Source organism: Melanostigma gelatinosum (assembly GCF_949748355.1).
Source record: "Melanostigma gelatinosum genome assembly, chromosome: 18".
NCBI classification, from domain to species: domain Eukaryota; kingdom Metazoa; phylum Chordata; class Actinopteri; order Perciformes; family Zoarcidae; genus Melanostigma; species Melanostigma gelatinosum.
Window position 1 is genome coordinate 16,582,610 of NC_136651.1, and position 62,574 is coordinate 16,645,183.

Genomic DNA, 62,574 nt, shown 5'->3' on the forward strand with positions numbered 1-62,574 from the left:
ATACAAAGTGAACTGAAGAACCACATCACTTGAGGATTAACTGAATAAACAGACTAATCAACCTGCAGGCCTTTAGCATCATGTTACTAAAGGCCTGGCTTGTGTGTTCATGGGCAGTTTTTGCCCAGCAAACAGACCTATAGGCAGCTCGAGATGGACCAGTCCTCAGGCAGTCACATAAGGACTATACTGGCACCAGTGGTCACTATAGCTGGATTTCCATCCAAATACTTCTTAGTGACCTCATTCTCAACTATGTGTTCATTTACGATGAGTCGAAAGAAACTAAAAAGGAAAAAGCTAATACTCTTCAAGGTTTTTTAAACTAATTGTTTAAACTAACGAAGATAAATGGGATAGTAATGGAAATTTAGGTTTCAAATTGATAATTACAATATACCACCAGGAAAGGTCATGCCCATTGTCACTCCCATGACTATAGTGCTCATTGTGTTGCTCTTAAGGTTATTTGTTTTATGTCAAAGTGTGTGTTTGCTTTCGTTATCCACCGACAACATATGTAAGCAGTCTTCATTTTTCTTCTTCCCCATTTGTAGCCACTATAGATGTTTTTATTCACTTATCCCCTTATATGCTTGATCTGGTGACATTTGTATTTATTTCTCAAGCTTGCTCTGCAGCTCTATAGAAACAGGCATGGCTTATGGTTGCAGGCACCCTGTGCCCATAGACATGTCTGGTTTGCATTGCAATAGGTTTGCACTTATGGACAGCATTTCACATGATTCATCTTCGTATACCTGGAGTGATATAACAACCATCTTCAGTGTTGAATCCTACCACTGACAGTTAGCTTGGAAAAGGTTATTATTGGGAGCTGCTTTCAGCTGTTAGGTCATTCTGCACAGTGGCCTATAAATAGCCATCTCATATTAGCCAGTTTAAAGTGCTGGTGCATTTAGATCCCAGCTGCCACAGAGAATACGCCCCGCTGGTATGTGGGTGGACCTCTGAGGCCCAGACCTCATCCCAGAACATTGTGCTAGTGCCTGATATTTGGACGTCATCCAGTTCCAGCTCAAACTAAACTGTAAACTTAACTGTTGCTTTTTGATTGGTGAATCATGATGTTTTGGAAATGTAGCCTCCACAGAAGAAGACTGCATTTGATGTCAGACTCAGTACGACTTCACTGCTTCTGCAGCAAAGACGGACCATTCAAATGAATTGTGTGTATGAATTTGGTCTACTCTGTTGAAGGCTGAACCGCTTGCAGAACGTGCCTCCCTTTCTGCGTCACTGCACCTACAAGTCACCCATAAGGGGAAAAAAACCCAAACAAGAGGGCACTACCCCCCCTCAGCATCAGCTCACTGGGACACGGCCACTCCGTGTAAACACAGGGCTGCAACCGCTCGCCTGCACCGTTACATATTATATCTGTCGTATGTTATGGATACCGACAACGAAGAAGTCGCAATGAAAGACTCCAGAAGACGAGAGCGTCAATCGGGTAACGCTCGCTTATTAACGTTACTTCTTAAATAAATGTGCTATTTCGGGCAGCTTGGCCACAGAGGCCATCACAGCTAGCGTTGAATGCAGACACCTAACGTTAACGGCTGTGCAGCCATTGTCTTTGTTCTTGAGGAATGATGTAACTTACATCATTCCTTAAGAACAAAGACAATGGCTATAGTTATTCCGTGACAACTACAGACAATGGCTGTAGTTATTCCGTGACAACTACAGACTGGCTATAGTTATTCCGTGAAGATAGCTGGGTTAAACCCTTGACACTCACTGTAGCATGTGCAGCTAGCCTAGTTAGCTTAATCAACCTCAATGACTCTTCGTCACAGGGTGGGTTCAGCTGGTGAAGCCTCGCGCTAATCACTATTGATTATGTCAGTGACGTAACGTCAGGGATGATCCGCAGCATCAGCACCCGGGCCGCTCACTGACATGTATTGTTTTCACACCATGTATCCGTTACTCAGCCGTGCCTCACTACTGCAACGTTACTGTGAGTCGTTCAATGGCGTTCTGACTTATCACTTTGTCTGTAGGTCACATCACTTTACATGACGTTCAAGGTAGGGATCTCATACATCGCATGTCCGTATCTCACTTTGACTAGTGGAATGCTGCAGACAGGGTGATGTGTGTGTGTGTGTGTGTGTGTGTGTGTGTGTGTGTGTGTGTGTGTGTGTGTCTCTGTGTGCGCGCGCGCAGAGGTGACATGAGACTAACCATAACACATTTACAATAAGCGGGTGTTTAGAGATGGATGAAAGCTGCTCTGAGGCATGATTGTATTAGAAGTGTGTGCTTTTAGTAACAGCTGGCATCTGAATGCACTTGCTTCTCGTTAGCAGCTGTTTGCACATGCATCAGATTGGGTGTATATTAAGATATTCCCACGTGTGTGTTTGTCTTCTTTCCCCCTCAGCTTTGGAGAATTCAGACTATGACATCGGCTTGTGTGGCTGGCTGTTGGTGGCGCTCTCCATTGTCCTCATGCTGGTCACTCTGCCCATCTCCGTATGGATGTGCCTTAAGGTCAGCTGCTGGTCAACTCCAGTTCATTTTCCACTTTACAAGCAAAGCTAGCTGGTATAATATACCTATATTATATTATATCTGTTTTTATTACATTTAAATTGTAGGGTTTGTACAGCTAACTCATATTATGTGTATTTATTTGGGTCATCAGAGCTGGTGAATCATTGTTTAGCATTTACTTTACTAAAAGTATCCCCAGTGAGCAGTGTGATTTGTGCTTTTTATTAAAATGAGTACCATTAGCATATCTCAATTACTAACTACATTTAGAATGTCAAATAAGAGAAGGAACAGACTCGTATACAAGCCTGTGGTTTGTCTCTGTCCACAGATTGTGAAGGAGTACGAGCGAGCCATTATCTTTCGCCTGGGGCGCATTTTGCGAGGAGGAGCCAAAGGTCCAGGTCAGTCCTTTTTAAAATTTTTAATACATACCAGCAAATCAAATATTGTGATATTTTTGACCAAATACCTCTGTCAATACTGTGATGATAGTGAAGGGTTGGCATATATTTACACAATGAGATTTTGAAGAATATAAGGCCTTAAAAACCAAGGAAAGACAACACGAAGGCAATATCTACCCTGATATCACGATATCGATATAATATTGACGTATTGCCCTGTTCTGTGTGTCCCCTCTGGATTATGTTACACTAAGATGCTTTCTTTTAGCGCTGATGGCAGGTGCAGGGCCGAGATCCTTCTTGTGGCACTGGCACCTCTGCGTCACTCAGCGTCAGTCTGTGTCACTCGGCGTCAGTTTGTGTCACTCAGCGTCACTCAGTGGCAGTCTGTGTCAGTTCAGCGGAAAGATTCAGCTGTGGCAGGCGAGCATAGTTCGGCAACCGTCAAGAGGCTGCGGAGCTGAGGGGGCGGAGCCACATTTCCTGAGACATTTCCTGAGAACACCCGTTGTTGTTACGACAGATCAGCTTCCATAAATCAGTTTTATGATTTTAGTTGAGTCACCGGAGCCCCTGTTCTCTGTATGCATCCTTAGAGTAAGTACGTTGTACTTTTTTGTTTCTCATTCATTTTATTTAAGTATGATTTTGCTGGTTTTGCAACAAAATGGAACATAATACACTTTCCAAATTATTACTTTTATAGTAATTTACAACAATCGGCTAAAATAATGAAAATAAATCATCCGTTTTATAATCATTTAAAAGTATATATACAAATTAAAATTAAAATTAAAATTAAAAGACATAAAATGTCCAATCCAAAAATACATGTTTGAAAATATCTTCACTCTTCCTCTGCTTATATGTATATGTATGTCAGTAGGTGACACAAGCTGCCAGAGAGTGACGCAGAGTGACACAAGCTGCCAGAGAGTGACGCAGGGTGACGCAGAGTGATTACTTATATGTATATGTATGTCAGTAGTAGGGTTGGGTATCATTTGGGTTTTTTTCCAATACCGGTGCTAAAACGATACTTTTAAAACGATACCGGTGCCTGAACGGTGCCTGAACCGATACTTTTTTCTTCAAATTGAACAATATATTAACTGGTAAAGTATACTATAAATATAAATAAATACAAAACACTTGGCTTCAAACTACAGCTTCAAACCTTTTAACTATGAACAATATGTTAACTGTTAACAGTTTACAGTGTACTTAAATAAATATAAATAAATACAAAACACACACACACTTTGTACACACACTGCAGCAATTCTTTTGCAGGGATATGAGCATATTTTCCCCCTCTGGCAAAATACGACACGTCTCATGCCTTATTTTATTTTACCAGTTGGTGGCGGTAATGCGCCAATTCGTTTGCCAACCGCCAGTACACCAAAAAGGAGGAGAAGAAGAAGCTTTCGCGTGCTTGTGTTGTTGTGCTCATGAGCGACAGCGCTACGTACCCCGTTGTAATAATACTATGAGTGAGGAGCGGAGGACCGAGTCCTGCTGCCAGGACGGAGTCATCAGGGTAGTGTAAAAAAAGTATTTCAATCGGCGCAGGCACCGAAATGAAGCACCGAAATCTGCGTTACGTTTCGGTCCAGTAGGTACCGAACGTATAGGAACCGGTTCCATACGGGCACAGAGTTTCGGTGCCCAACCCTAGTCAGTAGGTGACACAAGCTGCCAGAGAGTGACGCAGGGTGACACAAGCTGCCAGAGAGTGACGCAGGGTGACACAAGCTGCCAGAGAGTGACGCAGGGTGACACAAGCTGCCAGAGAGTGACGCAGGGTGACACAAGCTGCCAGAGAGTGACGCAGGGTGACAGAGGGTGACGCAGAGTGACACAAGCTGCCAGAGAGTGACGCAGAGTGACACAAGCTGCCAGAGAGTGACGCAGAGTGACACAAGCTGCCAGAGAGTGACGCAGAGTGACACAAGCTGCCAGAGAGTGATGCAGGGTGACAGAGTGACGCAGAGTGACACACGCTGCCAGAGAGTGACGCAGAGTGACACAAGCTGCCAGAGAGTGACAGAGAGCGACGCAGTGTGCCAGAGTGACGCAGGGTGCCAGATATTTGATGTTGATGGTTAATTTGCAACCAAGTTGTATACATCATGTATTTACTTGTTATTTGTATGTAATAGAAAAGTGAGCATGTGTAGTTCATGAAGCAATAAATAATGACAATTGAAAAATATAGAGATGTTTGGTTCATTCTTTTCAAACACTAAGTCTAATTTACCTAAGTCATTGATTTAATTGTCACACTTAAATCCTGAATTGACTGGTGAAACAGAAGAAGTTAAAAGGCCAAGCTTAATAGGCCAAGCTTAACAAAAGTGCTGTGTCGGTGGAACGGAGGTCCTTGGGGACCACCGGAAGACAATAACTCTACATCTATCTAAATACGTGTGTCCAAATACGTAAACTTCTGTTCTTTGACAGTTTCGGGGCTTTTTCCTCAGGAAGAACATGTTCAATTCAGCCTGATGGATACTGTGTTTTTAAGGCTGATACCAACAACCAATATTTAGTATTATCCGATATTTGTCGTCGTCTGTGAGTCTTCATTGTCAACAGCCCTACGATCACACAGTGTAACCCTTTAAAGCCCAAATTACAGTGGTTGGTGCCTGCAAGTAATCCCTAAATGTTACATCATGTAAACAAAAGTTTCATACATAATGTTTCACATATCAATGCTCATCAGATGTTGTTAGTATACAATCCAAATTCTGTTACTTTGGTGTTTTCAATATGCAGTTCTATTTCATGAAAGACATGTTTGCTCTATGAAAGAGTAAAACAAGACTTAAGAGTCTCGCACCATGCGAGCAGCTCTGTGATGCTGCACTATAATGCACTGCAAGGCCTAACATCAGCACGTGTGACACTTAACTCTAAGAACAGCTGAGACTAATGAAAATGTTGTTAGTTCTGCAGGTGTTTGAGCTTTAATCGAGCTATTGGGCAAATAAAAACCTAATGACGGAGCAAGAGAAACAGTCGGGGGATCACCAGAATCTTTACAATTCAACCAGAGGGAGACATGAATGTCTGCGCTACACTTCGTCCATTCAGTAGCAGTTGAGACATTTCACTCAGAACCACAAATGTCAAGCTGCTGGTGGACATTTTCATCCCGAGAGTCAGGCAAACACTCTGAGCATGGGAAGAATCACACTCGAGGGGGGGGGGGGGGGTTACAAATGACAAGTCAAATACAGATTACAGTTACAAATTCAAAATGGAGAACTATGAAGGCCTAATCATAACAACAAGCAGAAGCTCCACCTCAAAGTTCTCCACAAGTTTAGAAGGGCTCCCGGTCCACAGAGCCTCATTTCTGCTGTTGCATACGTTTCTGTTCAAGGTCTGAGTGATTTAATCTATTCTCAGCGACGTGACTTCTGTTGTGAGAGGCGCTGGATTTGTTTAAGTAAAACAAAAAAATAAATAAAAAATGCAGACTCCCACGAGGAATAATTTGCATGCACCTCATAACTGGCTGTCTTTTCATCTTTGATTTCTTGTTTTACGGGATCTAAAGAAACCCAGGCAGTGTCCTCTCAAAATGCTGAAATGTGACTCCTCGGAGTGCCAGGGGACCCCTGTTTATGACAGTGTGGAGTAATTATAGCTCTCCGCCAGCAAACTTCACGTTCCTGAGGAGCTGGAGGAACCGATGCCGGTTCGCTGAAATCAGCATTCATTTCCCTGTAATGCCCCTCGCCCTCCCGCTCATAATCTGGCTCCCTCTCTCCCGTCTACAACGCCTCTCATACAATTGTGACTTGGAGCGCTTCCCTGAATATTTACTGCAGTTTAAAGCAGGCTTGCTGGGATAGTTTATCATGAAATGAAAAGGCTGTGTTTGTGGAACATTTTGCATCTGTATCCACTTCTGCCATAAACAGAGGTGTTTATTGGAAACAGGTTTTTTTCCCACGATGCTTATTTGTGGAATTTTCCGCTGCACCACAAGATGGTTTACAGGAGTCTCTGAGGGCAACCGAGGCCTCTCCTCTCGTCTGACGGGAGCCGTGATCGTCGAGAATGCTGGAAACGCCACGAGGAGACTGCCGTTGCCTTCCTCTCCCGCTCCTGAGCAGATGGCTGTGATCTCACCATTTAAAAACACAATATCCTGACGGGAAGCGCCGCCCCCTCCCCGCCCCCCCGCTAGTCTTTTTTACCGGTGTGGCGTTAATGTTTGCTAAATGATCGCACACCTAGCACATGTCTGTTCCACTCAGGCACATGCCACGTGTCGTCTAATGCACTAATTCAATCATTCGCGACTTGAAACCCCGGCTCATGAAAGCTGCGAGTATCTGCAGCTTTGCCTCGCCGTCGGCACAGCTGCAGTCTTACAAAGAGAAGCTCGACGTGGCCTCCTGCCAGAGTTCCATTCATCCCGGTGTTTTCAAACATTTGTGAAGACGCGTCCTCATTATTGTGTTTACCGGGGCTTCAGTCTTTGTTAAAAACTGTTTGCGTTCTCGTGATTCCGCAGGGCTGTTCTTCATCTTGCCGTGCACTGACAGCTTCATCAATGTGGACATGCGCACCATCTCCTTCGACATCCCCCCCCAGGAGGTATGACTCGCACACTTCCAATTACATGAAACAAACACTTTGTCACACTCGCAGACACTCAAAGGACATCAAATCCATTGTGATCACGAAACAATTTCTCCCTTTCTATTGCCTAACGTGCGTGTTGAATCCCCGCCCCGCTCTCAGATTCTGACCAAAGACTCTGTGACGGTGAGTGTGGACGGCGTGGTGTACTACCGGGTCCAGAATGCCACTCTGGCTGTGGCCAACATCACCAATGCGGATGCCGCTACCCGGCTGTTGGCCCAGACCACCCTGAGGAACGTCCTGGGCACTAAGAACCTGGCGGAGATCCTGTCCGACCGGGAAGAAATCGCACACAGCATGCAGGTAGAGTCCAGTAGCTGTTAGCGTTGTGATCCAACGCAACACGCTAGCGCTCACATGCTGCCAGAGCTGTGGGGAGCCAGACATGTGTGCCTCCTCTCTTATGTAGAAAAAGAAAATAAATCATGATGATGGGAAAGCTGCACTGATGAATATTCTTTGCAATAATGCACCCTGAAGCATCATGCAGAAAGCGTGTTCATATGAACATGTTGCACAGATAAACTAGATGTAGGCGACACTATGAGCCTCCTGACTGGCTGGTGGAGAAAGCAGAATGCAGGATTACGGTGGCACCTTGCCTTGGAGCCGGTTTGCCTGAACTCGGTGTCAGTTAAACTAACAAACTGCAGTGAAAGTGTGTATCCGCTGTAAACCAGGAAAACCTGAGGTAATCCTGTGCTCCGTGTAGAGCGCAGCTGTTAGTTTGCCTTCTGACTTCAATTATTTATTGATTCATGAAACTTTTACTTCCAGTTTGTCGAGCTTCTGTCACTGATTTAATATTTATTCCTGATGCACGCACAGTCGGACGGTTTGTCAGCGATCAGTCGGTAGTTCATTTACATTACAATACAAATCATTTAAAACACTGAAGGTTTTAGTTTTTCTGCGTTTTCAGCCCAGGCACATAAATTACAAAGCGCTCTAATGTGACTCTAAACGCATAACTGTGTGAGACACTGATAAGGTCACAGTTATAAATGGCACAGGCAGCGATGTACAGTATGCAGCTTACAGCAGGACAATATAAACACTCTGCAGTCTGAGGTTTACTCTCGTCACTCGCTTATTCCCTTCCTTCCTTCCTTCCTTCCTTCCTTCCTTCCTCTGTCAACATCCTCTTCGGCCTCTTCTCCTCTGCCATGATGTCCGTACTGAGAATATGGAGCTAGCTTCTTCTTCTAATCTTTTAAACTTCTCCCGGGAGATTGTACCAGCTCACCATTCTCCCTGTATTAAGTTTATTTATTAAGTTGATTATGTGTCAAATGGGGGGGGGGGGGTTCTCCAAACCAGCACTCCCAGTTCACCGTCCCCGCTGAAGACCGGTTCTCCTCTTCCTCCTCCTCCTATAGTATACTGTGCTGGGGCTTTGCCGCCATCGTCTGGCACAGGATTGAATTAATAAACCATTTAGACGTCAACATCTGTTTGAAGATGTAATCACACAGACGAAGTCTCTGGTTCAGTGTTCAGACGACTATGAGCGTGTAATGTAGTGATGATTGCTTAAATCGAAGCAGAAGCTGTGAACTGAGAGTGAATCTGCTGCTTTAAGAGCCTTGCATCACTGTTTACTAGATAACACTTAAACACAGTGGTCTTTATAGAGCATTAGCTTTAGACCTTATAATAATGTTTTCACAGCACGAGTCTTTGTCTGATTTTGAATGAAATACAACAAGAACGAAGCTCCTTTCTCCAGCAGCTCCACTGTACAGACACATTTCTGTCTGCAGGAGAGCAACATGCGCTCAGGTGGAGCTCCATCTGCTGGACAAATTGAAAAGAGCCCGATGGTTGGCTTTGAAAGAGGAGAGAGTTTTGGGCGGATCTTGGTCTTCGATCTTTCACTTTTTTTTCTTCCTCTAATCGCACAAGAAAGTGTCGACATGTAGCCAGTGTTTGTCAAATGCTGACAAAATGAGATATTTCGACAGATGCTCCGGAAACTTAAGCCAACGGCTTGAACGCTCTCTTGTCTCCTCAGTCCACTCTGGATAACGCCACAGACGACTGGGGGATCAAGGTGGAGCGGGTGGAGATCAAAGACGTCAAGCTGCCCCTCCAGCTGCAGAGAGCCATGGCGGCTGAGGCTGAGGCCACCCGTGAGGCCAGAGCCAAGGTAAGGTGGTTCTGTTCAAACCGGTATCCACACCGGTGTTCATTCATCATTTGTGCATATTGGTATTGATTTCATGCATGCAGGCGTCATCCCTCACCCTCTGTGTTGTTTTTCCCTCTCAAAGGTGATCGCAGCGGAGGGAGAGATGAACGCGTCGCGGGCTCTGAAAGAGGCCTCCCTGGTGATTGCGGAGTCTCCGTCTGGCCTGCAGCTGCGCTACCTTCAGACCCTCAGCACCATCGCCGCCGAGAAGAACTCCACCATCATCTTCCCGCTGCCCCTGGAGATGATGCAGGGCTTCATGAAACGCTGAGGAGGGAGTCTCGAAGCACCACTGTTCACATTAGCGATGTCAGTTTCGGTTCATTTTGGTTCGATAGGCCGAGTAACTAACCGGTAAAGGTGCTGTCCTTTTACTCCGACGCTCTGTTGACTCAAAGAGCTTTGTTGCCGCATTTCAAAGCGCTACATCCAATTTGAATGTTTTGTATTGTAAATGCCTTTTATTCCATCTGCTGTTGGCTTTGCAGACGTTTATTATTATTCCGGACACAGATCACATCGATCGTTATCAGCTGATATTCATTCTATACAGTTTGATCGTGGCCTCTATAAAAGCTCACCGTGGACATCCCTCGTTCACACACACACACACACACACCCACACACAACATGCATCACTTACACACACATATTTAGGCTTCTGTGTCTATTAAGCATGTCTCTTTGAACCAGCAGTGCTAAGATGAAGCTTAGGAAGTTTGTGTGTGACTCCTGATGCACCAAGACCATTTGGCAAATAACAACCAAATGTTAGTTGCCACAACAGCTCACCCTTCAAAGACCACAGCTGACTTTATATGAATCACATAAAATGATTTGAAATTATATGATTATAGTCCCCTGGTGACATAGTTATGTAGATTTGTGGAAGAGGAAGTAACTCTACACCAGGAGGGAGCAGCAGTCTGCCCATTGAAAGGTTTTTGTTGTTTTTTTTCTGAATTTTAGGATAAAACTCATTCTCACCTCGGCACCAAACACTGGCATGCTGGCATGAAGGTCTGCTGTTGCTCTTCTAGAGGCGGATCCACGCAAAAGCTGCAGTGGCGTAATCCTTTTGTTTGCTGTATCACAATACTAACCTACACGAGAGGTTGGCACTTATCTTAAAGTAGCCCCTTCAGAGAGTAGGGTTTGGACAAAGTGACATGCAAATAATAACACACACACACACACACACACGAACTTCACTTTCTCTCCAGTTGCCAATACTTTTGTAGCAGATTACATAAAACTTGGCAGTCAGGCTGGATATTACATGTATATGTTTACAGTCTGCGTTCTGTTCATACGTAGTATACAATATATTTAGAAGGGTGGACGACATGTTAGGAGCGCCTCAGATAACCGTAGAGTTGTCTGTGGCTGAAGTGAACACTTATCAGCTGTACAGGTGGTACTGTGTGTTTTGTAGGTTCCTATTATTTCGTCCACCAGACAGTTTCACTGCTTAGCAGAAGCCGTTCTGCCAAAAGCCTTAACTTACTGCCATCGATTCATTTTACAGCCTAATATCACGTTTCTATGCACTACGTAATTAACGGTAAGGGACAGTATTTTATCACACGAGCTCTTTCTAGGTGCAAACAAGCCAAATAGTTCAACCTCTTTGTATTTATCTCATTTAAAACTGACATGTAGTTGTTCCATTTCTCCTCCTTTTGACATAGAAAGGACAAAGTGTAGCTGTACGTTTCGAGTATTCATTTAGTGTCTGTCTGACTCAGTAGTGGTGATGTGTATCTATACAGAATAAGTAGAACTGCAGTCGTGAGAAGTTTACTATAGTTTTGCTGTGACTAGACCGGGTTTCAGGTGTAAAGTAAGCGCTGTAGATTTATTATTTTTTGTAAAATACAAAGGCTGTTCCATCATTTTAACTCCTGTTTATTTGAGAAGCCACAACGGAGCGAGAGTATTATTTTTGCGACAGCTTGATGGCAGAGAATCTGGAGTAAAGATGGTGACATGCATACGACCACATCGTGCTGCTGATCGCCGAGCAGCCACTCGGTAGTGTTGCATCATTCTCGTGTCTTTTAGCTCTTATGATTTGGCTTTCACTTTCAGAAGAGACCCTGCTCATTGTAGCATGTTATGTTCATGTTCAACACATCACTTATTTTTAAAAGTTTTATTCAGAATTTATGGTTGTGTAACACTATTTTGTACAGTTTGCTAATGTTTGATATAGTTTTATCCTGACATAATACGAATATACAAAGACTTTAAATAAAGACACGATCAAAAAACGTTTTTTGTTTCTGGATTTTATTCTTTTCAGATCAGTGTACGTGTTTGTACAAGCAGAGCCATCAAGCACTTGACACGTTTTATTGAAACTAACGAGGGAAACTTTTAGAAAGGGTCACAGAAGACGTATCTGATTGTAAAGCAGCAAAGCGTTGGTTTCCCATTTAAAGTTGGCTACTGTAGCGTCACACAAGCTTTCCTGGACATGAATCCAGTTAAATCTAAAAAATAATAATAAATATCGTAAGAGCCATCTTAACTTAACATCTTAAAAGCAGGTTTTCTGTAAACTAGAGGAAGAAATATTTAAGGCATTGGTTGCATTTTCTTGGCAGGTGTCTTTTGTGATGTTGCAGCACACCAAGACTTTGTTTTCATTACATTTCACTCGTGGATAGGTTTTGTTATCAATATATAAAACAAATGTGAAAAAGTTGGCTTTAATAAAAGAAGCATACTGTGTTTAGTGCAAAACCTACAGGAAGCCTGAGTATCTGTTAAAGCTCGATTGCTATTGGTTGAGACAAAGTGAATTAAAACATCATCGACCAGCATCCCGCTCAAAAACAACTAAAAGTTAAGAGTTTTCTGGGTGCAGGCGGCTAAAACAAAGTCATGATTGGAGCTCAGTGCTTGCAGGGGGTGGGGGGGGGGAGCAGGGTCAAAGGTCAGGGCTGATGGAGTTGGTGAGATCTCACAGGGCCAGTTCGGCCATGGCGCGCTCCAGGGGGTCGCTGGTCCAGTACTCGTGGTCCCAGCCCAGGAACCAGCCGGTGAAGGTGGGCGGCTCGAAGCCCTGCTTGATCTTGATGATGGGCGTCCTGCGGTCCCTGTTGGACGGATCCGTCTCGATGTAACGGGCCGCTGAGCAAGATGAGGAATAACCCAAATTAGCGCTTGAATCACAACCGCACGCCAGAATAATGTGTGTTTGCTCAACGAGCAGAATCAAAACAGGATTGTATCAAAAATGTTCTTACCGGATGCCATCGCCTCAGTCTTCTCCTCCTCTTGGGCCTCGTTTCCGATCCAGACGAACACCTAAAAATGGGAGAGTTTTATAGATATTTGCTCCTTTCATTGCGGTGACTCTGCTCTGCATCTGTATGGCGCATCTAAACGCTATTTACCTGGTCCCAGGAGTCCAAGAGCATGACATCATCAGTGGCGAGGTCCTCCTGGGTCATCTCCCCGGGTACCTCCTCAATCTGAGAGGAGGAGAAGGATTCAGTGGAGCTGTATATTATTTCTCCTTTAAAAGGCGTGCAGCAGCACTCACAGCTCACACCAAAGACTTACGATGAAGTTTCCAGTCTTATTGGAGCAGGCGAAGAGTCTGGGTGGGTGGGCGTCCATCTTGTCCTTGAGTCTGGTAGAAGTGCGATATTCCGCCTTTCCTCCCAGAGCCTCCCAGAACTGATCTGTAAAGAGGACAGACACACTTCAAGTTATCATAGTTTTTATATTAACGAGGGATGGGCAGATCGATACTCGCAAGCCCTGTGTCACATGACTGTAGAAACCATGTGACATCAGAAACTTGCAGGAAGTCGCACACATTCACAACAGATGTGAGAGAAAGGCAAAAAGGAAACGTCTGTGTGGCTGCTCTTCACCAGATATGAAATTCAGCAAGACGCACTATTTGTGACAAGAAAGTGACACAGCAGCAACAAAAGTAACTTCTTCAAACTTTACAAACAGAATAATATATATTTTTAAAATAATGTATTGTTTGTTTATTCATAACTTTATATAATTTCTGTAAAATATTTTTTACATATATTAGCAAAGTAATGTGCCCTATGCGTCATGTGATTTGTTTTTAATGGCTTAATTGAGCTATTTTTTTTTCCTCTTTTCTAAAAATGACTTATTTTGAAAACTTAAATACCCATTTAAGAAATGACCAGTATATCAGTATTGTTAAAATTGTGTCAAAAAGTATCATATCAATTCAAAAAAAGTGTGGTATCGCCCATCCCTAATTTAAACAGGAAGGACTCATTTAAATACCTGAAGAGCAACAGTTTGAGGTTTGGAGAAGTAAACTTGTTAGTTAAATGTAAAGCCACATTCAGGAGACTGCTCGCTTAGCTTAGCTTAGTAAAAATACAGAAAACCATGGCTGTACAGGCCCTTTTCACAGCAGCCATTTTGACATGAGAATGGGACCGTAGTTCAGTTTTTCAATTACACCTGTTTACCCGGCCATGACATGTCAAAACTGTTACTGTGAAAAGGACCTATTCAGGAGAAACCAGGTGAAACAGCTGCACTGTCAGAAGGTAAACAGCACATTGTTGTTTGACTATTTTTAAGCTAGCAGGCTAATGACTAGCTTCACATTTAGCAGACATGTGACACTGATACAAGCCTTCTCATTTAGCTCTGCAAGAAATCTAATAAGCAGATTTCTCAAAATGTCAAACTCTATCCTTAAAGCTGCATTAATGGATATGTCGGTCACTAAAGGGACAGAAGAACTAGCTGAAACTGACAAAGTGCCACCTTGTTAAGTTGTTACAGCTAACTCACTAGCATACGGTTGCCTATTTACACGGCAGCAACGCAGCAGCATTTATTTGTAGTCACGTCTGATGAATACACTATAATACTAATAGAATACTATATTCACTCTTCTGGTTTAAACCCATGAGAAAACTGTCTCTTTAGCCGCTAAATGCTGGACGCTATGTTCACTAGCTAGTAGCTAACTGTGTCTGTGGGCTGGTAGTGTACTAAAGACCCCTGTGACCTACGAGCAACTCCTTTCACACTACGTCATGTGATCCATTGTTGATGTATTACATATTGATAAGTGCAGCTTTAAAGATGTACAAAGAAAGTACAAAATCTATTGTTTCTTTAATTATTATGAATTTTGATTCCTGATGATTAAAAGTGCCAAAAGTAGCTACCATTACCAACACGCATCTCTTTCCAACATGTTTTTTTTTAATACTGCGTGGATTTTGAATAGGGAGGTCGATACACTACCAGCAAAAGCTCGCAGAAATAAAATGTTGAAGTTCTGTTCTGTTCGGTCCCAGTTAAAAAAATGTACTCTGTTGTGTTTTAGCCTCAGGTCTTCTGTTTCAAATTGTGAGCAGAGAATCCAGTTTCTTCTTGAGCTGATAACATCTAAAGGAGTGATGCAACCAAGTCTCCTTTGTTTCAAGATAGATGAACACAAGCACCTACTTTAGCTGAGATACAAAAAGAAAACTATCGAGCTGCACACGAAAGCGCTATTTTAACAGCTTGAGCGCAGTTTGCAACTGACACGGGAGTATATTAACTGGTAGTGGGTTTCAAAGGGAGAGAACTTGTTATTCCGCGTTCATCGCTCTTCCTCACCAGTCTCTCCTCCCTCAGACAGCTCAGAGGCCGACACTCCCAGGATGTCACACAGCTGCTGGGCTCCCTGCTTCTCTGTGTCACTGGCACCCACGCCCACCCACAGGAAGGAGCCTCCGGCGGTCACCAGAATAAAAGCGTCGTTGGAGTTCAGGTGGGATGACACTGCGTCAAGCTGCAGGGAATGTGTAGATATCGTTGGGTTAACATGCAGAACACATGCAGCTTTTAATTTCCAAATTCTTGCACTTGTATGTTAGTTAGACAGCAACCAGATTTGATTGTGGACCTTTATATGGTTGTAATGGTAAAAATAAAATCTACTTATGGAGTGAGATGAAGTTTTTCTATATTTTCCTTATTGTTAGAATTATCCCATTTCTAAAAAAAATTCAATAAAGGCTCTTTGAAAGGTTAATGAAACAGGAATAAATAATGCCTTTGTTGGGGACTATTTTTCTAAACTAGTGAGTATTTCAAGCAGCAGGAAGGTGCTTGTTGGAATGAGTTAAAACTACAGTGTGTGTGTGTGTGTGTGTGTTCATCATAATGAAGGAACATGTGGCTCACTGATGTGATTTTAATAGTCGCTGGACAACAAAGGAGCTCGATGGCACGGAGGAAGAAGATCTAATCATGACGTGTGTCCTCTTACCTCCACAGCTCTGGTGTGTCCTGCGGAGTTGGAGCGCACCTGGAACAGTCGCGTCTCCGCAGGAGCGGACTGACCTCCCTCTCTGGACGTTCCTCCCTTGTACACCACCATGGGCTGTCCTCCAAACAGACTCATCAGATGAGCCGGCTCCTTGCCCTGCACCACCCTCACCTGGTGCACAAACGGCAAAGTCAAAACACCAGAATGGTAAGATGCTTTTCAAACAGTACGTCATGCGTTTTTGACGAACCACATCACATCAGACAGATCGTCCCTTGTTGTGTCTCGTGAAGTACGCGTCAACAATATGTCAGACGTGTCTGCTGCAGTCCCCACTACGGACACAAGATGGCAGCATGGGGCTAAGCCACAGTCTGTGCCACCAGATGGTGAGAGTTTGTGGAATCAGGACACAGCGATGACGCAGGTTGTGTCTAACACAGTATAGTCTCTCTGGTCTGCAGCTTCTCTCAGAAATATCTATGGCTGCCAGCTCTCCTCCCTAACAAATCAGCCAAATATACTTATTCTGAGAGAATGGAGAAATTATCAAATAATCATCGATGATTCTTCCAAACTACACACTCTTTGTGCATCCTCTGGTATGATATGAAGCTGCCTCTCAGTCAGCGGCATTTATTGTCAGGCAGTTTTTCTCATCTCTAAGTGGCACAAAAGTTGTATTTTAGTTTTGTTGTCTTACTTTAAATTTCCGATAACTTGTTTTGGTTGCTAAAAGTCGGCGACCATTCGCATTCCCCCACAAAGCCACAAAACACATCGTGCCTTTACCACACAAAAAACTGTCAAATTCCAAAAGTTAAAGTTCAAGCATGATTTTAAAGAGCACAAACGTGTTGAGATCTGTGCAAAACAGCTGTTCTCTACTTTGACAGTGAGCGAAGGGAAACATCTGCAACACGCAAAAGGTGACAGCTGCAGATGTTTCCACACTGGATGTACTCACTCTGTATAAGAACATGCTTCAAAGTTTGACTGAACACACACACACAGTCATGCCACAGTACACACACACACACACACACACACACACAACATGAACATGAAGGTTGTGCGTGCAGAGTTAAGACACACATGAGAAGTGAAGTGCGAATGCAGACCACAGAAATGAATGAAGACTCACATGAGTACAGAGCCAGGGCTAAATAGCTCAAAGCTAATGATCCCCACAGTTCTTCCCACACTCTTAACATGAGCTCTCATCGACAGGTTAAGTCACGATGCTGCACTGAGATCATGTCAGGGCAGAGTTTGGAAACAGGGCTGTTATTTATGTGGATTCGACAGGGGGGGGGGGGGGGGGGGGGTAAACTCCTGCTAACATCCACATCGGAATGTCCTGTTTGTATTTAACTGAGGACAACAGGCCCTTTTTAAAAATCACGTTATTCACATTTACTTGTGAGGAAAATAAGAAAATCTGAACTGGCTCTGGACAAAATCATGCGAGTCCTTTTGTGAAGATGAGGAGCAGGGAAGGAAGGGAGAATACCTGAGTGGTTATAGGAGCACCAACAACCTGGAGACAGAAAAGGTCGGAAACCAAGGAGGAAGCAGCACAGTGGGGGGGGGGGGGGGGGGGGGGGTTAGAGGATATAAAGATCAGAAAAGAGGTGACTGAGCGCTGAGTAAGCCAGAGGACGACAGAGACTGCAATAACATGACGGATGAGATGAAGATGAAAAGCCTCTAAAGGAGCCGCGTGTTTCACCTGCACAGGACCACCGCCGAGCTCGTCATCCAGCTGGGCCCCGAGGATCGCAGAGGCCCCGATTTCATCGTGACTGGAGTCCGCCCCCTGCCTGGGAGACCGTTTAAACGCATCGTCATCACACGGAAGAGAATAAGAGGCTCAAACTGGCCTCTTTTCACAGCTCTTGTTTGGTTCAGGCAAACTTGTATTTTGCTCTTATAATTCGAAGACACCCTGCTTTGTAATTCGGACAGTTGCGACAGGCTTTACTTTTCTACAGATAAAGCTTGCCTATAATGCAGCTTTATCCGAACGGTTTCTCTCTCGTATTCTCACCACATGTAGATAATGTGTCCCTGCCGGCCCCCGTGACTGTAGTTATAAAGGATGATGTAGCTGTCTCCCCCGTAGAACTGTCCGTGTGTGGACGGATCCACCGCCACCTTGTCGGACGCCTCAATACGCCAGATCTGTCGAGAGACAACTGGAATTACTGCCTCGGCCAACCAGTCCAGTTGCAGTTTACATACATCTCTGTCCAAAAAATGTCATCGCTTCATTTTGATCTTATTCCACAATTTTTTGCAATTCTTGAAAGTTGAAAACTTGAGATGGGGAAAGTAAAAGCAGTCCTCTCACCTGCTTCTCTCCGCTGCCGTCGTCCACCATGCCGTGCTGGGCGGCCATGGCGGGGGAGTCGTGCAGGCCCGCGGCGTCGAAGGGCACCTTCTCGATCCTGGCGATGCTGTTGGCGATGTAGGCCACGCCCAGGCCCTCCGTCTGCTCCTTGTCCCGCCAGTTCTTGAAGAACTGCTTGAAGAGCGGCGTCTCGCCCATCTCCGGCAGGATCTGGACTTGTGTGTGTTTGGGGTAGCCCATCTTCTTGATGAACTGGTCCGCTGCTTTCATCGCTTCCTTTCGCTCGTCCATGTTGGCGTCTTTGCCTGGAAGAAAAGATAGAGGAGGCACGGATTGTTGAATCAAGTGAGAGTATATGTTAAAAACAAAACAAATTGGATTGATCATTGATCATGTCATTTGAATTGTCAGCAAGAATAGTCTCTAACTTGTGACTTCTATGACTGTAAATAAGCAACAATATCTCATTTTTCTCATGAATGAAGTGGAGTTAAAATGAATGGGGATATTTCGATACCCCTCTGATATCTGTATGGTAAATATGAAGCTACAGCCAGCAGCTGGTTAGCTTAGCTTAGCATAAACACTGGAGGCAGTGGGAAACAGCTGGCCTGTCTCTCTTCAAAGGTGAATCAAATCTGCCTAACAGCACCTCAAAAGCTCACTTATTAGCACAGCTGTATCCTGTTTGATGAATCCGTACAAAAACCTTTTACAAAGTGTAAAATTAGTCCACATTTTACAGAAAATATGGCTGGACTGAAACTCTTTATATGTCCGATGTGCTACACTACAGCTCAAATCCTAAATTACAGTTTTTCAGAGACCTGGCTATGATATCTAATTCAACCTGGACTCGCCATGACTGCTCAGAATTGACTACCCAACAAGGTTTTTAATAATGGAGGCATGATCTGCACTGCACCCACCTTTCCAGACGAAGATCTTGCCATCGGAGCCGTGGTCCAGAATGAAGCAGTCGCCGGACTCCAGGGCGCTCTGGGCGAACGGGTTCTCCGCTGCCACCAGCGCGATGGACATGCCTCCACTGGCATTGGACACCTGCATCGGGGCAAAAGAAGAGCGAGGTTGATTCGAGGCACCGGGTGTCCGAGCAGGTTGTCCTGGGCTTTTCCACCTGGTAAATATCAGCTGCCATGAAATCACTGACAATGATCAATAAGTGGAGATGTGAAGTTCTGCCATGTTTTGTGTTTCGAGACTATGTTTCATAGTTTGTCAGTAAAATGATAAAGTTGAATTGAACAGATTTTTTTGGCCTGATCTGATATTCAAAACAAAACCACACACATTTTTACAGATTTTTATTTTCTTTTCATTCTCACTTAAAATAGAGAATGAGAGAAATGAAAGAGAAAAAGACAGCGCGTGTGTGTCTGGGTGTGTGTGTCTGGGTTGTTGCCACACTCGTCTCACCTTGTAGAGTTTGGCCATCTTCCTGTTTGAGGCGTCGGCTTTGATGTCATCGGAGGCTCCGGGAGGCAGATCCGGTTTTGCTCCTAACACCTGAGGACAGAAGCGGCTCGCGTTTGAACTCAGACCTCGGTTTGAGACTTCATTTGTTCCGGCGACTCACTGATCTCACCTCTATCATCGCCTCTCTCTCCATCCCCTCGTCGCAGACGTAAACCTGGGCCCGCCCGCTGCGCTCGTTGTCACGGATACCCTTGGCAACCTGCGTAGCCTTCAGCTTCTCGAAGCGGTTGCTCTGGGAGCCGCACCACTGGTAGAGCTCCTGTAGAGCGACAAGGAGAGCAGATTGCAAAGACAGTGAAGAGAGCTGAACTGCAGAAACATGTTTTACAAACACGCCATGTGTACTTTCGGCCATGTAGTGAATGTCTACTAGTGGCAATCACGCCGTCGGATTATGTATCCCTAAGGTTGATCTGCTGTGTGTGACTCACAGCTCCCAGGTCCAGGATGAAGCAGTCTCCCTGGTTGAAGCTGTCCCAGCTGACCGCCACCTCCGTTGCCCGGACAGAACGGCGACCTTTGACCTGGAGCAGCCGCTGCATGACCACCTCGTTGGTGACCACGTGCTTGAAGCCAGACGCCACGCCCCCTTTCTGTAAGATAAGAGTTGCGTTTCAAAGCAAAATACACGCCTTTTAAGAAAAGTGGCTCCAAGTTCAATTTTAAAAATGCTTTTTATACATTTTTAGATAATGGCAGAATGTATGAAATAATAGTGTCATAACAGACTCTAACAGCTCTTTTATCCTAATGGATACTAACTGATAAAATGCAGTTTAGGTGTAAAATATGACAAAAGATAACCTTACAAATGTCAGTAAACAGATCATACTTCCCATTTAACTTTACGTTTCGGTTTAAAATGCACCAAAACAAAAGAACAGAAATCCCACAAACCATCTCATTCCATGAATGCAGATGTTTTGCAGCTATTAACATGCCATCTTACCATGTATTTGATTCCAGACTTGAAGTAGCCAAGAAAGGTTTTGGACTCGTGTCCCTGGACCTCGCGGTACTGGATGGGTTTCCCCCCCAGGAAGTCGTCCATTTGGACTGTAAAGATGGCCGCCGAGCCGCGCTCATCCTGGGAGCAGAAATCCCCTGAACCAGAAGAACCACACACGTGCCCCACGTTAATCCCCCCATCCTCATTCTGTCTCAGCAGTCATATGTACCCAGAGAGCTACGTCATGTGTTTGACGGATTCCCTCGCTGAGGACTCGGTGAGTCAGGAGATCGATGTGCGGGAGCAGCACTGGGTCAGATCCCAGCAGACACATTAATACATGCAACATTATTCTATTCCTGGTCGCACGCAGTAGCTCAGCCGCATGTGGGAATGTTGCATCAAATCCGGTTTATTGGTAAATGCTGTTTCCATGATCAATGAAGCTAAATAACAGGACATGAAATCAATAAAAAAGACACGACTCAGCTTCTCGCTTTCCTGTTTGCTTTAAGTGAAACCCTTAAAAAAACGACCCAATCAGACAAACTGTCTTCTTCCAAAGCTCCGCTACAGGACCAGTCTTTAGGTTCCAGCTGCTCTAAATACCAGTCTGACCCTGAGGTCAATTTGGATTTTATTTTGAAAGTGACAATGACATTTATGTCTCCGTCTGTCCAGTGAAAACCATGTATGATAACATGGCTGAAAGATTAAATTCACCTCAATGATCCTACTTCTTAGGGAATAAAAACAAAACACATCTCACTGAAGTTTACCTGATATCTTATTGCACTATAAAGGGGTCATTCTTTATGACTTTTTTTATACCATTTTGCAGATAACATATCAGTTTAAGTTAAACATTGATTCCAGAACTTTAACGTGTTGCTTTTACTTAAAGATCTAAATACTTAATCCACGAATGACATTTTGTTTGTATATGCCGAATGGTGCCAAATGTTCCACCTTGTACCGACACAAACGCATCATTTAGATCATTTAAAAAATGTCTGCTATGAAATTCCGCTGCATCCTTGTCGGCCTTTCAAGTTCGATCACAAAGCACATCTGTGCCAGGAAATAAGGCTTGTCACAATTACAGCCGTTGATCTAAAGCGGGAACATGGAAACACAACGGCAGCAGTGAACACAGCTTTGTCTGTTCATGACAGTGTCGTCTGTTTTTCTAAATTAAAGGACGGAAGGCGACGGAAGGCTTTTGCCAACATGTTTTTCAGTTCTCATCCCACCAGATTCAACACGTCACATGCAAAACATTCTTGCTTCAAACATAGATTTGTTTTGTGCTGCCTTGAAGTAGACATTGTTTTCATTCTCCCAAGTATCTTGTCTGTGTTTTTCATTGTTTGGTGGAGATGACATAAGTGAATTCCCGATTTACTTTTTAGAGTACAGTTTTACAAAAAGACAATAATCACAGAAGGAAAAATGCTGCAAATTAGCGTTCAATCTAACGTCCTCTTTTCGAAAAACAAATGCATATTTAATGTTTCCTTCCCCTCTGCTTGTTTCTCTGTAGTAACGCATCACAAGGTCCGTCTCACTGCACTCACCCAACCAGAAGTGGAGGTCGTACTGCAGGTTCCCGGAGCGTTGCTTGATGGTGTTGAGGATGAGGTAGGCGTCTCCCGTGTAAAATCCCCCGTACAGGTTCTCGGGGACGGGCACCAGGTCGAAGTTCTCCACCCTCCACACCTGGAGGCCCGGCTTCTGTCCGGCCAGCTCGAACTGTGGGTGGTGCGCTGCCATCCTAAATAAACACACACCTGATGTTTATTGCTTTTCTACTGACCGGGCCTCAACATACAAGTGTTCCCGTAGCAGCACGCTGTGATTCTACCCTCCGGATCAGCACTAAAATGTGAGACGGATGAGAGTCGTGGAGCTTTGGAATAAACTTTAAAAAAAGGGAGACTGGGACTTCCCTTTTGTGAGATGTTTGCTCTGGAAAGCCGCTCCCCTTAAGGCTGAGTTGTTTCCATGGATACAAAGATAAAGTTTAGGGTTATAGTTAGATATTAGTGGTACAGCAGGGTCAGTCACTGCTTTCCTCCAGAACAGGAAGAGGAAGTCCTGGCAGTTATGACTCAGGCGTAGTCATAACTGGCGAAAGAACCCCCGTGTATGATTATAGGAGAGTGGTGTGTAACCAGACATTTTGCTCTTCAACCCGTCATAACGTTGTCCCCCACGTCACATAGCACAGCCCTAATGAACACATCAGCGGTCCAATCGCAACCAAATCCATAAACATTCATGCACACACACATACCACACACTTCAGCTGTGTCTGAGAGCATTTCTAGGACGTGTGGCGCTCCAAGAGTTCCGTGTGGGCGTCTGACTGTGCTGCATTGGATTACAACCCGCTGGCCTCTCAGCAGCATGTGTGGACGTTTAGGATTGTTAAGATTGGAGTTGAGCATCCTGTTAATTCCTCTAGTTATGGGAGCGTCTGGGAGCTGTTTGCAGAACAACAGTTTATGAATCGACAACGAGGCCGTCAGCTGATCCTGTTGGTTTGCACGTCGATCTTAGATCGTTTACAAAGAAGTGATTGTTTGACATGAGTTTCATAAATGTGTGTTACGCTTCATATTTGCACAATTTCTATAAAAGAAAGTTTCAGTGGTGAAAAGGCGCTCCCTGTTCTTACTTACTCTAAGTACGAGTATTGATGTCAAATGTTTGAAAATACTTGTAATTACACTTCACAGCTAAGTTGCAAATATTGCACTCTTGACTCCCCTACATGTGTTTGACATCTTTAGTTGCTAAAATCTTAAATGCATACATTTAACATTTAAGATAAAATATGATTAATATCAATTAACCTACCCAAATCACCTCCACCATTAAAAAGCTTCTTTTATGTTTGTACATCAGGACTAATACGGGAACACTCTGGCGTGCTTTTACTTTTGATGCTCACTTTTAATCCTGGGTTGGTGGAGACCAAAGACGGAGCCAAAAGAGAGTGAACAGTGGACTTGGATCCACTAACAAGCTAACAAGTTCACTGCAACAAGTTTCTTCTGGAAGTTGGCTTTGCAAATGAGTCATGCGGAAGGAAATGCATTCAATACATTAAAATGAATCCAGGATACACACTGCGTGTTTCAGTAATAATGAGAAAATGTAAACATAACTTTGTCATAACGGGCAGGAGGAGCCGGGGATCAAACAGCAAACCTCGTGATTAAAGGACGACCTGCAGCAGACTCTGAACCACGCTGACTCCACACCGCGTATTCATCGCTCGCACAGCAAACAGAGAGAGAGAGCAAACAGTTTCTCTGAAGGGAAGCAGTGTTCCCGAATCAGAATCTGACCTGAAAAGGGCTTCTGTGCGCCTTCATGGTGCATTTCTATCCTTTATTTCACTCCTGTATTTTGAATGACGACATTGCTTATAAGACATTCAACCCCTCAATGTTCTTAAGGAGGTCGTGCGGTTCAGAATGAACACAGCACTTTTCCACAGGAATGCAGTTTGGACCGGCTGCCTTTCAATCTGCATGACTAACATCCACACTGGAGCAAGAACTGCCCATTCTTCTATAGGCGGCCGTCTGCCCACAAACACGGCAGGAATCTGCTCCTGACCCTGGACGAGTGAAGTGGCTCAGCACTCATGGAACTGGCCCGACAAATGTGGGGTTCCTTTCCCCCCGCTATTTCGGCTCTCCTCTTACATAACAGACTCACTGTGCAGTGCTTTTTCAGCCATGGAATGTTTCAGCCTGGAAAAGTTAAGCGGATCCTTTCGGAAAGAACCATTTTCACAGTTGGCTTTCCTGATTTTTAGAACGGCACGCGGGGACACCTGGCTGGAGGATTTGAAGATGAATTCTTTGGATAGAAAGGAAACTAATGCATTCAGGTGTCGGACTATAGAGTTTATGAGGGACAGGTACCCCACATCCTGTTAGAACAACAACAACTTTACTTATTCCAGGCACAGGAGCTCCTCGTCATCAACATCCAGGGCCATCAAAAGTAAGAAAAGGATGATGAAGCCACAATGGGCCACAGTGCTATGTATGCCTGGCGTGCATGAGAGGTGCCCACAGAACGCACAGCCACAGGAGTTTAAATCAGTTGGCAGTGCACTCAGTCAAAACAGCAAATAAAAGTAGCCGAAACAAATGGGTACCCTTGAGTCATGCGAGGTCATGCACCGGTTGAGCTTGCATCACACGTCCAGGTTTGGCCAGACAGAGAGAAACTGAGGCAGTGGGGTGATTCCACTGGGATCAACGTAACCTGACGGATGATGTGGAAAGCTGAGTTTTCCTACAGTGGCTCTAAAGACGTCTGGTGGAGTTTCCAGACATGGAGAAGCAAATCTGCAGCCTCTGTGGCCACACAGGAAGGTTTAACTAAGCCTTAAGCGAGCTTTAAAAATGTGCGATCCCGAACTTGTCAAGCCTGGAAACAAAGATGCCAACAGATAAATAGCAGCTTTAAGGGAAGTAGGTTTACACTTAATAAATTCAAAGGGTTTTCACAAGGAAAACACTGAGCGCTGGTATGTTGGGACATGGAAATGATGAGATGTGGAAACTTTGAACGCTGACACATACCGTTTTCAACTGTGGATCGTCTGGCTTCAATCAGATCAATCTAAAGAATCAGCAAACGTTCCTGTTGGTTATTGGACATAGTGGACTGGATGATGAAGATGCGATGGTTCAGCCCTTTAGGTAACCAGAATCTGTGTGTTTAACGGTGAAGTATGCAATGCTACACCGGAGCACTTTGTCGTAGGTTGCTCAACGTATATAGGTATGGAGTCTGTTGTCGTCATTTTTAAATTGAGGTAAAGAGTTTAAGATTTGGGAGAGTTGGATGAGAAGATTGAGACCACTCTGAGCTGTCAGTGGTGAAGCCAGGAAGCGATTAGCCTAGCTTAGCATCAAGCCTGAAAGCCGGGGAAATGGTTTGAACATCTCAAATGCTGAAACGCTTCTAAAGTGGGACAGCTAACCGCGTCCTCCAAACTACTTCCTCAATATCTGAGGAACCATCTGAAACGGCAGCGGTGAGATGAGGCAATAACTTCCTGTTCCCTGACAACCGGAAATAAATCAGTAACTTGTGCTTGAGTTGATATACAACCTTCCATTGACTTAAACTGACACACCCAGCTATATGAGAACAGCTTGCGTGCAGAGATCTGAGCTGAGCATGGGGATCCTCATTCACGCTTCAGTTTGAAACCCTGAAGTTGACATCGGGCGTATTAACGCCTGAAACTGTACTCATGACGCAAACATACAGTACGGGAGAACCTGTCGCAAAACAGATCCTGAAAGCAGATCCTAAAAAGTTGACGAATTTAAGAAGTCTATTTCATGCATCAGCAGCCGAACACCTTTTACTGAGAAGCATTTCACACATTGAAAGATATCGCTTCATATATTCTGGAGGCCTTTGTTTCTGTGGCACGAAATAACTATGAGCGCCTTTGACTGAGATCTTCTCGTCTGATGGAGAGGAATGTTCCGTCAGTCTTTGCGCATCAAAGCCGCCTTATTCTCCCACAGTTAGATGCCCCCACTTCATAAAGCAAACATCAGAGGGGATACGCAGCATCCCGTTCACCTCACACTGACAAATCAAAGCCCATATTTAAAAATGTGACAACAACTGTGACAAAAGGTCGACAACAAGAAACAAACAATCTGTCAGGAGTGAGGGAGAAGGTTAGAGGATGGGTTTTTATTGTTTTTTACAAATTAAATGTGCTGCATTTGCAGAAAACAAGCAAACATTAACTGTTAAATGTTCGAGGTTGGATTAAGTGACTCGGGGAGGGGCGGTTTGTTTGACTCAACACACACACACACACAGACACAGACAGCTTAAATAGAACTGGTCACATGACCACTGGATAGTGCTTCTCTGGCATGCTGGGAAAAGCAGATGGTGTCTGCAGGCCGCCCTGCTGCACCTCTGCAGAGCCGGAGCTATTCGTCCAGTTCCGGCTCCCTTCACTGCAGTCACTGCTCCCCCCCCCCCCCGCCCCCCCGCCCCCCCGCCCCCCACCTACAGACAAACACGGAGTGAGTGTCATTCCAACCTCAGCTACCCGCTCCCCTCCCCCATATTCACCAGCCTCCCTTTGTGTCTGCCTTCCCTTGAGGCTTCGGCACTTGACCCGTGGAGTCATATGGTAAAGAAAAGGGATACAAAGAAGAGATTCCTCCTTAAAGAGCAGAGATTCTTGATGACTCATTTTCTCCACGTATGCTTCTCTCAGCCTCTCGGGGGCAGGACCGATTACGCTCTGCTTCCCTTTCATCTGTTTACACAGTGTCAGACTACGACAATCAAAATGGCTGCTAATGACTTCGTAAATAACCGACCTGATATATGGACGCGTATTAAAGGAGAGGCTTGATTAGGGAAGGATTTATCTGAAACCAGCATATTCAACACAATATGAGTGTTTGATTTAGATTGACGACACTGTAAACTCTTATTAACAGATATGCATGCGTATAACAATTTGCAAAGTGGTACAATTAAAAGGATACAAAGTTTCTACCGTTGCCCCACACGTATAAACCCGAAGCAGCTAGCAGTAGGTGTGTGTTTTGAGTGAGAGGCGTGGCCTTTTTCTTCCTCGGCTGGAAAAACATTGACGATTGAAGTCAATGGGAGAAACCCACAACTTCCGTCCTTAACTACAGTGTCTGTCAATATTTTCCACAACAACTCGTGGTCTCGGTCGCTAACTTCATCTATTTTTGAAAGCTGCTGTCTCGTGTAGAAGGGAATGAATGTGTGAGGTCTTCTGTGAATGTCCCCACTCAACAACGAGCCACGTAACTGTCCAACACATGACTCCGAGTGCCACCCTGATGGTTAACATCTGACATCAACTGAAACTAAGTGGGTAAGGTGTGTCATATGTTTCAATTTGTAGTTACGTGAACCAATCTTTACTGGGTGTGTAACCCAAAACATCCATCCACCTCCTCCCTGACGCTTTTCCAGTCACACCACCTCCACCTTTGCTACCGAGAGAGGAAACGGAGCACCGTCATCGCATGACAGCATAAGCCGCACGAGGCTGCCTGTCAAGAGATGTAAATAGAACTTGTGTTTACAATTAAATATCGTTTAAAGACCTATGCTGTCATTTTCCATGCGAGGACAGTCTCATCAATTTTGGATTTTCTGGCTCCAGCAGCTGACAAACAGAACGGTGAGCGGGGAGCCTTAAAGCTCAGGCTTCAAAAATGTCCCCATTACGTTCGTTTTTCTAATTTCATTTGAGACCTAAAGGTAAATATGGAGAATATGTTCACACACGAACACTCAAACCCTTGGACAGAAAGCGTGCACACAGCACGTCTACATCTGAAGAGGGGAGCGGTACAGTCGGTGTGTTCGGGCCTCTTGTAATCGCTGTCCGGCTGACAGCCGAGTGTGGATGTGACACAAACTTTCTGATTGGCCAACAAAGATCTGCCTGTATCTCTAACACACACACACACACTCGTCACAGCTGCTCATAACCACATAGGGGATGTAGTGACTAACTTCCTCAGTGGACAGTTCCGCTGTTTGGTTGTGTGCTTCTATGGCAACCATAGATGTCCCGAAATAGAGAGGAGCATGTTTACAGCTGCTGAGGAAAATCTTAGTTTTTTACTGAGATTTTTTTGCAGCAAAACAGAGGATGCTGCATTGGGTTTGGGATCACCTCATGTCCGCATGAACTCACTCCAAACTGTCCAGGAAGAGTGTTGGCAAGTGGAGGCCACAAGTGTAAGTGGAGGCACACACACAGCATTTTTGAGTCATCATGCAGAGTTTTACACTGCCTGTCCATATATGGCAGCAGCTGCGTTGCACTTTTGACAATAAAAGCTGTTTGCACTTCTTTAAATGAGCGCGAGACCCCAAGTAATGCGTTTTACATGCAGAGAGAAGCGCAGCATTTCACCATTACAGTCTATTATTCAAACCTTTGCTCCAGTCCGGATGGAAAGTAACGGTACATTTCGTTGCTGCTCCGATTAAGGCATCACATTACCGCCCCGCAATCTGTGCAACAGCTCGCTGTCTCATTGAATACAGCGGCCTTTCACGTACCTGAACGCGTAGTAGCTTGTGATCGGTGCCGGACGAACGGACGGGTGTACGGTGGACCTGGCTGAGCCGCGGTAGGCGCTTCGAGCTGCAGCGGGAGCAGAGAGGCGTCGAGTCGGCGGGGCGGCGGAGTGCGGAGAGCCGCTGTTTGTGCTTCTGGCCCGGGATACTCCCAGTTGGTGACACTCCCCCTCCGGCCCGGCTGCTGCACCGCCCGCAGTGGAGGAGCGGCCGACGCATGGGCGCGCACACGCACACTGATGTTAATCTAATCGAATCTATTTTCAACCTTTCTAAACAACGACCGGTAAACCTGCCGGTGTTCATCTTTTGATGAACACCGGCATCATTTTTAGATGGATTTACAAAAGGGAGCGCGTTGTTCTCTGTACTGATTGGATGCCAACGTGTTCATGTTGGATATTTAATGAAGGAAATTAAAACAACTAAAAAGTCAGTGATTTAGCTCTGAGATTTAGCTGAGATTGTCTTCTCAATAAATACAATAATACATGGTGTTTTTTCTTTCAGAGTCGATACTTCCGGTTTTTAACAGAGCGTGCATCCAGACCAACACCGCCCCTGCCCGGTCCTGGAGCACTAGACGCTTACAAGGCACACCTCGTTAGCACACTACTGTGATGCAGACTGTACACGTTATTTTCCATGATGTCACAGAGGGTCAAAGGTTGGATGTCCTTGTCAATGGGCAAAGTGTGTGAGATTGTGTTTAAGAAAAGGAGATTACTACACACTGTGAAGACATTTACTGATTACATCATAATAATTACACCATACTTTCCGCACAACTGCATGAGAATCATGCATCATAGGCTGCAGACAGTTGGTTGACTCGGTAGATGAAATGGCCGAGGCTTAAATGTCTTTAAACTGGTTAAAGCTGTCACGCAGACTCTGGAACCATGGTTTCATCTTGTTAATGTTCCATTTCATTGTCCATGTGCTTGCTGCTTACAGTAATGACACGATTTGTGATAGTGAAGGTCTACATGCATTCCAACTGAATAGCATTTAAGTTAATTGTATCAAGATGTCTGAGAACTGAGCCAGACATTGAGGATGCTGGTTGGCCCTGAGTGGTATTACAGTAATACGTGACATATAGTTATATTTTGAATAGGTTTGCAAGGTCACATTAAAATATTTCTAAGCGCATTTAGAATTTCCCTGGACACTACATTTGTTTAGCCGACGCTTTTATCCAAAGTCACTTACAATAAGTGCATTCAGCCTTTTGGATACAAGCCAAAAAAATGCAGGTATCATTCGTCAACGTATGAAACATGCAGAACTGCTTCTCGTGCTTTAGAAACATAATAGAGAAAGAGGTTATTTTTTTAATGGGCCATGGTGCGGTCCGAACATGAGTCTTCACTCCCTGCATATCTGACAACAGTAACCCAAAACAGGTTTTGTTTTTACAGTAAATTGATTTGTAAATCCCATTTTGAATCCATCATTGTGATGTTCAACATAACAGAACATATATTGCACAATGATTTGCCAATCACAAATTCAGACATCATCCTTAAATGATGTTCTTTTTTATTTTATTTTTTTAGATGAAAATAATATACTATAACATTTAAAATATGACAGGGAGGGGAATTGATTGACCCCCAACATTGTCCAGGTGGCCCACACCTTACTCTGTAAACCCACATTTTTAAATCTTGGTGGCCCTCTGGTGGACAAAAGATAAAAACAGAAGAACAGAGGAGAATATGTGTTCATCCTCACTAGCACATTTACTGGACAAATGTGAGATTATTGACAAGACAAGTAAAACAAGGTAACATTATCAGCTTATTGCTAATGTAACTGAACAGGATGTAGAAAAGTAGCAATCAAGTGTCAGTGGCGTTTCTCCTTTTACGTCCTCTATGTTATTCACATACCGTTAAACCATATATATGTCGTGGTAACGAGCAGCTGTAAAGAAGGTAGAATGTTCTCCTGACTGTATCTGATCACGGTGCATGATAACATGTTGCCTCAGGGCGCAGCAGAGACATTTGTTTTACTCTCCATGAGAGCAAAATGTTGAAGAAACATCAGATTTAAGGATATCACATGTTGCCTCGCTGTTACAGATGTCAAACATGCTCTCACTCGTGATCATCGTCCAGGTCATTCAGTTTCTAAAACGAGGAGCTGTAATTTATGCACACATTGAAAGGCTTCAGTCATGGATGAACACATCATAACAAGAAAGTCTTGTTTTTTGGGGCCTCGCTGTTTCAGACAGCAACACAAGCTGCTTTCAGCCTGGCAGGAAGTCCGGCCAGCCTCAATAGGCCGAGCTGTACTCTTGAGATTCGAGCAGTGGACATGAGTTGGACAGCTCAACCAAATTAAAAAAAAAAAACATATTCTCCCAAGAATGCAGATTGGGAGCCTTGAGGATAGTTTTGTCTTTATTTGGCAGAACACCATTAGCCAGCCCACAGCAGCGTTATAATTCCTTTGTAAGCATTGCAACAGCCTGCTACTTTTTCTAATAATTGACGCTTTGTTATTTGTTGTTGGCCATGCTAGCAGCATTGCTGTGGGGATGGCAGTGTCGGTCAGACCAAAATATCACAACAACTAGATGGATTGCCATGACATTTTATTCATGGTCCCCAGAGGATACAGAATTAGATTTATTGTCCCAGAGGGAGATCTGTTTCCCAGCCAGTGCAACACAGAAACAGATATAGACGATGCATAAAGTCGACATGAATACTTTCATGATCCTTCAGTATCCCAGCTCACAACAGTGTCAGCGAGGCAGTTTGTTCAGGGCTGCTATGGCAGAGGGCAGAGACCGGGACTTGAATTACAGTAGATTGTAAATTGGAGACCCACTGTAAACAAGGTTGCACTCTCACTGTTGTTGAAAAATAAGCTCTGGTAATTATTACATTATTAATTATTACATTATTAAAATGTAAGCTAATGTTCCTGTTACTCTCAGTAACATTAGTCCAGATCGATTTTTGGGGGCAAAATACAGTTATTTACTTTCAAGGAAAGTTTTCAGCTTTTCTTTTTTTGAATTGATAAAGGAGTGACGATGCAGTGCATGCTTTGAATTCCTTATAGCTTTCTGTATGGTGTTCTGAGCAGACCGGATGGCATGCAGCAGATGACAGAAAGTACATTACAACTGTGAGAGACTTAAGACTTGACTTTGGACTTGCAAACAATGACTTGTGAGCATCTCTGGCAGAAGGGACAAGACTCCCGCTGAAGCGAGCCCTTCTCCATTTAAACTCTCATAGCTCCGACCAGGTGATAGTAATGTAAAGTCTTAAGGGGGGGTGAACACCTGTCTTTTCTCTTTTCAGCAGGTTGACATGTTTGCATGGTGACATTTAGTGACAATGCCAACAGATGGGCAACATCTTCACTAATCTTGAAATGAAATGAACTATCATCAGGTCAAAAAATACTTCGGTTTATGACAAAATACCTGCAAGAACTAATGACATCCCCATCAGCCACAACTGTGCTTTAGTGCTGAGTAGCAAAATGTTAGCATGCTAACACGCTAATCTAACATGGTGACCATAGTACCTGCTAAACGTCAGCATGTTAGCATTGTCATAATGGTGTCCTAGCGCTGGCATTTAGCCCAGAGCACGACCGTGCCTACGAAGTGGAATTTGATTTGTGAACCTAAAAGCATTTAAAAAAAAAGACATTTAAAGAAAGACTGAGTTTTTCAGGAATAATCCACAGACCTCCCTGTGAACAACTGTCTTTACAAAACTAACAAAGATAGCAGCCCCAGTGAAAACCGCTGGCAGCAAGCTTTGTGGCTCATCCTTCAGGATGGATGCATGAAACTCAGGCTGCCAGCTGGTCGTCACAACATCTGAGCCTTTTGACAGGGGGGGGGGGGGGGGGGGGGACATTACCCCCCCCCCCCCCCCTGGCATTCCTTTTATGTCTTTGCTGGAAGTTTTTTGTGCTGTCTCAGTGATTTGGGGCAGGTGCTGGCCCACTGCTGCTGGTTGTTTGAAGAATACTTGGGGGGGGGGGGCGGGGGGTTTGGGGGGGTCTTGTCTTTGGAAACGTCAATTATAGGATGCCAAATCATTGACAGGTGAAGTGGGTCAGAAAGCAGTGCCTGGGAGTGAATTGACAGCTTCACTGAGTCTAATCAGATATTGCAGTTGGCAGTTTTGAAAGTTCCCCTCCAACTGTAGCTCCCGGCAAAGGAAATATTCATCGTCTTTTCTTTTGGGCTTGTCATTTATTCCTCACATTCTTCCTTTTTTTATAGCAAGGAATGCTGGATTTCTCTTTACTTCAGTGGGCTGACTTCTTCTGAACGAGATGAAGGATCTGAAGTGTTCATGTGGGCGGTGCAACTATCACTTGCACATCTGAAGGCCTCCGTATTTGTGGTGCTAGGACATATTGCAAGCTCTTAAATCCCCCCCCCCCCCCCCCCCCCCAGAGGCCACCAACAGACTAATGTGAGGACGTGAGAGATGTCTTGTTTGGAAATTCTGACAGCCAATTCTAGACACAGCAGAGGTCCATTTTGGATTTCAATCGTCATGCATGGAATTCTCTTATTGCTCTGCTTTCCCTTGCAACTTTAAAGGTAATGTCCCTTAAGGCCTCATTTATACAAATGTCATTATGGCTCAGAATCGATACGGGACTTCCAGCGTGTGATTTTAGTAGGTGTGGAGAAGAAGAAGATAAGGCTGATGATTAAGAATGGGCTCATGTTTGTGTATCGCGGATGAAAAGTGACTGCATACACAAATTTTGCTGAGTATGTTTTTTCCTGGATTTATACTGTTTCAGTTACAATCTGACATCAGGTAATCTTTTTAGTTATTCAAGTCAAGAAGATTCTCGTTTTTTAAATTGTTTTAATACTGTGCTCTTTCCTGTTATGAGGAAATATTTCAGAACCAGGGTAAACTGACGTGTGTTGGCACATGCAAGGAATTTCTCTCACATTTTAAAGAGCATGCAAATGCAGATTTACAGCGATGATAACAACATTTCATTTGTTAAATATCAAGAAATAAGTTGGGCAAACATACATAAAGGCCAGTATATACTATAGTGTTATGGTAGTGCAAGAGTGCATGGCGGTGCAAAGGAAACGAATAAATATGTATAGTTACTGTATAGACAGAGGTGATTTATGTGCACACATTAGTGGAGAGAGTATAAGTGCTGTATATACAGTGTGCTTAGACGTAATATATTCATTCATTTTGAGAAAGCTTTCTACAAAAAATACGACCACAACTTTAGAAAACATCCCTGAATTGGAGAAGGTTGGTTGATAAGTTGGAATGTTAGTCTCATTTAAATGGATACTTAGAGATGCCACATCGGTCCTTTCACTGTGGCCAAACTACGTACTACATTGTATTTTGTCTTGAGTGCTTTTCATCACAAGACATATGAATACTTCCGTAAAAACGTTGCTCAACCGGTAGTATTAGGCTACTGCTTCGGTAGGACAGTGTGACACACTCTCCATCCGTTCAAGCTAAGTGTTTCTTCATCTACGTGCACGCGCGTGCCTGTAAATCTGCCATTATGTGTGCGCGTGCATTCTAAAAACCCTTTGGTTCACGTGCGGAAGGAGAGGGGTGGGGAAGAAGTGACTTGTGGGATGCGGCAAGAGAGAGAGCGAGAGAGTGTGTGACTGACATATAGAGTGAAACAACATCGAGGGGAGCGGGAAAGAGAAGGTGGAGAGCAATAAAATAAATCGTTTGTGGTGAATTTAGCGCCTGACATTCAGGTTTGCGCAGACAAACTGCGGAGAATCAGCGGAAGAAAAAGTTCAGACTCCACTAACCAACGCGTGGGAGTGGGAAGCAGGATCGTGACTGACTGAGACAAGCTCCACTGTCTGTCTCGTCATGGCAGGTAATTCATTCTACCAGGACACACAAAAACACACGTAAACGCCACTAACAGGGCGGTATTTTTACAACAATCCGCTCCAACGAGCTCTCTGCCCCGGACGGCTGCAAGATTTTGCTAACCCAGCCTAGTGTCAGTTAAGCTGACGGTTGCTAGCTAACACAATTTAGCAGCTAGTGCTAATGTTAGCCAGTCAGGAAACTCGAGTGTCATCGCCCATATATCTGGCCAGTCTTTGCCGGCTACAGCTAGCTAGCTAGCCAGCTGCTGCTAGCTAACGATAGCTTGTTTACCACCGGCCTGGGACCAGTCTAGCTAGCTAACGCTGCAAACCTTGTTAGCCAAACATTGCTATCCGCAACGCCAGCCCTAAACAGCTAACTTGTGCTTCTCAGACTTGTGCGCGGGATTTACAAACTACTATTAAGTATCTTGATCTGATGTTGATGTTGACGCAAATAGCTATGCGGTCTTTCGCTCCAGTGCACACATTTCTCAGACATGCCATGACTGGTTTGACAAGCCAGGCTAGCTAACGTTAGCTCAAACTTTGACATTGCCCACATGCAGGCTAGTTCTCCAGGCCTGCTGCAGACTGAACAAGCTGTATTATTCTGTGCAATGTCTGACTAAAGGGACTGAGGATTTAAGTGAGCCAGTATTGGGGGCATAAATATGCATAAGTGGAAATGTTCTCCTCTCAAGTAAGATTCAGATACTCGAGATTTTCGGTTGCCTAACGTAACGTTAGCATTTCAAATTTCATTCATCAGCTGATACTTGTGCAGTTAGTGTAGAGTTGTTAAAAATGATATGCGGCTTAACGCCACTGTATCCAATTGGGATTGTTTGCTATTTATTAATTTAGCAAATAACTGGTCACTACTGGCATGTTTAGGACGTGCATTTGGGCGGGGAAATTACACTGGTTTTAGGGCAGAGGCATTGCACATCATCCTTTTGTTGAAACTGACTGACTGGGATGGTTTGAACATTAACACATCTGTTTACTGTGTGCATTTTCTTCTGCAAGCAATGCAGGCAATCTATGAGAGTGCTACATTTAGTCCTGACCAGCACCAACCCTGTCCTGGCTGTTTGCTTTAACATCATGATTCATCTCAGAATACTGTGTATGATGAAGCCACGGTGACTCATAAATGTCCTTGATTATTCTGCAGAGCTGTTCCACAATGTGTTATCGACAAATCGGACCAGTTTACATTGTGTTAATAACAAATGATCACGTGTTAAAAAAAGAAGAAATATGCGGAATTTATCTAGGTATGTTGTGCAATGAGCTGTGTTGTGGGATAACCTGTTGAGGCGAATGATGGTCATCAAACAAGCCAGCATGTTTATTCTTGTTGATCTATTTTTTTCTTACGAGTCTGGCGTAAGAGCATGTCCTGCCGGTATAACAGTGGCCCAGCCTTAAAATGAGAGCTGTTTCAAGACTGCCATCACCTTTTATTACTGTGATCTGGAGCTAAGTACATGATTTGCAATCAACTAGTCTCTCAAAGTGATGAAACTACCGTGCTAAGGCTCAAATTTAGTTCCTCATATAGTAGATGCAGTCATTCTTATTAAGTTAAAGATCTTCGACATCCAAGTGGCATGTTTCTTAATATTATAAATGTTTTTTTGCCTCTTGATGTGCCCAAAGCGTAGCTGGCCTTGCAGGTATCATGTGTGGAACACTTGAGGAAATATCTACATCTTGAGTTTAGTTTTAGAGAGGGAGTGCGCACATATGCGACCGCACATATTTCGCAACAGGTCTACCATCTCGCCGCAGTTCCAACATCATTTCAATTATCCCATACTTATAGATGTGCAACTATTTGCAAGTATCAACGAGGTAAAACATTGTGTCGTTAATTACTGCCGAGCCACTCTGTTCCTTACATTGCACGGTAGCGGGATTCTCGCGATGTCACAAGATCACGTGAGAATTGCATGATTACATATCCCATATGAATGTTTGTTTATTTATTTTGTGTCTCTGCAGGACCTGGAGGTGACATGCAGTGGTGCTTCTCTCAGGTGAAAGGAGCCATCGATGATGACGTAGCTGAAGGTATGAGCTTTGCCAAAAGCTAGTATTTGTAAAGCACGGACAGGCAGAGTGTGTAACAGCAGCTCAACGTCTTCCACATTTGTTCCTTTCCCACCGGCTAGATGTCGCTCAATTTACCTGTGACGAGCCGTGATGCAACGCACTTAAACTGTGCACTCCTTGCTTTAGGACGGTAATACGACGGGTCTTAACCCCTAACAGTCAATTGACTGGCTCGCCATGTGCGGTCATCATGTAGATGACTAGAGAGTAGGTGCCATTTTTTTAAAAGGCTCATGATGTTAAACTCCCATGTAACATAGTTCTCTGTGGTGCCACTTCTGTCTTTACTCGTATCATACAGCAACCTTTATTTTTATTGGAGCTGTGTGTGTTCAAGTAGTCTTATTGCAAACCGATCTCCTCTTCCTGCTTCACAATAATAACTTCACCACCGGAAAGTCACTGGAAGGTTCTTATTGCTTCAGGAAGTGCAGCCTTGTTTATCACTGCGGTTAGTGACCGACTGCTAAGTCTTTTGTCGATCAATTTGGAATCAATCGGCAAAATATGGACTTTTTCTTTCAGAGGATGCTTTAGTATTTCAGGAATGAATGGTGAAAGAGTCAGCAGCCACAGTGAGCTCGGTAGATGAAAAGCATCAGATGACGGGTGCCACTTTGGCTCTTTCCTGACTACAAGGAAGTTCTGCAGCAGAGCCGTCAGCAGCCCAGATGGCTGCTGATGGACAGAGGTTCAGAGATTCTGAATATGTCCATGAGTGTGAAGGCTTGTCAGACACAGCACAGCAGGTAATAATCCTAATAGACTGCAGCAATAATTTCCCACTTCTCTGAATTCAAGGTAAACGGTAGAATTGTTATTAAACACACCGCGTCACTGTATTTTACCTCCAATGTATCTGGCCAGTGCTGTGCATTTCCTGATAATGTTGCACTGAGTTGCCAATTTGTTATTTTGCCTACCCTCGTTGATGTAAATGGGGTGGACAAAGTGATACAAACAACTGCCTCTGAAACGCAGCACTATTGTTGGTCTTTCTGCAAAACTGTGGCGGCACCCAAAGAGATGCAAAATATTTTCCTCATGCACCTTTTTGAGAGAGAATGTATGTAAGAATAGTTCTCTTGATTGTATGTCATCGGATGTTTATTTTCGCTCGCTATTCAAATTGCCAGGTAATTGTAGGTTATAATAACCTACAATTACAATAACTTATTGGATCGCGCCACTCTTTTGAGTGAAGTCTCAGCTGCAATCTAAACGGTGACAACATGCTCAAGACAGTAATGTTGTTGCTGTCCAAACGAGAACCGGTTATAAATTAGTAAAACCCGGCGTATTGATATGGTCCGGGGTTAAGGGTTCTGCTTTCGGTACTTTAGAATTACAAAATGAGAAAATAGCAGCGTCGCCAACCTCCCCGCACTGTCTCTGTGCCTGTCTTTGCACAAGGGGCGGAGTTGTGCTTTACTCTGACACACACACACACACCCCGAATCCGGCTCACTATAGCGTGAGCAGTTTAGCAAAACATTTGGCCAACAAGCAGAACATATATGTGCAGAAATACTCAGTTTGTCGAGCAGCCGTCCATCCTCGTCCACTGCAGGTAACGTTAGCGATGCCATGCAGAGTTTGCAGATAAGAACAGGTTAATGAGTGAAAGCTAATCGCTTAGCTAATTTTTTAACCGTGAAAGATTTTGGAACTTTTTGTGTTGCTGCTCAAGTAAGACTAATTGTTTGCGTACAAGGATAATAAAGCAATGTTGATTCTTTTGTTAATTGTCTTTTTTTTAAATTTATCACAAAACAATAATAAGAGTATCGAAAAGAAACCGAACCGATGAGCAGTATCAGTAAGAGTACAGGGATACGATACCCATCCCTACTGACGGTAGAGGGACAGTAAAATGGTACATTATCCGTGGCCACATTTTCACTCTCACTGTTCTTGATTTATGCAGTGTCCACATACAAAGAGGGACTTCCACTATCATTAATATGTAATGCATCTTAGTGATGCGGGCAGCTGCTTTGCTGTGACTGTGAGTTTTGTTTTTTTAAACCTGTGATGGACATTCCTCTTTAATAACAATAATGTATTTGCTTCCCTAGTAGATGAGCAGTTTTAAGTATGTATAGTCCAAATATATTGCCCCCTACGTTTGGCCTCAGGGTACAATGTTCACAAAGACCTCCTACAACCTTTTGCAGCATTGTCCTGCTCCAGCGGGTCAAATAAGTGTGTACGTGTGTGTGTGTGAGCGAGGTTGTGTTTACAAAGCAACATACTGCTGCTGGGGGAAGCGTGTGATGCTGGGGGAGAACTAGGTAACTGATCATTTCCCGTCTGCTCTACATGCTCTGGCACACTCGTCCATCTAGTGCACTCTGATTCTAGCACAGATGCATCCAGGGTTAGTTTGGATTAAGTGAGTGGCTCCTCATTGTCTTAAGTATTTGTCCCCTCTTCACCTTAAAGGTCTATATTATAGGTGCAAGTTTAAATGTCCATTGTTTTTTTGTTTTTTTTTAAAGCGGACATCATATCCACAGTGGAGTTTAACCACACAGGGGAGCTGCTGGCCACAGGAGACAAGGGTGGCCGTGTAGTCATCTTCCAGCAGGAAATAGAGGTACAAGTTTGTCTTTTGTTGCGTTTTATTCCCACACATGATTCATTTTAGAAAAGCTCAGCCCCTGAGCTCAATGACTCAAAGTCTAAAACAAAAAAATTATTCTAGAAACTATTCTGAAAGCAAAAACTGACAGAGGGACTTCATCTTCTGCTCAGGGAGACATTACTTCACTACATCTTTACACAGGAGATAGTTGTTGGTTGCTATATTTGTGTTACGAATGCTAAATACAGCTACTTTAAATTAGTGGCATGCTTTGTGAAAGTACTGGTCAGTTCTTATTTAAAATATGGTTATGTCTTTCAAATGCAAAATAAAAAGGAAAGAGAGAGTTGTGTTTAAGACGAGGACGCTGTGTCGGCTTATCTCTACTATATGAATGGAAACGCATCCAACATCTGCAACAATCAATCGACCCAGATGTGCACATCACCCGGATGAGGAAAAAAACAAACCCTGAGCCAAACTCCTTATCCTCGCTGCTTTCTTAGTCAGACATCTTTCTCACCATTCTTCCCCTTGATGAGTTTGCATGCCTGAATTTTTAACAGAAGTGGTCATCAATGGCTTCTTCTTGTCTAACGTCTGCTCCTTTCATCTTTTTGTCTGATATTTTCGCTCTCGCTCTCTCTCTCTCTCTCGCTCTCGGGCAGAATAAGAATCAGCCTCAGTTCCGGAGCGAATACAACGTTTACAGCACTTTCCAGAGCCATGAGCCAGAGTTTGACTACTTGAAGAGTTTGGAAATAGAAGAGAAGATCAACAAGATTCGTTGGCTTCCTCAGAAGAATGCTGCTCAGTTCCTGTTGTCAACTAACGGTACGTTTGTCATTTCTAATTGAGCACACGTGCCCAGATATTTAACGGCAATCTGTCGTGACTTTTCATTTCAAATTCATACCGGTGACATTAAAACCATGATGAACAGAGAAACTAAAAATAGCCCCTTTCACACTTCACAGTCAAATGTGAGCAAGAACTGGAATTATGTCAGAAAACGTAAGGAGTTTTCTCTGCAAGATGGCAGAATTCCCGGGAATCTTCCTGGTAGTTTTGAGTAATGTTTTCTGCCGTCTACCTCAAACATAATATCCAGGCTCTCTCCTCTCCTTTTCCATCATATCACAGTGACGCAGTCATCTCATAGAGGACACGTTACTGGTTCTGTGTGTGACAGATCGAATGGCTTTATATAGTCTGTGGCTGTAGACCAGCTACTCGAAGACCTTAAGTGCCATTTTTATTTTTAAATCAATGCCAAAAAGCACTAATTAACCAACAGCTCTCAATTGTCACTGGAGATTCAAAGTTCTCAGAAATATGCAAACTAAAAACATCATGTCCTGAAAAATTCCTTTTGACCTTTCTAGGCAAAGAGTGTTCATCTGTCCTGGGTGCTTTATTGTTATTTCTATTTATTCTTGTCTTTGACAGATAAGACAATCAAGTTGTGGAAAATCAGTGAACGAGACAAGAGACCAGAGGGTTATAATCTCAAAGAGGAGGATGGACGCTACAAAGACCCCAACGCTATCACGGGACTGCGGGTCAGTCCCTGAACCAAACGCAGCCAGACCAGCTGCCACCTAGAACTGAAAACAATCTCTGCACAATGTATTGGATGCTTGGTGTATTGAGAGAGCGGTGCGCCCAATTTAGAAGGAATTTAGAAGGAAATGCAGACTGCATTTCATCAAGCGTCAGTATAACCACGTGGGCCGGGTCATCTGAGCAAACGGGTTATGTGGTTACGGTTATTCTGGCTCTTTTGTAGGCTCAACCTGGGTGCTGGCAGTTTGCTGAGATCACCAAATTAGTAAGTTTTCCTGCCTCAACCGGAACAGGTGTGACAAAAAGGAACTGAGTCATTTTAATAGGACAAGCTAAATGTTGGCCAAGCGTCGTCTTTATGCTGACATTCCTGAGATCAGCTGGACTACCAATAAGACAACACCTTTTGTGGGTGTGACATGGGTGTGTGGTGGCTTTAACTGTGGCTGCCTATCAACGTGCATCTACACAGGTCATAGTTTAGTAGGATCTACAAAATATTAATGGTTGGGCCTCTAACTTGGAAGATAAGCTAAATTTGCACCGACTCTGCAGCCAGCGAGTGCAGCACATCTGTAATCTTCTTATGACCCGCTGTGGAAGCAAATCTCTTCATCACACTTAAGATTAGAGTGTGTGTTAGTGCTATCTTAGTCAATTAAATACATAGACTACTGCGTGACACACTACATGCTCTGGTAATGAAAGTCTAAGAAGAGTTTTAAGTCGGACGAGAAGTTTGTGCCACAAGGAGCTTTCGGGGCTTCACAACATCTTCCTGTCTTTGTTACGAGTTTCAGATCATGTCCCGTCTGTTCTCCTCTCAGGTACCGGTTTTAATACCCATGGACCTCATGGTGGAAGCCAGTCCTCGGAGGGTGTTCGCCAACGCTCACACCTACCACATCAACTCGATCTCGGTCAACAGTGACGAAGAGACTTACCTGTCTGCAGACGACCTCCGCATCAACCTCTGGAACCTCGAGATCACCGACCGCAGCTTCAGTATCCTTTAAATACTCGTCGCCATCTTTAATCCGTGAAACTCTTCTCTGAATATGAGATTGTCTAACGCCGGGCTGATCTAGGCAGCGTCTCAATCACCCAACCGGTTTCTTCCCTAACCCCGCACTCTTTTAAGACATTGTTGACATCAAACCGGCCAACATGGAGGAGCTGACGGAGGTGATCACAGCAGCGGAGTTCCATCCTCTCCAGTGCAACACCTTCGTCTACAGCAGCAGCAAAGGAACCATCCGTCTGTGTGACATGAGGGCGTCAGCGTTGTGCGACAAGCACTCCAAGTGTGAGTGCCCACTTTGGTCCCTTTTTAGATCGCCGTTCCTCGACAGGTGGCTTAAGTGTGGGATGTGGCTCTCTGGAGTACATGAAACCGCCGGTCTGTGGAGTCAGACCTGCAGGTTGTTGCCCCTCTCTCCCCTCACCACCATCATCATCATCATCAGGCCCACATGCCCATTGACATGTTTGTCATTGTACTCCTCAACTATAAGCCCCATTTTATTTTGTGGAGATTACATATCAAACTGAGCAGCAAAGTATTGATCACAGAGCCTCACAAACATTTGGACAACTGTCGTTGCTAGTTTCAAGCCCAGTGCCCACATTGTGCAAGTAGTTGATATACTTGCACCCATGAGGGTGTTTGTTTTAAGATGAGGTGTGATCGGGTGCATCGCCATCTTGAAACGGCAGAATGAGTTGTGCCATTGACCAAACAATATCTGGTCTAAGTTCAAAGGTCCAGGATTTTCCTGCTATTTAAATGCTGCAAAATCCTCTGTCACACATTCAGAGGCTTCCCTCACATGTTTTTTTTCTGATAAATTGTGTCATGAGTGCTGTTTTTACACCTTGCCTTGAAAGCTGCACACATGGCTGTGTCTGCGCTCAGCGTCTCCTCTCCTCATCCCTCTGTGTGTAGACGTAGTTTGTGGGCCTTCTCCCCCTAAACGGCAGCGTTTTAAGGCTGATCTCTTCAGAAATCATGCTCTGCCTCTACGGCATCGCCCGGCTGAATCCCGCGTGTAACGCAGCCTCTGGATTCAGCACCGGCTTGTTCGTGTTTAGCCTTTTCAAAAACATTTTCTGCCAGGAGCAGGCCCACCTGATAATGCACTGTGGAGAAACCCGTCTATGCTGCGTTCAGACTGCATTTCATCTTCATGTTTGTGTCGTGTTCCTTCCTCTTGTCCAGTATTTGAGGAGCCGGAAGATCCCAGCAATCGTTCCTTCTTCTCCGAGATCATATCCTCCATCTCGGATGTAAAGTTCAGCCACAACGGACGCTACATGATGACCAGAGACTACTTGTCCGTTAAGATCTGGGATCTGAACATGGAGAGCAGGCCGGTGGAGACCTATCAGGTAAGACTGACAGAAGCACAGTAACTATGTCTGGTGTAAACTGGCTATGAGCAATTTATCGTTAGCACTTAGCTCTGCTCTTTGAGGGTCTGGTCAGTGATACTGTAATAACAGCAGCATTAGAGACCGGTTCTTTATCGTTAGTGCTGCACAACAAATGTTGTTACCACACCGATAAAGATGTGAGTTTAATGTCAGCGTCATGCATCACTTGACTTGAACCTACACAAAATTTGTTACAAATAATTTCACTTAATATATTTAACTAAAATTCACCTGTGCTTGTAATGTTTTCTTAAAGTTTTAACAGAAATTACACGAAGGTAGTATTTATGTGATTTTTACACACTAAACATAATTTTATTCTTATTTCAAATGTAATGACCAATGTGTATTTATAATGTTTATACTGTGTTGTAGATCTTGTGTTGTTTCTAATTTAAATATAAAAGCAAAGATTTTCTTTTTTCCCCTCTTTACAAATAGTGGCCACACCTTGTTTTTTTTATCTTACTTGTAATTCCACATAGTGACCACTTGGTGGCACCATAATTTCATGGTGTTGCTGTTCTCTGGGCTTTGCAGCGACTGCAGTCTGTTCCGTTGTGATAAGCTTCTAGATTATGCGATAAGGACATTGATGTGTAACGTGCACAGTGCGATGCTAACAGCGATGTGCGAGTCTCTTGGTGGCCCCTTCACACCTGCCTCTGATCCCTCCAGGTCCACGAGTACCTGAGGAGCAAGCTGTGCTCGCTGTACGAGAATGACTGCATCTTTGACAAGTTTGAGTGCTGCTGGAATGGCAATGACAGGTGAGGACGTGCAGGAGGGCAGACCAACCAAGGCCTCCTAAAAAAGACTTTTCTGAATATCTTTGGAGTTGGACTGTTGTTGGTGCTGTGTTTGAAATATGATGTCACAATTTTTATTTTTACTGACTGTACCTGCAAATTAGTCATAGTCTTGTAACTATTAACTGAGATTTCAATGTGCTACTTGCAAGACCTACTTTTAGTAGTCTGTCTGAGTTTTAAAAAAAACTTTTCGAAGTGTTGATAATTCATCAGTGTACCAATGGTGCATTTACATTAAGCCTTTTTCTCAGATTTACACCTAAAACACGTGGATCTTGTGATAATAATCATTATTCTAAGGTTGTTCATGTTCAAGGCTCACACATCTGTCTCATGCCCCCTCCCCATCAGTGTGGTGATGACCGGCTCGTACAACAACTTCTTCCGGATGTTCGACCGCAGCCAGCGGCGGGATGTGACCTTGGAGGCCTCGCGAGAAAACAGCAAGCCCATGCAGGTCCTAAAGCCCCGCAAAGTGTGCGCGGGCGGCAAGCGCAAGAAGGACGAAATCAGCGTGGACAGTTTGGACTTCAACAAGAAGATCCTTCACACTGCCTGGCACCCCCAGGACAACATCATCGCAGTGGCGACGACCAACAACCTCTACATATTCCAGGACAAAGTGAACTAACGACGCGGTGAGCTGAACGTGACATCTGGCGCGGGTAACGTCATGTGTACCCCCCCACCCCCACCCCTCCCTTGCAGCCTCATCCAGGGTGATCTGCTGTAACGCCAACAAACAGCATCCCTGTCCGTCACTACTGGGTGACCAGACTTTGCCACTTTGTTCTAGATGTGGACAGAGGAAGCCTCGTTCTTGCCCATCATCAGCCTGTTCGTGGCAGAGTAACACCTGCCTTGTTGTTTAAGTGATGTTGTGCCAATTCCCCCCCTCCCCTCCCCACTTTGGTATGGCTTTTTTGGGGGGCCAGCCCACCTGCCCTTTTCTTCCCCTGGGGTACCATGGGTAAACAAGTTTAATTTCCTTAAAATTCTGAATACAGACACCTTTATTTTTATAACTTTCCCTCCATGGCCCTGTGGTAGAAAATGAAAAACACTTACCGGTAATTAGTATGTCCCCTTCTTGTCCTATGCCATTGTAGTGTTTATTTTTCTCAGGAAAAAAATGCCACTTTTTTTTTTTTTTGTATACATCTTTTTATTAATTCATCTGTTGTACTGTCATAGTATTCTTTGAGTCTCTTCACATGTCTACCCTCATTCATTAAACCATACGTACTCAACAGTCACAGTCCCTGACTCACTCCCCACTCTCACTCACGGGACAGCGACACCTCAGCGGTGGCCCCCGGGAGTCTGAGAAGCACAGTTCACTCATCCGTATTCACAGATTGAGGAGTCGTCCCGCTCACCGCTGCTGTGCCTCGGGCTCTGGGTCGGTCAAATAGGTCCAGACTCAAGACACTTTTTTTTCTTTTTCTTTTGAATTGGCTCAGTGTCTCGTCATCTTCGTGCATTGGTTCCTCTTCCTCCTTTTGTTTGTGTTCGACAATAGTCAGGTATAAGAGATGGCCTATTCAAAGATAATTATTATGATTGTCATATTTATATTAAAGAGAAAAAAAAGTTCATGTCACCAGATTTGTCCAGTCCCATTTTGTGAAATGAAACTGGACCGTACACGTGTTTTTGAGTGATCTTTAGTATTGTCTTCCCATGGTGCACCACAGCGCCGAAGCAGTACTGCGCAACAGGGAAAAGCTTTTGATTTGACACTGGACTCTTGCTGCACCAATTTAAGTACTTGGATGTGTTGGAAAATTTAAAAGAAAACATTTGAGGCATTAAGTCACTTAAAGGTGTTTGTTTAAACTACTGCAGACGTTATTACTGCTACTGTGTGTACTGGTACAAGAAGCTGCACATGGATTTGCAACAGTTGATCTCTCCACACGTACCGGTATTTAAAATGTGGACAGGTCAGACTATGATGATGCCTCTACTAATGTATAACTACAATTTTAAAGTATGACAGTGAAGATAATAAAGGAACTACTTTTTGCACCCTTGTGATTGCCTGATCGTTGATGACATCTCATCTCTGTTCTATAGCGTTGTCCAATGTGTTCTCCATGTTGATGCCTCTCAGGTCCCAAATCCATGTAAACAAAAACACGATTTAATTGATTAGAACACCTTCAGCTGTAAAAGAGATGAGGGTTTTAAACAAGGAGTGTCATGCTTCTCCATTCGGGTTCCTGCTGGTTTTCAATCATTAAGAATTGCGATCACATGGTCAGTTTCCACCTGGATTGGTGTGAACCCAGCTTGTGGTCTGTCCCTCATGTGACTACTGGACTAAAATGAAAACCACCCGCGCTGGTACGTAACGACCACTGGGGGATTACTGCAAACAGCTGATGTGGTGTCTGGTTGGCTGCAAAAATGTGCCACATTTCTCTACTGGCACGAGCAGTGTACGTGGTCGCACGCACACCTCATATCTAAGCATCAGCTCATGTCTTGTTTGATGTACTTTCGATCAATGATCGATGCTAATTGCTCATGGACGCTGTAGCCCGAGCGGGTGTGTTTTTTCCCCCTAACCAGTTATGCAACAACTCTCCCTCTTTTGTTATCGCCGGGACAGTGTGACGTCTTCACCCAGCTCCGGGAAGGTCTGAGCGGCTCGCGGGCGCTGCTGCTGCTTCCAGACCAGCAAACGACTGGAAAACAAACCGCCGCGGCGCGTTAGCTTAGCTACTCTCTGAAAAAAACATAAAAAAGTGGGACTTGCGCACGTCTGAATGTGTGCAGATAAGGTTGTGCGCGTTTTGCACTGAATTGAGGCTTTTTTTTAATGCAACCCGCCCTGCTCAGCAGCCGCTACGATGTCCGACGCTGCTAACGCGGTTACTTCTACAGACAATAACGGAGACTCCACCGGGCTTCACGGTAAGATAAATCACCACATTACTGGACTGGACCAGCCTGTCAAGTGTGTTTTATGTCAGGAACCGGTCGGGGTTTCACGTGTATGTGTTTAAAACACGTTTTTGAGTCTTCTTAATTATTAAATAGTTTATTCTCCCAGTTTTGTCTCTCTTTTTGGCCGCGAAGCTACACTGACAGGGGGGTAAAGTGGGAACGCTGTGTTCCGTGTTTATTGACAGTGGCGGAACCAATGGCGTTCCGGCAGGCTTGACTGACGGTTAAATGAGCCAATCAGCGACTCACGCGAGGAGGTCGAGGTGGGTTTAAGCTCTGTCAACAAGCCGAGGAAGAAACGAAACAAAAAATGGGTGAAAATTTCGGCCATTTAACACGTAGTCGCTGCATTTTACAGTCCGCGTTATCTAAAGAAATAGCAGAAACATGACCAGATATCAAACGTTTGTTCCCTCAGTATTTTAATCTTTAAACAAATATCCCTTTTAAAAGTAGTTAAGGATATCTGACTAAATCACTGACTAAATTATCATTCAGCAAATAGCATGTTTCCCACAGTGCGCTCACTGCATCACATGACCATTCGAATAGAACAAGCTACATGCCGTACCTCGGCTTGCTTCAGCCATTAGACGCGTAAACAAAGGCCTGTTTATGAACCCTGCTGCACTGAGTCAAGGGCTCACTCAGTAAAGTTTCACAACACTCAGTGGGTCCGTGACTAGGCATGATATTTATGGCCACAGTGACAAGGGGACAGGCGTTTTAGACATGAGGGAGAGGGGGGGAGTGTTACAGCACTTATTTCAAGAGACATATGGATTATTTTTTTAATAGGATCAGATAGCCAGTGATTAATAGTTGTGGAGAAAGCAAGTTGCCAGTAATACGCTGGTGGATGGGAATAGTATTCTACCCTCAACAGCATGTTGGCTCATATGAGGTGGAAAGAAAGCAACAAGTGTCATGTTCAAGTCTGGTATTCCTCTTGTACATCTTTAAAACAGCCCAACATCATTGTTTTCCCTACTATATCTACCTCTGGGGCCCCATAATCCCTTGCTGACTGAGCCAGGAATAACCTAAATTATGAAGTATATGATTCACTTTAGATTTTATTGACAGCGTCATGCACCAGGACATATTAGGCCATAGCGGTGCATGCTGAGACACCGCTTTAGGGACAATGAGACCATGCACAGATCCGGTGGAGAGGCCTGCAGCGTGATCTGATATGTGAGACTGTGTTATTTCTGGCGTTTCCTGGAGCTCTTGCGTCATGTTTGTATGACACTTGGGAACTTCGGGCAATAGGGCAGCCTCGGCCCACCTCCCGAGCCTCAGAATCAGTAGATCAAAGAGGTCACACCGTGTCCGCTTCCTCTAAACCCACCCAACAGCTGATAACCGGCTCTGTGGCCAGAATGTTCGGATGCTCCAGCGCCACGGCGATGTGGTTTTGGAGACAATGGGCTGTCGCCAGCGGCTTGGCTCGCAGTGCGCTGGGTAATCCGCACGATGAGTGCAAGTGCTGAGTCGAGGCCGGTTTTATGGGGGAGGGGGGCATCGTTTGGGTAGTGGGGTATAACTGGCCGGATGCCTGAACTGTGAAACCCAGTCCCCTGAAAGCTCACATGGACATGGTGTTTACTAACTGTTATGGGGTCATGTGACCTGCAGGAGGCCTTCCTCTTTTTTATTTTAGCGAGGACAGAAAGAAAAGAGGATTTTGATGAGGTATATTAGCCCCCCCCTCCAAATACTTTCCCTTGCTGCCCTCCTCTGTAGTTGTAACTTATAACCCGCCTCTGACAAGCCGTGCCTCCTCAGCTGCCTCCATGCCCGAGTTCACGTACAAACAGGGCGGGCGTCGTATATCACAGTCGAGGTCCACAAGACACCACAGCTCACACGCAGACAGGCATTTACTGCCCTTTCACCACACAGCATTATATAGACCTTTACTCCTCTGACTGCCAGGCTCAGGCTGTCGTCTCTTTCCCAGATGAGGACAGGAAATCATTTTGACACCTTTCCTCTCTTTCTCATCCAGCCTTCACCTTGGTACACCTGGCAAGACCTGGCAACACCCCAACTGCAACGTTCTCTCCCCATACTGACAGATTTCTGACATATTGTCTGGACTATCACTCTGCAGAAAGGAAGAAAATAAGACCAATACTGTCACTACACAAATAAATCAAAGTTTATTTTTCTGAGTAATATATAAGAATGTAGAGTTTGGGTCTTTTTTCCACAATATATCGAAATGCAAAAGCAGCAAACGCGTATGTGCAATTAATATAATGATGGTCATATTTGCTTTATTTGTGTCGGTTTAGGGCTCAACTGTTCATGTTTGCTCACTGGGACACTTAACTGTAACCTTCAGCTTATTGGAAGCTCCTCCCTCGCCCAAAGCTTCTGCTTTGCATGTATAATCAAAGGTGAACCTTGTGAAAAACAAATATCAGTGGCGATACCAAAACATAAGATTAGGTAGGCAGTGCATTATCCCCTGCTGTAGAGGCACAGGCGGGCTGTTGTTCTGCCAAAAGGCTGGTTAGAATGAAAAAGAATGAAAAAGAGGACACAGTTAAATGATGCAGCTCATTTGCACACTTCTGGTTTTCGGGGCCACGGTAAGCAAATGGACTGCTCCTCGGGGCATACCGGATCTTGCAGCACTGCTGTTATATGAATGGAAGTTTGATGTTAGTCTGTTTTTCCCCCACAGGGTCCTGGGTGGAGTTGGAGATGAACAGAGGCACAGCCGGAGCAGCCCAGTCGTCGTCCTCCACGACCCCGGGTCTGCTGCCCCTCCCTCAGGTGGAGGAAGAGGAGGCCATGGTGGGGGGGCTGGAGCACGTCCCGTCCTCGTCCTCGATCCACAACGGGGACATGGAGAAGATCCTGCTGGACGCCCAGCACGAGTCAAGCCGCAGCAACTCGTCCTGCGACAGGTAGTGTTGGTGGGGAGTGCTGCTGCATATGTGTAGAAAAGTTGTACAAAGACTTGTGTGGCTCCAGAGGAAGCTGTGTGAAGTCTGATGAAGTTCAATTAGAGGGGTGTAATTAGAGAGAAGTGGCTCAAAGGTACATTAACCGCCACCGGCACAACACACCCACATCCCCAACCGAACTGTCAGTAGTCAAATAGTTACACTATGGGTGATGTAGGCATCAACTTTTTAATAAGGAAGAAGAATATGTGGAAGGAAAAAAATAATATCTCGGGTTCTGCTTCATAGGTTTTGATCCTTAAAAAGTTTTTGTTGACAATGAATCAAGCAATAGTGCAATGCTAAATCACTGCAGTACTCTCCAGTGTACTGAACATGTTGTACCTGTTATTGAAAAAAATAATTTAAATGCAATTTTAAGAATTAGAGTGCATAAATAACATAGATATCAAACTCTTTCTTTTGCTCTGGGATGCACAACATAATGGCTGTTATTCATCCTTTTCTTCCGAACATTAAATCCAGACGAGGGCACAGGAATCTTCACCTTTCTGTAAAAGTTCAGAGAAAGTCACGAGTTCCTGGGTTCACACCAGTCTGTCTGTGTGGAAGACTTGGAGCACGTGGTGAAGTTAGTTTCGCCGTTCTAATGTTCCTCTTAACTTTCCCTCAGTGTAGAGCATTCTGCCTCAGAAGTTACATTCTATTTCAAAGCCGAATCCCTTCCACGCTGTATACTGAGACATACGCCTTGATTTGATATAAAGCTCGAGGATGTTTGGAAACCTGTTTTCCACAAGCTGTTGTCTCCACTTGTTAACGATGCCTGTATAAAGGTGTGAGGTTATGAAACGCACACCTGCCCCTCTGTTCCCTTTGCTAATGGTAGAAATGAATTTATGGAATTTGAATGAAGGGATTAGCATATATATGAATATATTAGCAGCTTTTACAGGTCAAGATCGGTGTCAGACGTCTCCAATACATTTTGACATGAAGGGCTGACACAAGACCTCTGCATCAACAAGCCGCCCTGAAATAAGCAGGAACGCCAACATCAACACGGTGCCGTGTGAATACTTTTAGAACAACCAAAGTGTCGTATTACACAGAATTAATTAGGAACATGTTGTCTTTACTTGTCCTGCCAAGGCACACACACACACACACACACACACTCCCTCAGAGGTCAGAGTACGGGAGCAGCAGGACTTCACTGCTGGGTCAACGTTCCGTAGCGTCCTCGTCGAGGTGTTGTAACGTCACGCTGTAGTGACGACTCAAGTGTTGAACAACAATATTTCATCTTGCAGGCTTAAAGGAAACTTATTGGCTCCACGTCCTGGCAGAATGCATGAAACTCAGGATGCGCTTTGTAAGCATTGATGCCTGTGAGTCGTCAATGATTACAGGTTTTTTATTAAGTGAGTAATTGCTCAATTTCCAGAGCCACATATGTCGTTGTATGTTTTGTCTGAGCAACCACCAAAAATCTTGGTCATGGTGCAAAGTGATGAAAGACCATCTAAAGACTATTATTTGATCGGCAGAATAGCCGATTCATTTAAGTGACTGGTCTTCGCGATTGCACCAAAGCCAGTCGGCAAGTGTCTCAAGTAAATAACGTAGCCGGAGGTATTGATGAGTAAAATGTTGGTGATTAAAAATGGTATTGTTTACTTTTACAAGCAGTCATGAGTTCAGGACATTGCAAATAAACGAGGCGTCTGATTTGTTGTTGTTGTTTTTGAAACGTTTTGCACACAGCCCCCCGCGGCCCCCCAGCCCCCAGGATGACGGACAGATCATCTTTGACGTGGACGTGAGCGGCAGAAGAGACAGCCAAGTAAGAGCCCGTGTGCCTCCATCAGTCTGTTCTCATGGCAACCCCAACCACTGGCCCTGAAGTAGTGTGTGTGTGTGTGTGTGTGTGTGTGTGTACACACATGAGAATGACAACTGCCGTCTGCCTTTTAGTTTCCATGGAGATGGCTGCTGCGCTCGATGTGGGTTCCTCTTTGTTTGGCCCCAGCATGTGTTGTCACTATTAGTTTCACTCTCTCTGTCTGTTGATTTCTGCCAGGAAACATACCACACACACACACACACACACACACACACACACACACACACACACACACGCCATTTAGAAAACTCTGCCTCCAGGCTTTATATCCATGATGACTGTTCTTTCAAGTCAAACAAGACACGGTCTGTATGTTTATATGTGTGTGTGCGTGTGTGTGTGTGTGTGTCTTCAGTCAGAAGAGGACGTCTTGGACAAGGAGAGGGACATGGACATCCTGATGAAGGACGCAGACTGGGTTGCCGACTGGTCCAGTCGACCGGAAAATGTTCCCCCCAAGTGAGTCTCAAACTCGGCAAACAGCAGCGAGATGTTTCCACAGCAGCTGAACACACACAGCTGCTCGTTAGTCATCATCACGATGAAGTTCAGTCTCCAGCACAAATGTAAAACCAGTGGTGTACAGTCACGAAGTAGAAATACTTTGTTACTGTACTTTTGGACATCTGTACTTTACTATTGATATTTCTGTTGACTTTTACTTTTACTTCACTACATTTTGCAAAGAAAACCGGTACTTTGACTCCGATACATTTCCCCTGAAACCTTCGTTACTCGCTACAAAATCAAATCTATCTTTAGAAACAAAATGAATCACGAGAGCAGCGTCGGGACTGTGGTGGAACACAGACTGCCAGCAAGCAGGTTTGGTGAATCAGTGGTCCTAGCAGCAAGTTAAATCATTGGTTCATGACGTTAATGCACAATTGCAAACAAGTGCTGTCAAAGCCGCGGTGTTTGATTCCCAGTGATGCCAGGATGCTACATGCTATAAGCTAGCGAGCGACTACATGAGTAGAATTCCACACAGGACGGGTGGGATGAGGAGAGGTGGACGGGTCAAACTAACACTGTGTTTCCTCCAGGAGGCCGCAGTTTGTGCCGTGTGTGGAACGAGAAGCCAATGCTGATTTATTTGTGACGTGACTTCCGTACTTAAGCAACGCCACTTCCGTCGATATTTTAACGCAAACCACGATCTTTTCCTAAACCTAACGAAGTAGTTTCATCGCCTAAACCTTCGTTGTTTCCTGTGAAGATGGAAGTTTATTTTGAAAAGACAGTATGCATGCAACAAACCAAAACAGACTCATGTTGCTGGACTATTGCAGGAAAAACGCACGAAAAATGAGGAGTAACTTTTCGTAAGATGCATTTGTCCTCTACATCCTCTAGTCTAATGAGCATACTTATAAACGCAACTCCTTCATAGTGTCATATTGCTTTTCGGAGAATTATGATGATAAGTTCATAGTAGATGCAAAAGTATACTTATGTACAATATATTATGTTGAACATTGTTGCTCCTGGATGGATCACAGCAACCCAATTATGTTCAACACAGCTCCATGGCCTTGGTCATGGTGCCACAGCACTTAAAAGAATAAACTTCATCATTCTCACAATTCTGACCCTTTGCTTTTTTATTAACAGCATTTACTTGTACTTTTACTTTCAATACTTAAGTACATTTAATATCAGAAAATGACTTTTGATGGGGGCGTGCTTTGCCGTGTCGTGTCTAATGCGACTGAACATTTTGCAGGGAGTTTCATTTCCGTCACCCTCGACGCTCCGTGACACTCAGCATGAGGAAGACCGGGGCCATGAAGAAAGGAGGAATCTTCTCCGCCGACTTCCTCAAGGTCTTCATCCCCTCGCTGCTGCTGTCGCACATCCTCGCTCTGGGGCTGGGGTAAGAAGATCAACAATCTGACAGCAGTTTAATCACATGTAGAGAACTGATTTAACCAACAATCCACAATTATGTTCCTTTTATTCCATTTCTTCTCATCACTTGACCTCCCCCCCCCGTTAGAAGTTCTCATGTGTTTTATTTTGAATGTAATATTTAGTTGTACGTAAAGGCCACTAAGGGGAGCTGTAGAACCGCGGACTGTGTCCTCCCTCGTTCATGTCGGTGCGGTCGAACTGGCGGAGCAGCTGCACACCTGCTGTCTGGTTGTGAGCAGCGACTCCCGTGAGCCCTTTCTGCCGGCGACAACGCTCGTTAGGATAATCCCGGTTTCCTCAATCAGATAATGTTACAATGTGACACGTTACACGTCTTGTACGTGACGCGGTACGCGATGAGTGTTGATAACAAAGCTTCAGTCATTCACAAAATCTCTGTTGGCCATTCTGGTAGTTTACACGGTGACACAATAAATAACAAATGAACATAATTCTATTTAATTTGCATCGTAAGGAATGTAAACGGCAGCAACAACAACCCAACCTGTGAACATGCACGGTGATGTGTAACCTGCTCGCGGTCCTCTCCACAGAGTGTACATCGGGAAGAGGCTGACCACGCCCACCGCCAGCTCCTTCTGAACCTGGAACTGAAGAACAGTGCCTGAGGAGTGGCCACGAGTCGTCGGAGGAAGTTTTGCTGTCCTGCCTGCTCCCCCCCCCCCTCGTCCCTGAGATATGACATGTTCTCAGGAGAGGTGCATCTGCCTTTCTCCCTCTCTTTTCTCCTCTTTTTTGTTCTCTAACTGTCTGCAGATACCCCTCCCGCATAATATCCTTCACTCATTTGCGTGCGCTTTTTTCGAAAGAATGAATAAGGTCATGTTTCACTTTCCCCAGCGATTGGGTGCGGTGTTTATCAACGGGTGGGTTTTCAGGGAGAGTCGCCGCATCAAACCGAACTCTTCTTCTACACACTGCCCCTTGATCATGTGACAACAGGGGAGGACTGTCCCGTTTTAGAACTGACCACAGACTGGGCCACCGACGCCAGTAGCCCAGCACTCGATTCTGAAAAGGGTTCGACCAAATCCCGCGTCGGCCACGCAAAACCGAAAATGTGAGCATGCCTTTTTTTGAAAGTAGCCATTTTCTTTTTAGCTTTTTCATTTATTTTTACTAAAGTGGTGGTTTATTGAGCGGGTGCAATGATGGAAGTTACCATCGTGGCCATGTTAAACCAACGAGCTCTGGTGAATTGCACTGGGGAAGTCTCTGGCTCTGTCTGCCAGACGGGACAGTAACTGGAAGTAAGGGTGTAGATGTGTGTCGTGTCCCTCTCTGCGAGTGCACTCACAGTATTTCTTCACGGTTGGGTCCTTCGGTCACGGCGCTGCACGTTCCACAAAGGCCCAGGCGTCTGTCCAAACGGTGTCCACGTTGTCCTTCCAGCGAGCTTCCTGGTTTGTCTGCAACATATCGTGGAGCTGGTTTGGTCCCAACAGATCGGTTCTCACTTATCTTTATGATACTGTGGCCATTGTTTCATGTCCAAAGTCATCAAAAAGCATTCGGTACCTAAAGAGTTCTTTACTTGCATTTGTTTTGAGGATTTGTGAGTAGTTTTATTTCGTCTTTCCTGAAAGATGAGTTAAATATCAAACTGGAATCAGTTGACTTTTACTTTCCAGATATTGGGTGGGGGAGGAGAATTGATTTATCTTTGTATCGGAATGTGCAGTGGTGGCCGGCCCCGCTTTCTAACACTCAAACGCGTTTGCCAACATGTCCACAGAAATACTGGCATCAAGCAGCAGATGAAGGGAACTGACTCCAGGGTTTTGACATGTGTCGCGGTGACACTCCAGATGTTCAGCAACTTCCAATCGACGGGGGGGAGGTGTGTGTTTTACCTAAACGGGCTCTACTTTATGTGTAAACACACGTACTTGTCTAGTTGAGTGAGGCCCGCAGCATGATGGAAAAGCTTCATCAGACGTCCGCTTCTCGGCAGTATCTGAGGTTGGACTGTGGCCAGTTTTGTCCCAAGTGGACCTTCCACAGTCAGACCTGGGTCAAATATTATTTCATGTAGAAGTTCAGATCTCCTTGAACACCCATCCAGAGGATAAGAACTCCTAGAGATCAGATCTCTTAGTTACTCAGGAGTAAATTCACTTTTTTTCCCTTCCACTTGATGGTTCGTTTGACGACTACTTTGATAGATGTACAGGTATTGACTGATATGAAGCAGTGATTTTCAGTTTAAAAGGTGAAAATTATACTACCTGACGTTGCTTTGGTTGCCTTTTCAAAAAGACTGCTGAATGATTTTTTACGATTGCTGCATTTCAGTGTTACACTTCACAGAGCAGACAAAGAGGAATAACTTCTATGAGCTCTGACACTTTTTTAAATCAAGGGTTGAGTGTCATAGATGTGAAAGTGTCTGAAAACAACACTACTTCACTTTTTTCTGCTACCGACAGCTACTTGAAGCAAAAGTCCAATTAGCCGCTCTTTGATATCATTTTGCTTGCAAATAATATTTGACCCGGCAGGTCGACTCAGGTCCCGTTGTCTTTTTTAGTTTTCATCACATCCAGACGATAAATAAAAGGTGCCGGACAGAAAAGCATGTAAAAGACGGTAAAATAGAGTCCGCGTGCGAGATGATGCTCCAAAGAACGTTTAATCGATGACCAAAGGTGACGTGTTGAGCGTCCAGCTCTTCTTTGAACCGTCACTGGTGGTCATCAAACACATGTTCACGGATTATCGAGTGTGCAGACTCTATTTCTTCTGTCTTCTCTTTTAGTTTGAACTCTTATGACTCATTAACTACCAACGACGAGCTCCATTTCTAGCACACAGGTACTTTTGTGCGACACACATGGTTACCTGTTTGTCAGCAGTATTGTGGATCCTTCTCTCCTGTTTTAAGTGTCCGTTTTGTTGTGTTTTTTTTCCCGATGTTGCAGAAAGATTGTGAATGCACAGAGAAGGAGTCAAGTTTAACAGATGTGAAAACAGAGCCCTCATTGTTGATGGCGGAGCCTACTGTGAATAGGAAAGGTGTGGAAAGAGACTTCCCTCAGACTGCGATGGTCTAACATTAGTTGTTGTAATGATGCGTTTGCTTTGATTTTCTTTTTCCCACCACATTGGAAGATTTAATCAAGATTTTGTCATTAAAAATGAGCTAAATTAAGCTTTTCCCTGAGTGCGCCTTTTTTGTTTTTAAATTGATGACAGTTCTGAATAAATCACTGTAAAGATGTTTGTGACTTCGGCCTTTTTAAAGATTTATTGCTGAATATCTTAATCGATTAGAGACAAACTGCGGGATTTAACCATGCTGCTAATTCCCAGGGTGTGTAAAATCTAATTTTGCTCAATGCTGCTTTGAATTCCTAAATTGAACGACCTTTTTAATAGAAAATAATTTCCCCTTTTGTTGGTGCTTGAATGTGTTCAAACTAATTTTAATTTTCATGTTTTATTCAGTCATTTTTCAGCGTCTACTTTGAAATAATGGGAGTTATAAATTATATAAGCTATCAGAACTCAAAGTGATCAATGTCCTAAAAATGCTGGTTTTGTTTGACCAGCAGCCCAAAAAATATCTACAATAATCAATTCACCATATATGGAACTATAAGAAGCATCGCAATCTCAAAGTTATCTCAACAATACAACCACAAAAGTGCTTAAAGAGGACAGACGAAGAGTTTAGATAAAGGGGTAAAAGCGAAACGCCCAAGCATGGTTCATGTCGTCAATTACGTGTAGTTTTTGCATCTCCTCGGGCACACACTCAACCGTGATTCAAGTCCACGGCGGCAGGAGCTTTGTTCAGCCGGTTAGCACACATGGATGAGACCTGACGCATCGGGCTAATCAGGAAATCACAAGTTGCTTCCCAACTCGCTGGAAACTCCTACGAACTCTACTTCAGTCTTCATATGAAGAAGATACTGTATGTTTTAGCTGCTTGAAACCAGAGCAAGAAGACCTTTTAGGAAGATGGAGTGCTGACATTTAACTCTTTGAAGCTGAGACGCTACATGTCTCCCAGCGGTGAATCTGCTGGCTGAGGAGGCACTGCACTCCAGTGGCAGAGTGTCCTTCCAAATGTTTCCCCAACAATAACCACGGACGCCGTAAGGTATTCAAAGATGTATCAGTCTATTAATCTTTTTGTTGCTTTCTCTTTGACATGTTACACAAGACAGGTGTATCTATCACAAAGCCTATTGAAACATGATTAGAAGATGTATTATGGATGTAACTTGTTCTGCATCAGGGCCTTAAGCGTGACAGGCTTTTTAGATGTTTAGTTTTCCTTCTCGCTCAATAACGCACAACCTGCACCCTTCTTTCCTCCAGAAACTGACTTTAGCACCGCCATATGAAGAACATCCGCTCAGGTAATGTGGGCCACTTTTCCCTTGTCCTCCGGCTTTATGAAGCTTGAGGTTCTATGTTTTTCATCACCACACTGGGCCTTCGCCTCTCTGTTATTACTCAATGTCTTCACTGGGATTTGTTTGCAGGCTTCCCTCTCAACCAGCAGTCGGATATTAAAGCTGCTTCGCTGCTCGGCCCCTCCACCTCCACACTGTCACCGCTGTTACGACCCCATCGAACGCTCATCAGGAAAAAAGAGAAATACTTCCCAAAATGTTTCCTTTGAGATTTAGAAGTATCATTTTTAACAGGTTGAATGATCCTCTTTTATAAATAAACAGCTCCAGAGGCAGATCAAGCTTTTGTTATTGACATTTGAATGTGAATGCGGGTAAAATATAGATAAAGGGCTGAGTCAAATATAGCAGACGGACTAAATGAATGGAATAAATCATAAAAGAAAGTGCAAAACTGCTCGAGAACATTTCAAGCCTAAAAGAAAGAGCAGATAAAGCTCTGAATAACATGTCAATGATCTGAGCGTACACACACACACACACACACACACACACACACACTGAGCCCTACCTCATCCTCAACAATGCCTCCTCTGGTCCGCCTCCATCTTCCATATATGGAACCTCAGAACACCTGTTCCCGGGCCAATCCGGACACAGTGTGAGACGTAGCTCCTCCCACTGCAGCTGATACGGTGTTACCATGGGTTACACAGGGTAGTGGCCAGCTCGGTCTCCATCCCTCTGGCGAGGAGACTTTTCCTCATCTCCTCAGGCTGCAGCAGCACCACACTGCTGCAGTAGCTTTCAATCAGCTGCAGTCAGAGTGCTGACAGTCCGTCCATAATTAGTCATAATTCAGTGTGCTCGGAGTGCTCATGTGCATGGTGAGCTTCTTCGGATGCCGTGTCTGCACATCGAGACAGCTGTCGCAAATGTGAAACATCAACTGTGTTCATGCTTTGTTTATAAAGTCAACTGATCAAACCGCTAACACAGATTGCAGACGCACGAAGCCATGCAACATAGAAAAAGCAATTTATATTTATTTATAAAACGAATTCAGAGGCATACAGTGCGTGACAGAAATGTCTTCCTGTTGGCAGGCGGGTTTGTCCTGTTTGTCTTTCCTCTCCTCACTCACTTCCACCTGTCTCCTACAAGGAAGAAACCTGAGTGTACAGATAAAGATCTGTGTCAAAGTGATGAGATCAACTTTAATATTATTCTTTAATAATGAAAGAGAGGAACAAGTCTTTGAGTGAATATTAGAAAAGCTCCTTTCTCTCTGGGCGGGCGGGCGGGCGTACATGTTTGATTGACAGCACAATGCAAACAAACATGTAACTGTATTTTACAAGTCAACAGCAGTCATGTTGAGGTGTGAGGACGACAACATTTAGCATCTAAAGTGAGCGACTTGTTCACTGTGCTACAGCTCACCGGCTAATTACCCATCCAGCAGTGGACTCTTCCTCTGTCGGATGTTGGTTTTGGTCGCTCATTTGTTCATTGAGTAAATTGTGGTCCGTTTGGAGTGAAATAGACCATAAAGCAGGGCATGCTTCAGTACGGGGCGACCTTGTGATTGACAGGTCTCTACCCGAGGTTGCCCAGTCTGGAGTTATCTGTGTTTTCGTCTTAACTTTAATCCTTTCACAATGTGTTTTCAGTTCAGGAAAGTTCGTCGTAACTTTTTGGTCAGCTAAAAAAAGTCTTATTCAGACCTTATCCACCCTCTCGCGTTACTTCAAATTGCACATTAAACAAGATGGCGACGACCAAAAGGCTGAACTCGAGGCTTCAAAACGACAGTCCACGAACTAATGTGTGACGCCCACTTCTTATTTATTGTCTATGGCAGCTGCCTCAGGGCCTCAGACAACCAGGGGCCCTGTAGTAAAGTCACTAAAGTGAATGCTGCTTCTATTCGCTTCTGTTTTATTCTATTCTCTCAAATCTTCACTTTTCTAGGCCTTGGCTTCTTTTGAAACATCAGCCCCGGCTTCATTGTGAACGCTGATTCATTTCAATTTCCTCCACGTTTGGACCTATTCTCCTGCAAATACCAGCAAATAATAAATTGGCTTCATTCAGATTGACGAACCGCTGTGTGAACTGAACTGGACAGAAGCAATAATCGAATCTAATAAGCAGCTCCACTTTGTTTTCATTGTCCCATTAGAGACTCCACTCATGCTGCTGACCTCACAACGTGTCCTACATCTGTTCCTGGATGACAGGACCGTGCCCTTCCTGTCCAGAGACCAGACTCTCTCTCTCTCTCTGCCGCTTCCAACTGTATATCGGGCACGCTGCCAACTTTCCCCTCTAATTGTCAACCCCGCACCGCCCCACCGCCCCGTCTCGGCGGGAGACCTTTGTTTTATGGAGCTGTCTCAGCCTTTGGGCGTGGCTGCACCCTCAACATTTTTACTTTTCAGTAGCCACCTCTGACATTCAGACATCAGACTGTTGGCTTCTCCTGCAGAGATGACCACCCACCCACACACACACACAAACCGGCCCTCACAGCCCCCTGGGAGAGGAAATAGCAGCAAAGCCATTTGCTGCCCACCATGTTGTTATGGCAACTGTGTGGACATGGACTCAGTGCTGAAATGTTCTTAATGGACGTTTGTGCAGAAGAGCTTTTGTCTGCTGCTATGTGAGTCAGTATTAACAGATTTGGAGCTGTTCCTGCCGGCTCTCATTGATCATCGTGCAGCACTGATTTATTTCCACCACGAGGCTCAACTGAAAATGTTATGTTCATTTCAAACCATCATTAATACAGATACATATTTGTCAAACGACAATCTATAACTTTTAATCCACGTATGTAGGATATTATTAGTTGTCATGGCTCTTTTCCTATGTGACTTTCGTTATTACTTATAATATACACAAATGCAGCACTCCAATAAGAATGTATATCCATTCTTATTGGAGTGCTGCATTTGTGTATGGTATAAGTAATAACTAAAGTCACATTTATTTATATATATATATCTACCTACATCTATATCTATATAAAAGATACTGTCGGAACAGAGGTTTCCAGGCAAAATATTCCACAATATTATATTCTACCTAAAGGTCTGTTGACTACTACAGTGGGTACCCCAGCCATAAAGTTGGGTGACTGACATGAAACTAATTTAAGAAAGAAAATAGTCAAAATAGAGCCAGAAATGCTGAGATATGTCTTTTAGTCCCCAATATATAGGGTCAGTCTCCATAAATACTGGCTATAATTCCCAAAATGCAACTTATAGGATAATTCAATGTGACTGTCCCTGCATCCGTTTTTCTTTCATGTCCAAGCTCAAACACAGATAACCCTGATTACGTCATCGGGGTAGATAAGCTCCCCCTACACAACATGTCACTGTTACATGTCTTGGTTTAATGTTTACTCTTGGATATTAAACTTTTTGTTTGAAAACTGCGCACTTTGCTGCCATTTTTTTGCGGGCTATTTTCTGTCCATCACACTCACCTGTCATTACATACAATCTGTTGATGATTCAGAGTGTTCTTTACCTGTCGCCCTCCAGCACCACACACGGCTGAGACAATCAGACCGCGTGTGGTGCTGAAGGGACAGCTCCCTTCAATGCTGGACTGGGTGTGACTTTTGGGGGAGCTCTCCGTGGTGCTGAACGCTTCTTGACCTTAACGTTGTGCCTGAAACGCCCCTCCGAGTCACACAATAGATACAGAGACCCAACTGTATGACATGCTTCACTTGTTCGATTACTCAGCTTTTGGACTCACTGACACATGGGTCACTGCACCCTGATGGATTAGAGCTTGATCGAACAGGTCTGTAGCGTGGGAAAATAAATGACCGATCACTTCCGGACGCTCGGGTCAGATGCGCTCCCGTCACCGCCGGTCTGTGGACGAGTTCACACAAGCTACAGGTAATCCCTCATCCTCCTCATAGCCCATTGGATCTTTAATAGACAGTAGGTCTCGCTCTCATATGCTGAGACTCGTGAAATCGCACGAGCATATGCTGGAGGCTAGCAA

General features: G+C 44.3%; 4 protein-coding genes across 6 annotated transcripts; 3 read left to right on the top strand and 1 right to left on the bottom strand.

The window, feature by feature from the left end:
* Nucleotides 1–1,116: 1,116 nt before the first annotated feature.
* On the top strand, nt 1,117–12,063 carry stom (stomatin). 2 transcript variants are annotated; one of them, XM_079289862.1, is made up of 8 exons: nt 1,119–1,474; nt 2,031–2,057; nt 2,414–2,523; nt 2,858–2,930; nt 7,471–7,553; nt 7,701–7,904; nt 9,616–9,750; nt 9,875–12,063. In XM_079289862.1, the coding sequence occupies exons 1-8, from the start codon at nt 1,414–1,416 to the stop codon at nt 10,061–10,063; spliced, it is 882 nt and encodes a 293-aa protein (XP_079145988.1). In that variant the 5' UTR covers nt 1,119–1,413; the 3' UTR covers nt 10,064–12,063. The 2 variants fall into 2 exon arrangements, with proteins under 2 accessions (XP_079145989.1, XP_079145988.1); XM_079289863.1 differs by lacking the exon at nt 2,031–2,057 and having other exon boundaries at nt 1,117–1,474.
* Nucleotides 12,064–12,492: 429 nt separating this feature from the next.
* gsna (gelsolin a) lies at nt 12,493–29,184 on the bottom strand. 2 transcript variants are annotated; one of them, XM_079289849.1, is made up of 17 exons: nt 29,014–29,184; nt 22,458–22,654; nt 20,881–21,035; nt 20,363–20,524; nt 20,041–20,190; nt 19,872–19,961; nt 19,364–19,496; nt 18,435–18,739; nt 18,132–18,265; nt 17,814–17,904; nt 17,595–17,621; nt 16,082–16,252; nt 15,427–15,601; nt 13,366–13,487; nt 13,197–13,274; nt 13,047–13,107; nt 12,493–12,930 (listed from the first exon to the last, which is right to left on the bottom strand). In XM_079289849.1, the coding sequence occupies exons 2-17, from the start codon at nt 22,651–22,653 to the stop codon at nt 12,761–12,763; spliced, it is 2,220 nt and encodes a 739-aa protein (XP_079145975.1). In that variant the 5' UTR covers nt 22,654; nt 29,014–29,184; the 3' UTR covers nt 12,493–12,760. The 2 variants fall into 2 exon arrangements, with proteins under 2 accessions (XP_079145975.1, XP_079145976.1); XM_079289850.1 differs by lacking the exon at nt 17,595–17,621.
* Nucleotides 29,185–34,685: 5,501 nt separating this feature from the next.
* ppp2r2ab (protein phosphatase 2, regulatory subunit B, alpha b) lies at nt 34,686–45,701 on the top strand. Its single transcript, XM_079289857.1, has 10 exons — nt 34,686–34,929; nt 36,941–37,009; nt 39,553–39,650; nt 40,307–40,472; nt 41,088–41,200; nt 42,032–42,209; nt 42,346–42,510; nt 43,423–43,592; nt 44,316–44,407; nt 44,801–45,701. Exons 1-10 carry the CDS (start codon nt 34,923–34,925, stop codon nt 45,078–45,080), a joined length of 1,338 nt encoding a protein of 445 aa, XP_079145983.1. The 5' UTR covers nt 34,686–34,922; the 3' UTR covers nt 45,081–45,701.
* A 1,201-nt stretch (nt 45,702–46,902) lies between these two features.
* Nucleotides 46,903–57,380, top strand: bnip3lb (BCL2 interacting protein 3 like b). Its single transcript, XM_079289864.1, has 6 exons — nt 46,903–47,371; nt 50,103–50,328; nt 52,096–52,174; nt 52,590–52,693; nt 53,961–54,110; nt 54,703–57,380. The coding sequence occupies exons 1-6, from the start codon at nt 47,308–47,310 to the stop codon at nt 54,749–54,751; spliced, it is 672 nt and encodes a 223-aa protein (XP_079145990.1). The 5' UTR covers nt 46,903–47,307; the 3' UTR covers nt 54,752–57,380.
* Nucleotides 57,381–62,574: the final 5,194 nt, after the last annotated feature.

What these genes read in the sequence shown, in the direction of transcription:
- gsna (XM_079289849.1), bottom strand. Translation starts at nt 22,653, where the DNA reads ATGGCAGCGCACCACCCACAGTTCGAGCTGGCCGGACAGAAGCCGGGC. An exon ending in ACGGCAGCGGAGAGAAGCAG is followed by an intron (nt 18,266 to 18,434) that starts GTGAGAGGACTG and finishes GTCTCTCGACAG; the next exon opens with ATCTGGCGTATTGAGGCGTC. An exon ending in ATAAGACTGGAAACTTCATC is followed by an intron (nt 13,275 to 13,365) that starts GTAAGTCTTTGG and finishes TCCTCCTCTCAG; the next exon opens with ATTGAGGAGGTACCCGGGGA.
- ppp2r2ab (XM_079289857.1), top strand. An exon ending in GTGCGACAAGCACTCCAAGT is followed by an intron (nt 42,511 to 43,422) that starts GTGAGTGCCCAC and finishes CCTCTTGTCCAG; the next exon opens with TATTTGAGGAGCCGGAAGAT. An exon ending in GGCCGGTGGAGACCTATCAG is followed by an intron (nt 43,593 to 44,315) that starts GTAAGACTGACA and finishes TGATCCCTCCAG; the next exon opens with GTCCACGAGTACCTGAGGAG.
- stom (XM_079289862.1), top strand. Translation starts at nt 1,414, where the DNA reads ATGGATACCGACAACGAAGAAGTCGCAATGAAAGACTCCAGAAGACGA. An exon ending in AAGACGAGAGCGTCAATCGG is followed by an intron (nt 1,475 to 2,030) that starts GTAACGCTCGCT and finishes CTTTGTCTGTAG; the next exon opens with GTCACATCACTTTACATGAC. An exon ending in AGGAGGAGCCAAAGGTCCAG is followed by an intron (nt 2,931 to 7,470) that starts GTCAGTCCTTTT and finishes GTGATTCCGCAG; the next exon opens with GGCTGTTCTTCATCTTGCCG.
- bnip3lb (XM_079289864.1), top strand. Translation starts at nt 47,308, where the DNA reads ATGTCCGACGCTGCTAACGCGGTTACTTCTACAGACAATAACGGAGAC. An exon ending in AGACTCCACCGGGCTTCACG is followed by an intron (nt 47,372 to 50,102) that starts GTAAGATAAATC and finishes TTTCCCCCACAG; the next exon opens with GGTCCTGGGTGGAGTTGGAG. An exon ending in AGCAACTCGTCCTGCGACAG is followed by an intron (nt 50,329 to 52,095) that starts GTAGTGTTGGTG and finishes TTTTGCACACAG; the next exon opens with CCCCCCGCGGCCCCCCAGCC.